Source organism: Pristiophorus japonicus, unplaced genomic scaffold, assembly GCF_044704955.1.
Source record: "Pristiophorus japonicus isolate sPriJap1 unplaced genomic scaffold, sPriJap1.hap1 HAP1_SCAFFOLD_1359, whole genome shotgun sequence".
NCBI lineage: Eukaryota > Metazoa > Chordata > Chondrichthyes > Pristiophoridae > Pristiophorus > Pristiophorus japonicus.
In genome coordinates this window covers 1-70,696 of record NW_027251028.1, presented here as the reverse complement: position 1 = coordinate 70,696, position 70,696 = coordinate 1, and the positions used below count along the sequence as shown (strand labels likewise).

The window sequence follows — 70,696 nt, the reverse complement described above, 5'->3', positions numbered from 1 at the left end:
TCCCCTCCCCCCTACACACGCTCCCCCCCCCCACCCCACACACACAAACACTCCCACACACACACCCACACACACTGCTGTACCTGCCGTGGGAGTGTTTGATGGGACAATGTAGAGGGAACTTTACTCTGTATCTAACCCCCTGTACCTGCCCTGGGAGTGTTTGATGTTCAGCCATGAACTCATTGAATGGCGGTGCAGGCTAGAAGGGCCGAATGGCCTACTCCTGCACCTATTTTCTATGTTTCTATGACAGTGTAGAGGGAGCTTTACTCTGTTTCTAACCCCATGCTGTACCTGCCCTGGGAGTGTTTGATGGGACAGTGTAGAGGGAGCTTTACTCTGTATCTAACCCGTGCTGATCCGGGTTAATGGAACTCTGGGTCTGAATCCAGGTTAATCCGGGTGTAAGTTAGTGAGCAGTGCCCTCGTGTGGTTGAATTGTGAAATTACCGCTGGCGCCCCTGACATTGAATCAAGTCCATATTCGAATACTCCAGAACGTCCCGGGTTATAATCAGGTCAGGACGATGGGTGAGAGTGACAAGGAACCATCAAGTACTGTTCACTGTCCCCCAACTCATCGCATTTAAAATCCTTGTATAACCCGTTCCAGTGTTGTCTTTTTCAGTTTGCGACCTCCTCCAGCCCAACACCCTCAGCCAAACACTCTGACTTCAGCCCTCTGCACAACACCTCCCTCAGCTCCACTCTCCGCAATCCCTCCCTAAAACCTTCCGTGCCTCTGTCTTTCTCCATCTTGAAATGCCTTCCTGCTCTGTCGCTCATTCTCTCTCTGCCTTACTGTTTTGTTCTGTTTATGTCTCTCTCAGTCTGTCTCTTGCCTCTGTTACTTGTCTCTCTCTCTCTCTCTCTCTCTCTCTCTGTCCCTCTGCCTCTCCCGCAGATCCAGGCTTTGGGCTAATAAGTGGCAAGTAACGTTCGCGCCACACAAGTGCCAGGCAATGACTATCTCCAACAAGCGAGATTCTAACCACTGCCCCTTGACAGACAATGGCAAATCCCCACCTTCAACATCCTGGGGGGGGTCACCATTGACCAGAAACTGGACCAGTCACATAAATATTGTGGCAACAAGAGCAGGTCAGAGGTTGGGTATTCTGCGGTAAGTGTCTCATCTCCTGACTCCCCCAAAGCCTTTCCACCATCTGGAGTGTGATGGAATAGTCTCCACTTGCCTGGATGAGTGCAGCTCCAACACTCAAGAAGCTCAACACCATCCAGGACAAAGCAGCCGCTTGATTGACACCCCATCCACCACCTTCACCATTCACTCCCTCCACCACCGGCACACCGTGGCTGCATCTCAGGCCTGCATATCCGGCCTCTGATAATCCTGGAGTGAACCAACATCACAAACAGATTATCTGGTCATTATCACATTGTTGTTTGTGGGAGCTTGCTGTCATTACAACAGGGACTGCACTTCAATAGTACTTCATTGGCTGTCATCATCATCATAGGCAGTCCCTTGGAATCGAGGAAGACTTGCTTCCACTCCTGAAGTGAGTTCTCTGGTGGCTGAACAGTCCAATACGAGAGCCACAGACTGTGTCACAGGTGGGACAGACATTCGTCGGGGAAAGGTGGGGTGGGACTGATTTGCCGCGCGCTCCTTCCGCTGCCTGCGCCTGACCTTTCACGCTCTCTTCCCCGCGAGCCTGCTCCACCATTTAATAAGATCATGGCTGATCTGATCATGGACTCAGTTCCGCTTCCCTGCCCGCTCCCCATAACCCTTTATTCCCTTATCGCTCAAAATTCTGTCTACCTCCACCTTAAATATATTCAATCGCCTCTTCTGGGCCCCGACCAGGACCTCGCTCTGCCAAGCCCGTGTGGTGGCTGGTGTGCAACGACCACCACATGTTAAAACAATCCACGCACAGGTATCTTCCACCCTTCAAGATTTAGTTCAGGACCTGGAATTTTAGGCCCTTCATTGAAACACCTGTGAACTTTTTGATGTGGAAGCAAGTCATCCTCGATTGGAGGGACTGCCTATGATATGCTGATATTCAATGACCCAGCCTCCACAGCTCTCGGGGGCAGAGAATTCCACAGATTTACAACCCTCTGAGAGAATAAATTCCTCCTCATCTCAGTTTTAAATGGGCGGCCCCTTATTCTGAGACTATGCCCCCTAGTTTTAGTATGAATGGAAATATCCTCTCTGCATCCACCTTGTCGAGCCCCCTCATTATCTTATATGTTTCGATAAGATCTGAACTCCAATGAATATTCCAACCTACTCAACCTATCTTCATAAATCAACCTCCTCATCTCCGGAATCAACCGAATGAACCTTCTCTAAATGGCCTCCAATGCAAGTATATCCTTCCTTGCAGGTCTGGGCCATAAAAGGAGCAGCGAGCAGCGGCCTGGGAGCAGCATGGAGGCATGCCACTGTAGGGAGCAGCACGAGATGCGACGGCAGCAAAGGTCCAGGTCAGTGATTGGATGGTGGGCAGTTACAGCAGGAGCGGCGAAGTCGGGGCGTAGGAGCGGCGAGAGACTGTGGAGGGACGTGATCGGGGCCCAGGAGAGGCGTGAGTTCGGGGCCCAGGGGCAGCACGGGCCAGCCTACACTGCGATATGTATACGCACTAGGTCCATGCAGCAGAGCTGGTCTCCAGTCGTCTTGGTTAATCCTTGCCACTGGACCAAGACCTCGCTCTGTCGAGCCCGTGTGGTGGCTGGTGTGCAACGGTCACCCCACGTTAAAAAAATCCACGCACAGGCATCTTCCACCCTTCAGGATGTAGTTCAGGATCTGGAATATTAGGGTCTTCACTGGAACACCTGTGAACTCATCCCTTTTTTGGCATGGAAGCAAGTCATCCTCGTTTCGAGGAACTTCCTATGATGATGACCAAAACTGCACGCAGTACTCCAGGTGTGGCCTCACCAATACCCTGTACAATTGAAGCAGGACTTCTCTATACTCTATCCCCCTTGCAATAAAGGCCAACATTCTATTTACCTTCCTGATCACTTGCTGTACCTGCAGACTAACTTTTTGTGTTTCATGCACAAGGACCCCCAGGTCCCTCTGTACTGTTGCACTTTGCAATTCTTCTCCATTTAAATTATAATTTGCTTTTCTATTTTTTCTGCAAAGTGGATAACCTCATATTTTCCCACATTATACTCCATCTGCCAAATTTTTGCCCACTCACAACCTGTCTACATCCTTTTGCAGATTATTTGTGTCCTCCTCACAATTTGCTTTCCCACCCATCTTTGTATCATCAGCAAACTTGGCTACATTACACCCGGTCCCTTCATCCAAGTCATTAATATAGATTGTAAATAGGTGAGACCCCAGCATCGATCCCTGCGGCACCCCACTAGTTACTGTTTGCCAATCGGAAAATGACCCGTTTATCCCGACTCTGTGTTTTCTGTTAGTTAGCCAATCCTCTATCCATGCTAATATATTACCCCCAACTCCGTGAACTTTTATCTTGTGCAGTAACCTTTTATGTGGCACCTTGTCAAATGCCTTCTGGAAATTCAAATACACCACATCCACTGGTTCCCCCTTATCCACCCTGCTCGTTACATCCTCAAAGAACTCCAATAAATTTGTCAAACATGACTTCACCTTCATAAATACATGCTGACTCTGCTTGATTGAATTATGCTTTTCCAAATGTCCTGCTACTGCTTCCCTAACAATGGACTCCAGTATTTTCCCAATGACAGATGTTAGACTAACTGGTCTATAGTTCCCTGATTTTTGTCTGCCTCCTTTTTTAAATAGGGGTGTTACATTTGCAGTTTTCCAATCCGCTGGGACCTCCCCAGAATCCAGAGAATTTTGGTAAATTACAACTTACTTTAAGACCCCAGGGGACTTGTCCGCCTTTAGTCCCATTATTTTACCGAGTACTACTTCTTTAGTGATAGTGATTGTATTAAGTTCCTCCCTCCCTATAGCCCCTTGATTATCCATGAAGACCAATACAAAATATTTGTTCAAAGTCTCTGCCATTTCCCTGTTCTCCATTATTAATACCCAGTCTCATCCTCTAGGGGACCAACATTTACTTTAGCCACTCTTTTCCTTTTTATGTACCTGTAGAAACTCTTACTAACTGTTTTTATATTTCGTGCTAGCTTACTTTCATAATCTATCTTCCCTCTCTATTATTTTTTTAGTCATTCTTTGCTGGCTTTTAAAAGTTTCCCAATCACCTGGCCTCCCACTAGTCTTGGCCACTTTGTATGCCCGTTGTTTTCAATTTGATACCCGCCCTTATTTCCTTAGTTAGCCACGGATGGTTATCCCTTCTCTTACAGCCTTTCCTTCTCATTGGGATATATTTTTGAAAGAGTTTATGAAACATCAACCATCCCACATTTTAATCTATTTCCCAGTCCACTTTAGCCCTCATACCTTTGTAGTCTCCTTTATTGAAGTTTAGGACACTGGTTAGAGATCCAACTTTTTCACCCTCCAACTGAATTTGAAATTCAACCATGTTATGGTCACCCATTCCAAGAGGATCCTTTACTAGATCATTTATTAATCCTGTCTCATTACACAGTACCAGATCTAAGATAGCCTGCTCCCTGGTTGGTTCCGCAACGTACTGTTCAAGGAAACTATCCCGAATACACACTGTGAACTCTTCCTCAAGGCGACCCTGGCCAATTTGCTTTGTCCAATCAATGTGAAGGTTAAAATCGCCCATGATTATTGCCGTTCCTTTTTTACAAGCCTACATTATTTCTTGATTTATTCTCCGTCCAACATTGTAGCTATTGTTAGGGGGCCTATGGACTACTCCCACCAGTGACTTTTTCCCCTTATTATTCCTTACCTCCACCCAAATTGATTCAACATCTTGATCTTCTGAGCCAATATCATTTCTCACTAACGCACTGATCCCATCCTTTATTAACAGAGCTACCCCACCTCCTTTTCCTTTCTGTTTGTCCTTCCGAATTGTCAAATACCCTGGAATATTCAGTCCCCAATCCTGGTCACCTTGCAACCACGTCTCTGTAATGGCCACCAGATCAGACTCATTTCTATCTATTTGTGACGTCAACTCATCTATTTTGTTACGAATGCTGCGTGCATTCAGATAAAGTGCTTTTAAATATGTTTTTTTACCATTTATTTCCTGCTTTGACCCCACTTTCTGATTCACCGTTATGTTTATATATTCTGTCCCTTCCTGTACACGCTCTGGTTTTCTTTTCCCCCAGTGCTACCCTGCTCTATTGCCTTCTCTTTATTATTTGACATTTTACATTTCTGCTCACCTGAACCCGCCACGCCACTAATCAGTTTAAAACCCTCTCTACAGCCCGAGTTATTGGATTCACCAGGACACTAGTCCCAACGGAACATCTCCCTCTTACCCCAGTACTGGTGCCAGTGTCCCACGAACTAAAACCCATTTCTCCCACACCAGTCTTTGAGCCACGTGTTTAACTCTCTGATCGTATTTATCCTATGCCAATTGCTCGTGGAGATTATTACCTTTGTGGTTCTGCATTTTAATTTGGCCCCAGCTGATCATAATCTCTCAGCAGAACCTTTGTCTGTCCTACCGATGTCGTTGGTGCCCACGTGGACCACGACAACTGGATCTCCAACACCCCCGCCCACTCCAAGTTCCTCTCCAGCCCAGAGGAGATGTCCTTAACCCTGGCACCGGGCACGCAACACAGCCTTCGGGACTCACGCTCTCGGCTGTATCTATCCTCCTAATGATACTGTCCCCTACCACCACAACGTTTCTTTTTACTCCCCCACTTGAATGGCCTCCTGTACCACGGTGCTGTGGTCAGTTTGACCATCCTCCCTGTAGTCCCTGCTCTTGTCCACACAGGGAGTAAGAGCCTCGAACCTGTTGGACAAGAGCAAGGGCTGAGGCTCCTCCATCACTACATCCTGAGTCCCCATACCTTCCTCACTCGTAGTCACACACTCCTGTCCCTGACCACGAATCAAAATTGAATTAATTAATCTAAGGGGTGTGACTGCCTCCTGGATCGCGGCGTCCAGGTAATTCTCCCCTCCCTGACGTGTCGCAGTGTTTGCAGCTCGGACTGCAGCTCATCAACACGGAGCCGAAGTTCCTCGGGCTGTAGACACTTGCTTCAGGTGTGGTCGCGATGGACCTCAATGGTGTCCACAAGCAACAGCAGAAACACATCTGCTGTCCTGCATCACTAATGTATTTAATTCATTAAGTTTTTAAGTTTTGTTTTTAATCCTAGCCCTTAATTCAAACCAATGCCCTAGGAGAGAAAAACTCACCAACCAATCACCTCCCTTCTTTGCTGTGACATCATACTTTGATTTTGATTCTTTTTACCTGGGCCCGTTACCTGGGCCCCGATCTCTCACCCGTTACCTGGGCCCGGATCTCTCACCCGTTACCTGGGCCCCGATCTCTCACCCGTTACCTGGGCCCCGATCTCTCACCCGTTACCTGGGCCTCGATCTCTCACCTGTTACCTGGGCCCCGATCTCTCACCCGTTACCTGGGCCCCGATCACCCGTCCGTTACCTGGGCCCCGATCTCTCACCCATTACCTGGGCCTCGATCTCTCACCCGTTACCTGGGCCCCGATCACCCGTCCGTTACCTGGGCCCCGATCTCTCACCCATTACCTGGGCCTCGATCTCTCACCCGTTACCTGGGCCCCGATCTCTCACCCGTTACCTGGGCCCCGATCTCTCACCCGTTACCTGGGCCCCGATCTCTCACCCGTTACCTGGGCCTCGATCTCTCACCCGTTACCTGGGCCCCGATCTCTCACCCGTTACCTGGGCCCCGATCTCTCACCCGTTACCTGGGCCCCGATCACCCGTCCGTTACCTGGGCCCCGATCTCTCACCCATTACCTGGGCCTCGATCTCTCACCCGTTACCTGGGCCCCGATCTCTCACCCGTTACCTGGGCCCTGATCTCCTGTCCGTTACCTGGGCCTCGATCTCTCACCCGTTACCTGGGCCCCGATCTCTCACCCATTACCTGGACCCCGATCTCTCACCCATTACCTGGGCCTCGATCTCTCACCCATTACCTGGGCCCCGATCTCTCACCCGTTACCTGGGCCCTGATCTCCTGTCCGTTACCTGGGCCCCGATCTCTCACCCGTTACCTGGGCCCTGATCTCATGTCCGTTACCTGGGCCTCGATCTCTCACCCGTTACCTGGGCCTCGATCTCTCATCCGTTACCTGGGCCCTGATCTCCCGTTCGTTACCTGGGCCCTGATCTCCCGTTCGTCACCTGGGCCCTGATCTCCCATCCGTTACCTGGGCCCTGATCTCCCGTTCGTTACCTGGGCCCTGATCACCCGTTCGTCACCTGGGCCCTGATCTCCCGTCCGTTACCTGGGCCCTGATCTCTCACCCGTTACCTGGGCCCTGATCTCCCGTCCGTTACCTGTGCCCTTTACCTGGGCTCCGATCTCCCACCCGTTACCTGGGCCCCGATCTCTCACCCATTACCTGGACCCCGATCTCTCACCCATTACCTGGGCCTCGATCTCTCACCCATTAACTGGGCCCCGATCTCTCACCCGTTACCTGGGCCCCGATCTCTCACCCGTTACCTGGGCCCCGATCACCCGTCCGTTACCTGGGCCCCGATCTCTCACCCATTACCTGGGCCTCGATCTCTCACCCGTTACCTGGGCCCCGATCTCTCACCCGTTACCTGGGCCCTGATCTCCTGTCCGTTACCTGGGCCTCGATCTCTCACCCGTTACCTGGGCCCCGATCTCTCACCCATTACCTGGACCCCGATCTCTCACCCATTACCTGGGCCTCGATCTCTCACCCATTACCTGGGCCCCGATCTCTCACCCGTTACCTGGGCCCTGATCTCCTGTCCGTTACCTGGGCCCTGATCTCATGTCCGTTACCTGGGCCTCGATCTCTCACCCGTTACCTGGGCCTCGATCTCTCATCCGTTACCTGGGCCCTGATCTCCCGTTCGTTACCTGGGCCCTGATCTCCCGTTCGTCACCTGGGCCCTGATCTCCCATCCGTTACCTGGGCCCTGATCTCCCATTCGTTACCTGGGCCCTGATCACCCGTTCGTCACCTGGGCCCTGATCTCCCGTCCGTTACCTGGGCCCTGATCTCTCACCCGTTACCTGGGCCCTGATCTCCCGTCCGTTACCTGTGCCCTTTACCTGGGCCTCGATCTCTCACCCGTTACCTGGGCCCCGATCTCTCACCCATTACCTGGACCCCGATCTCTCACCCATTACCTGGGCCTCGATCTCTCACCCATTACCTGGGCCCCGATCTCTCACCCGTTACCTGGGCCCTGATCTCCTGTCCGTTACCTGGGCCCCGATCTCTCACCCGTTACCTGGGCCCTGATCTCATGTCCGTTACCTGGGCCTCGATCTCTCACCCGTTACCTGGGCCCCGATCTCATGTCCGTTACCTGGGCCTCGATCTCTCACCCGTTACCTGGGCCTCGATCTCTCATCCGTTACCTGGGCCCTGATCTCCCGTTCGTTACCTGGGCCCTGATCTCCCGTTCGTCACCTGGGCCCTGATCTCCCATCCGTTACCTGGGCCCTGATCTCCCGTTCGTTACCTGGGCCCTGATCACCCGTTCGTCACCTGGGCCCTGATCTCCCGTCCGTTACCTGGGCCCCGATCTCTCACCCATTACCTGGGCCTCGATCTCTCACCCGTTACCTGGGCCCCGATCACCCGTCCGTTACCTGGGCCCCGATCTCTCACCCATTACCTGGGCCCCGATCTCTCACCCGTTACCTGGGCCCCGATCTCTCACCCGTTACCTGGGCCTCGATCTCTCACCCGTTACCTGGGCCTCGATCTCTCATCCGTTACCTGGGCCCTGATCTCCCGTTCGTTACCTGGGCCCTGATCTCCCGTTCGTCACCTGGGCCCTGATCTCCCATCCGTTACCTGGGCCCTGATCTCCCGTTCGTTACCTGGGCCCTGATCACCCGTTCGTCACCTGGGCCCTGATTTCCCGTCCGTTACCTGGGCCCCGATCTCTCACCCATTACCTGGGCCTCGATCTCTCACCCATTACCTGGGCCCCGATCACCCGTCCGTTACCTGGGCCCCGATCTCTCACCCGTTACCTGGGCCTCGATCTCTCACCCGTTACCTGGGCCCCGATCTCTCACCCGTTACCTGGGCCCCGATCTCTCGCCCGTTACCTGGGCCCCGATCACCCGTCCGTTACCTGGGCCCCGATCTCTCACCCATTACCTGGGCCTCGATCTCTCACCCGTTACCTGGGCCCCGATCTCTCACCCGTTACCTGGGCCCCGATCTCCTGTCCGTTACCTGGGCCTCGATCTCTCACCCGTTACCTGGGCCCCGATCTCTCACCCGTTACCTGGACCCCGATCTCTCACCCATTACCTGGGCCTCGATCTCTCACCCATTACCTGGGCCCCGATCTCTCACCCGTTACCTGGGCCCCGATCTCTCACCCGTTACCTGGACCCTGATCTCTCACCCGTTACCTGGACCCCGATCTCTCACCCATTACCTGGGCCTCGATCTCTCACCCATTACCTGGGGCCCCGATCTCTCAACCGTTACCTGGGCCCTGATCTCCTGTCCGTTACCTGGGCCCCGATCTCTCACCCGTTACCTGGGCCCTGATCTCATGTCCGTTACCTGGGCCTCGATCTCTCACCCGTTACCTGGGCCTCGATCTCTCACCCGTTACCTGGGCCCTGATCTCCCGTTCGTTACCTGGGCCCTGATCTCCCGTTCGTCACCTGGGCCCTGATCTCCCATCCGTTACCTGGGCCCTGATCTCCTGTTCGTTACCTGGGCCCTGATCACCCGTTCGTCACCTGGGCCCTGATCTCCCGTCCGTTACCTGAGCCCTGATCTCTCACCCGTTACCTGGGCCCTGATCTCCCGTCCGTTACCTGTGCCCTTTACCTGGGCTCTGATCTCCCACCCTTTACCTGGGCCCGATCTCCCGCCAGTTACCTGTGCCCTTTACCTGGACCCGATCTCCTGCTGCATGTTGTGCCGATTTTGCGCCTGGAACCATTCTTATAAATCTTTTCTGCGCCCTCTCTGAGGCCTTCACATCCTTCCTAAAGTGCGGTGCCCAGAATTGGACACAATACTCCAGTTGAGGTCAGACCAGTATTTTATAAAGGTTCATCATAATTTCAACACTTTTGTACTCTATACCTCTATTCATTAAGCCCAGAATCCATATGCATTTTTAACCATTTTCTTAACCTGCCCTGTCACCTTCAACGATTTGTGCACATACCCCCAGGTCTCTCTGTTCCTGCACCGTTTAGAATTTACCCTTTACTTTATATTGCCTCTCCTCGATCTGCCTGCCAAAATGTAACACTTCGCACTTTTCTGTGTTAAGTTCCATCTGCCCCGTGCCCGCCCATTTCACCAGCCTGCCTGTGTCTTTTTGTAGTCTATCACAACCTCCTCACTGTTCACTAGACTTCAAAGTTTTGTGATATCTGCAAATTGTGAAATTGTGCCCTGTACACCTCAGTCCAAGTCATTACTATATATCCAGAAAAGCAGTGGTCCCAGTACCGACCCCTGGGGAACACCACTGTATACCTTCCTCCTGTCCGAAACACAACCGTTCACCACTACTCTCTGTTCCCTGTCACCTAGCCAATCCCGTACCCATGCTGCCACTGTCCCTTTTATTCCATGAGCTTCAACTTTGCTGCAAGCCGATTATGTGGCACTTTATCAAACGCCTTTTGGAAATCCATGTACACCACGTCACCAACCCTCTCTGGCACCTCATCAAAAAACGCAATCAAGTTAGTTAAACACGATTTGCCTTTAACAAATCCGTGCTGGCTTTCTTAGTCAATCCACACATGTCCCAGTGACTGTTAACTTTGTCCCTGATTATCATTTCCAAAAGCTTCCCCACTACTGAGGTTAAACTGACCGGCCTGTAGTTGCTGGGTTTAACCTTACACCCTTTTTTGAACAAGGGTGTAACATCTACAGGTCTCCAGCCCTCTGGCCCTGCCCCTGTATCTAAGGAGGATTGGAAGATTATGGTCAGTACCTCCGCGATTTACTTCCCTCAGCTCGGATACATCCCATCCAGTCCTGGTGACTTATCTACTTTAAGTACAGCCAACCTTTCTAGTACCTCCTCTTCATCATTTTTTATCCTATCCAATATCTCCACTACCTCCTCTTTCACTGTGACTTTGGCAGCATCTCCTTCCTTGGTAAAGACAGATGCAAAGTACTCAATTAGTCCCTCAGCCATGCCCTCTGCCCCGCCTCTCTCATGCTCCCCGTTTACTATTATATGCCTTTAGAAGTCTTTCGGGTTCCCCTTTATGTTAACTGCCAATCTGTTATCATACTCTCCCTTTGCCCATCTTATTTCCTTTTTCACTTCCCCTCTGAACTTTCTATATTCAGCCTGATTCTCACTTGTATTCTCAACCTGACATCTATCATACGTGCTCTTTTTTCTGTTTCATCTCACTCTCTATCTCTTTCGTTATCCAGGGTGCCCTGACTTTGGTTGCCTTTTCTTTCCCACTCGTAGGAACGTACCTGGATTGTACCCAAACCATCTCATCTTCAAAGGCAGCCCATTGTTCGATTACAGTTTTGCCTGCCATTCTTTGCCAGTTTACCCGGGCCAGATCCATTCTCAACCCACTGAAATTGGCCTTCCTCCAATTAAATATTTTTTACCATAGATTGCTCCCTGTCCTTTTCCATAGTTAATCTAAATATCTAAATCATGATCACTGTTTCCTAAATGTTCCCCTACTGACACTTGCCCTACCTCATTCCCCAGAACCAGATCCAGCAATGCCTCCTCCCTCGTTGGACTGGAAACGTACTGATCAAAAATGTTCTCACGAACAAAGTTCAGAAATTCTTCCCTCTCTCTGCCCTTTACACTATAACTATCCCAGTCTATATAAGGATAATTGAGGTCCCCCATTATCACAACTCTTATAGTTCTTGTAGCTCTCTGTAATTTCCCTAAAAATTTGCTCCCCAATATCCTTCAATCATGTGTATTTGTAACACTAAAGTTCAAATTGGTCCCCTTGGAGGACAAGCCCCGATTGCTGATTGATCCTCTTGGAGGGCAAAACAGATCCAGTTCCTCTGGAATGTGTAATTAGATCCTCCCTCCTACATAATCAGTGACTTTGCAAAGTGTAATTCAAGCCAGTGACTGACTATTCTAGACACAACAGAGCACACCTGGAACAGATAGGGCTCATCCTTGCGGGTTAACACTTCCTCCACCCCCCCAGATGGGGCATTGTGTGGGGGTCACAGAATGTTAACAGATTTATTAGATATGAAGTGAATAGTGTCGTGACTTCCAGATTTCATCCAGTCCAATGATGTCACAGTCCGAGAAATCAAGAGGGAGGACAGAGAGAACGCTCCCATTCCCCCGCTCTCGACCTAAATCACGTTCATCCTCCATCCCCACTGTGCTCCTTACACACCGCAGATCCTGACTTCCTCTCCGATCCCCTCTTCCCTCTCTCCGATTCTCTCTCTCGTCCCCTCCGGTTCCCATTTTCTCGCTCCCTCCCTCCCCATCTCCCCTTGCCCTCCCCCCTCTCTTCCCCCTCCCCAGTTCCCCTCCCCCTCTGTTCACCCCCCCCCCCCCGCCCCTGAGGGGAATGAGGCGCTGTGCTGTGGGCTTGGGGTTAATGCCCCTATTGGCGGGGGGCCTGTAGAATGCACCTACTGGTGTAATGTTGTTGTTTGTTAACTCTCACCAAATACATTCTGACCTTGGCCCCTTCGCTCTGCAGCTCTGGAATGTTCTCCTCAACTAACACTCACTGAGGTCACTTCCGGCCTCTGGCCCTCACAAAGATGGCTGTCGCGGCTGAGTGAAGCTGTGGCCTGGATTATCTGGATCCGGATCGGATCGCTCCCGGACTCTGCCAGCAGGAGGCCGCTCGCACCATCGCGATCCAATGATTTCTGGTTTCCGGTAAGGCCGGAAGTTGCTGCGGGATGTGCCGCGCGTTCCGCTACGCTCCGGGCTTTGCGCTGCGCCGGGCGGCAAAGGCCGAGGCTCGGGGACGCGATGAGGTGGCGGGTGGTGGCGGTGCTGCTGGCGCTGGCGGCGGGCGGTGAGTGAGTGAGTGAGGCCGCAGCTCTGGCACTGGGCCGGCCCGGGAGCTCTCAGGCTCCTCTCCCGAGTGTCCCAGTTCCCCAGGACCAGGAGTCGGCCTTACGGCCCCTCGAGCCTGCTCCGATCATGGGCTCGGGTCCACTCCCCATTACCCTTCACTCCCTTATCGCTCAAAAATCTGTCTCTGTCTTAAATGTATTCAGTGACCCAGCCTCCACAGCTCTCTGGGGCAGAGAATTCCACAGGTTTACAACCCTCCGAGAGAAGAAATTTCTCCTCATCTCTGTTTTAAATGGGCGGCCCCTAATTCTAAGACCATGCCCTCTAGTTCTAGTCTCCCCCATCAGTGGAAACATCCTCTCTGCATCCACCTTGTCAAGCCCCCTCATAATCTGATACGTTTCGATAAGATCACCTCTCATTCTTCTGAATGCCAATGAGTACAGGCCCAACCTCCTCAACCTTTCCTCATAAGTCAACCCCCTCATCCCTGGAATCAACCGAGTGAACTTCTCTGAACTGCCTCCAATGCAAGTATATCCCTCCTTAAACACAAAGACCAAAACTGTACGCAGTACTCCAGGTGTGGCCTCACCAATACCCTGTACAGTTATAGCAGGACTTCTCTTCTTTTATACTCTATCCCCCTTGCAATAAAGGCCAACATTCCATTTGCCTTCCTGATCACTTGCTGTACCTGCATACTGACTGTTCGTGTTTCATGCACAAGGATGTGCATACATGAAGGAATTGAATGTAATATCTCCAAGTTTGCAGATGACACTAAACTGGGTGGCAGTGTGAGCTGTGAGGAGGATGCTAAGAGGCTGCAGAGTGACTTGGACAGGTTAGGTGAGTGGGCAAATGCATAGCAGATGCAGTATAATGTGGATAAATGTGAGGTTAATCACTTTGGTGGCAAAAACAGGAAGGCAGAATATTATCTGAATGGTGACCAATTAGGAAAAGGGGAGGTGCAACGAGACCTGGGTGCCATGGTTCATCAGTCATTGAAAGTTGGCATGCAAGTACAGCAGGTAGTGAAGAAGGCAAATGGCATGTTGGCCTTCATAGCGAGAGGATTTGAGTATAGAAGCAGGGGAGGTCTTACTGCAGTTGTACAGGGCCTTGGTGAGGCCACACCTTGAGTATTGTGTACAGTTTTGGTCTCCTAATCTGAGGAAGGAGATTCTTGCTATTGAGGGAGTGCAGCGAAGGTTCACCAGACTGATTCCCGGGATGGCAGGACTGACATCTGAAGAAAGACTGGATCGACTGGGCTTATATTCACTGGAATTTAGAAGAATGAGAGGGGAGCTCATAGAAGCATATAAAATTCTGACGGGATTGGAGAAATTAGATGCAGGAAGAATGTTCCTGATGTTGGGGAAGTCCAGAACCAGGGGTCACAGTCTAAGGATAAGAGGTATGCCATTTAGGACCGAGATGAGGAGGAACTTCTTCACTCAGAATTGTGAACCTGTGGAATTCCCTGCCGCAGAGAGTTGTTGAGGCCAGTTCGTTGGATATATTCAAAAGGGAGTTAGATGTGACCCTTACGGCTAAAGGGATCAAGGGGTATGGAGAGAAAGCAGGAATGGGGTACTGAAGTTGCATGATCAGCCATGATCATATTGAATGGTGGTGCAGGCTCGAAGGGCCGAATGCCTACTTTTGTACCTATTTTCTATGTTTCTATCCCAGATCCCTCTGTACCGCAGCATTTTGTAATCTCTCCCCATTTAAATAATTTGCTTTTTTATTTTTCCTACCAAAGTGGATAACCTCACATTTTCCCACATTATACTCTGTCTGCCAAATGTATGGTTAACAGAAAGCTATCAATTTCAGAATTAAAATTAACAATTGACCCCCAGCATCAATTGCTGTTTGTGGAACAGGATTCCAAACTGCCCTTTGTGTGTAGAAGTGTTTCCTAATTTCACTCCAGAAATGTCTGGCTCGAATGTTTAGACTCTGCCCCCTGGTCCTAGACTCCCCAACCAGGGGGAACAGTATCTCTCTCTCTACCTCGTCAGTTCCCTGTAATATCCTGGAAACTTCCATCAGATCTCCCCTTAACCATCTAAATTTCTGGGAATACAACCAGAGATTGTGAAATCTCTCCTTGTAATTTAACCCTTGGTGTCCGGGTATCATTCAGGTAAACCCACTCTGCACTCCCTCTGAGGCCAATATACCCTCCCTAAGGTGTGGTGCCCAGAACGGCTCACAGTGCTCCAGGTGTGTTGTAACCCCTCAGTGCTCCCCACCAGCACCCCAAATCTCTCAAAGCGCCATTTTAATGTTTAGATGTGTGGTGACGCCGGTTCTGTTGCTACTTTTTAACTTCTTGTTTCCTTCACCACCATCTTCCTCAGCAATACGTGCAAATCCTGAAGTCCTCGTAGATCTGAAAAAGGTACCCGCGGACCCGGAAAAGGTACCCGCGGACCCGGAAAAGGTACCCGCGGACCCGGAAAAGGTACCCGCGGACCCGGAAAAGGGATCCGTGGCTTCGATAAATGAATCAGCAGTCCTGGAAAAGGAACCAGCGGACCCTAATACACACAGTCTCGGTGCAGCCAATGCTGAAAATGCTAGTGGCGTAGTTGGGGGTAACGGAGATGAAAAAGTCAAGCCTGCTGTTGGTGGCGGGGCTGCTGGTGGGGGCAGTGGGACCCAAGGTGTTGAGAAGGCTGATCAAAGGCCAAAAGGTGGTGCCAATCCAGGCAATGGGACACTGAAAGGGGAAGGTAACCGCGATGACCCGGCAACATCTGACGGCAAGAACCCGGCAGACGGGCACAATAAGGCCAAGGACGATGAGAGTGACGGCAAGGAGGGCGGTGTTGGCCAAAGTAACAGAGGGGATGATGAGGAAGGGGAAGAGGAGACCCCAGAGACGGACGGGGATGGTGATGTTGAGCAGGCTGGTGCCGCTCGAAGTGTTGCTGCTGGATCAGTGAAGGTTGAAGCTGGGCAGGAGATCGGCGCTGACTCAGTCCCCAGGGACGAGCCGGAGAGCAGCCATTTCTTCGCCTATCTGGTGACCACCGCTGTCATTGTTGCAGTTCTGTATATCGCCTATCACAACAAGCGCAAGGTGAGCGGGGACTGAGTGGGGGGGGGGGGCTTTATATTGAAGAAAACAAGTCAGACCTGGCTAACTATAGGCCCATTAGTTTAACATCAGTAATAGGTAAGATGCTTGAAGGAATCAAGGCTTACAATATATGACTGCTTGGATCGAGAGGGACCTATCAGGGACACCTAACAGGGACACATATCAGCCTAACATCTGTGGTTGGGAAAATGTTGGAGTCCATTTTTAAAGAAGCAGTAGCAGGACATTTGGAAAAGCAAAATTCGGTCAGGCAGAGTCAGCACGGATTTATGAAGGAGAAGTCATGTTTGACAAATTTTCTGGACTTCTTTGAGGATGTAACGAACAGGGTGGATAAAGGGGAACCAGTGGATGTGGTGTATTTGGACTGCCAGAAGGCATTTGACAAGGTGCCACATAAAAGGTTACTGCACAAGATAAAAGTTCACGGGGTTGGGGGTAATATATTAGCATGGATAGAGGATTGGCTAACTAACAGAAAACAGAGAGTCAGGATAAATGGTTCATTCTCGGGTTGGCAATCCGTAACTAGTGGGGTGCTGCAGGGATCAGTGCTGGGACCCCAACTATTTACAATCTATATTAACGACTTGGAAGAAGGGACCGAGTGTAATGTAGCCAAGTTTGCTGACGATACAAAGTTGGGAGGAAAAGCAAATTGTGAGGAGGACACAAAAAATCTGCAAAGGGACATAGACAGGCTAAGTGAGTGGGCAAAAATTTGGCAGATGGAGTATAATGTTGGAAAGTGTGAGATCATGCACTTTGGCAGAAAGAAATCAAAGAGCAAGTTATTATTTAAATGGAGAAAGATTGCAAAGTGCTGCAGTACAGCGGGACCTGGGGGTACTTGTGCATGAAACACAAAAGGTTAATATGCAGCTACAGCAAGTGATCAAGAAGGCCAATGGAATATTGACCTTTATTGCAAAGGGGATGGAGTATAAAAGCAGGGAAGTCTTGCTACAATAATATTGGTGAGGCCACACCTGGAATACTGCGTGCAGTTTTGGTTTCCATATTTAAGAAAGGATATACTTGCTTTGGAGGCAGTTCAGAGAAGGTTCAGTAGGTTGATTCCGGAGATGAGGAGGTTGACTTATGAGGAAAGGTTGAGTAGGTTGGGCCTCTATTCATTGGAATTCAGAAGAAAGAGAGGAGATCTTATCGAAACGTATAAGATTATGAGGGGACTTGACAAGGTGGATGCAGAGAGGATGTTTCCACTGGTGGGGGAGACTAGAACTAGGGGCATCATCTTAGAATAAGGACCCCCCCCCCATTTAAAACTGAGGTGAGGGGGAATTTCTTCTCTGAGGGTTGTAAATCTGGAATTCGCTGCCTCAGAGAGCTGTGGAAGCCGGGACATTGAATAAATTTAAGACAGAGATAGACAGTTTCTTAACTGATAAGGGGTTATGGGGAGCGGGCAGGGAAGTGGACCTGAGTCCATGATCGGATCAGCCATGATGGTATTAAAAGGCTCGAGCGGTCGAATGGCATACTCTTCCTATTTCTTTATGTTCTTATGACACTCAACATGGCTTCATAAAAAGGAGGTCATGTCTTAATTTTTTTTAAGAAGTTACAAAGTTGGTGGATGAGAGAAGTTCAATAGACATTGTCTACTTAGAGTTCCAAAAAGCTTGTGATAAGGTATCGCACAAGGGGTCTCTGGTATTAGTGGTAATATATTGAGTTGCATTAAGAACTGGCTGGATGGACGCAGGCAAAGAGTAGTTAAAGGTGGATTTGGATCTGTTTGGGGACGGGTCACCAGCGGTGACCCACAGGGATCAGTGTTGGGACCGTTGTTCTTTACTATTTTTATTAATGATCTGGATGTGGGTGTTGGGGGCATGAACTGGATATTTGCAGATGATACCGAGATGAGAGAAGTATGTCCTATCTAAAGTAAGGACCTAATGTCCCATAGTTGTCGGCACCAACTTTAATTGGTTAATGTGCGAGTATTCGGACTGTAGTTAACATTTGTCTGCTTCAGGCTGATCTTAATGTGTTGGGAGATTGGGCTCATGACTGGAAAATTATGTATAACTTGGATAAGTGCAGTGATCTGCAGGTGGGCAGGGTAAGTGCTCAACATTCATACACCCTTCAGGGAAAAGCATTAAAGGAGGTGGAAATAGAGAGAAATCTGGGCATTCTAATGCAGACATCCTTAAAGGTATATTAGCAATGCCGTGAAGCAATAGTTGGAGCGAATAGGGTGTTGGATGTATCTATCGGACAGTTGAGTATAAGACGGGGCGTACTATTGTCCTTGTACAAGACCTTAGTCTGGCCGCACTTGGAATACTGTGACTAGTTTTGGTCTCCTCACGTGGTGGGTGATATAGAGGCTTTGGAGAGAGTACAGAAGAGTACCACTGGATTAATTCCCAGTCTAAAGCATTTTATTTATCAAGATAAGAACATGAGAAGTAGGCCATACTGCCCTGTCATTTAGTAAGATCATGGCTGATCTTCGACTTCAACTCCACTTTCCTGCCCGATCACCATATTCCATGATTGTTCTAGAGCCCAAAAATCTATCGATCTCAGCTCTGAATATACTCAAAGACTGAGCCTCCACAGCCCTCTGGGGCAGAGAATTCCAAAGATTCACAACCCTCTGAGTGAAGAACTTCCTCCTCATCTCAGTCCTAAATGGCCGACCCCTTATCCTGAGACTGTGACCCTGGTTCTAGACTCCCCAGCCCGGGGGAAACATCCTCCCTGCATCTACCCTGTCAAGCCCCTTAACAGCTTTAAAAGTTTCAATTAGATCACACCTCATTCTTTTAAGCTTCAGAGAATATCAGCCCAGTCTACTCAATCTCTCTTCTTAGGACAATCCCCCCATCCCAGGAATCAGTCTGGTGAACTTTCATTGCACTTGCCTGTAAGGCAAGTAAATCCTTCCTTAGATACAGAGACCAAAACTGTGCACAGTGCTCCAGGTGTGGTCTCACCAAGGCCCTGTACAGTTGCAGCAAGCCTTCCTTACTCTTGTGCTCCAACCCACTCGCAATAAAGGCCAACATGGCATTAGCCAAGATAGGCTAAAAGTGTTGGCACTCTACGCTTTAGAAAAGCATATACTTCGAGGTGATCTGATTGAGGTTTATAACATAATAAAGGGAATAGACTATGTTCCCGTTGAGTTTGTTTCAGTTGAATAGATAAGGAGGATCCGGGGTCATGTGAGTTGTGTAGGGCTAGATCGAGGAGGTGGTTCTTCTCCCAGAGGACCGTGGACCTCTGGAACAAGCTGGCGTGTCGTGTGGTGGACACGGTGGAATTCGCTGAATTCCTTCGAGCGAGAGTTGGACCTGTTTCTGGCTGGAGTGGATCACCTCTCTCAGAAGGGTAGGCACTGCAGGGAATTCAAGGTCAGAGTGATCTCCTGAACTCGTTTCCATCATCTAGATAGGTCGGAGAGGAATTTCCAGATTTTTTCCCCCCAAATTGACCTGGGTTTTTCATCTGTATTTAGTCTCTCCCGGGAGATCACATGGATCGGGTGGGATGGAGAGCATGTGTTATATGTGAGGTTTCACAATAGTGTGGGACAGGCTTACTGGAGTAGGGTGTCGTTACCCGTGCGCCATTGTTTATCTGGTTGTGTGAAAGATGTGGCACCCACCCCCAAGCCTCGGGCAGGAGGGAGGGCGAGACTCCCGTGGGGTGGGATGGGAGTTTATCCCGAGGGTGGGGGTTATATCAAGGGAGGGGTTTTATTTAACTCTGTTTTTCCATTGCAGATTATCGCTGTTGTTATTGAAGGTCGAAGGTCAAAAACCACTCGACGGCCAAAATCAGCAGAATATCAGCGGCTCGATCAGAAGGTATCTCGTCCTCCATCCTTCGCTCCCTCCCCCCCCCCCGCCCCCATCTTCCCCCGTGATACTCACGTCTCTCTCCCCCGGCCCCTCTCCCATCCTCTCCCTCTCGCCCCCTCTTGCCCCACGCGCCCGTGCCCCTCGCACCCCACCCCGCGCGCGCCCCTCTCCACACTGGAGATTAACGTTATTATTTTCTCTCCTTTCCCCAGCTGTGAAGACCCTCTGGGCACCAGTGGACCCCCTGCAGAGACTGCTTTGCCCCGCTCCTCTGAGAAACCTCTCGGATCCTTCCCCTAAACCCACCCAATGTCTTCCTTTCACATATCAACGAGGAGCTTCACCCGAATCACAGGACCAGATCCCCTTCCCGGATCCCTGCTCCAGATCCGTGAGAAGAATGTGATTTCCCAGTTTGGGCAGTGGCTGTGTATTTTGTTTCCTGACTTCTTAAAGGGGGAGGGGGGAGGGGGGGGGGTCATTTTATTTTATTTTATTTTATTTTTAATTGTTGGGGTGGTGGGGGGAGGAGAGAGAAGGATTGGGGGGGGGGGGAAGAGGAGAGAGAAGGATTGGGGGGGGGAAGGAGAGAGAAGGATTGGGGGGGGGAAGGAGAGAGAAGGATTGGGGGGGGGAAGGAGAGAGAAGGATTGGGGAGGTGAAGGAGAGAGAAGGATTGGGGGATGGGGAGGAGAGAGAAGGATTGGGGGATGGGGAGGAGAGAGAAGGATTGGGGGGGGGGAAGAGAGAGAAGGATTGGGGGGGGGAGGAGAGAGAAGGATTGGGGGGGGGGGAGGAGAGAGAAGGATTGGGGGGGGGAGGAGAGAGAAGGATTGGGGGGGGGGAGGAGAGAAGAGGATTGGGGGGGGAGGAGAGAGAAGGATTGGGGGGGGGAAGAGATAAGAAATGGGGGGGGGAGAAGGATTTGGGGGGGGAAGAGAGAAGGATTTGGGGGGGGGAAGAGAGAAGGATTTGGGGGGGGGAAGAGAGAAGGATTTGGGGGGGGAAGAGAAGGATTTGGGGGGGGAAGAGAGAAGGATTTGGGGGGGGGGAAGAGAAGGATTGGGGGGGAGAGAAGAGAAGGATTGGGGGGGGAGAGAAGGATTGGGGGGGGAGGAGAGAGAAGAATTGGGGGGGGAAAGAGAGAGAGAAGAATTGGGGGGGGGGGAAGAGAGAAGGATTGGGGAGAGAGAGAAGGATTGGAGGGGGGGGGGAGAGGAGAGAGAAGGATCGGAGGGGGGGAGGAGAGAGAAGGATCGGAGGGGGGGGAGGAGAAAGAAGGATCGGAGGGGGGGGAGGAGAGAGAAGGATCGGAGGGGGGGAGGAGAGAGAAGGATTGGAGGGGGGGAGGAGAGAGAAGGATTGGAGGGGGGGAGGAGAGAGAAGGATTGGAGGGGGGGGGGGGGAGAGAGAAGGATTGGAGGGGGGGAGGGGGGGGGAAGAGAAGGATTGCGGGGGGGGGGGCGGGGGAGAGAAGGATTGGAGGGGCGGGATGTGGGGGGGCGTCCGCCCCTTGCATTTTGCACTCCCCGTGACAGACGGTGGTTCTGAGAGAGGACGACCCCTGCTCATTGGCCGGGTCAGTCGTGAGGTGAGCGGGTTTCCGTGTCATCCGTTCATTTATGAATCTCCCGTCCCCACAGTTAGCACCTGGGAAATGTTGGGCTGTGCGGCCTGGGCCACGGGCTCAGAGCCTGGGGCTGTGGGGCCTGGGCCACGGGCTCAGAGCCTGGGGCTGTGGGGCCTGGGCCACGGGCTCAGAGCCTGGGGCTGTGCGGCCTGGGCCACTGGCTCAGAGCCTGGGGCTGTGGGGCCTGGGCCACGGGCTCAGAGCCTGGGGCTGTGGGGCCTGGGCCACGGGCTCAGAGCCTGGGGCTATGGGGCCTGGGCCACTGGCTCAGAGCCTGGGGAAGTGGGGCCTGGGCCATGAGCTCAGAGCCTGGGGATGTGGGGCTAATCCACCCTGGGGAGGTTTTGAGCCTCCTGCTGCAGTACCCCCGAGGCCCTGCTTGGAGGGCCTGCTGAGCTGTTAGTAACACAGGCTATACGGCGCCCCTCTCAGGTGGTGACAGTACAGCAACTGTGCAGACCAACCGCTCCTGCCCTCAGTTCCCCCGGCTGGGGCCTGGGGCAACACCCGGTCTCCTCTTTGCACTTCAGGTTTGAAATGTCTGTGACTTATTGTAACGGAGTGCTGGCACCTGCGGAGTCCGCCTGCTGTGGGGGAGGGGACCTCCTCTGGAGCCCAGTCACCACCAGCCTCCCTGGGATGTAATCATTCTAAAGAGAATTAAACTCAATGGCTGTTGTGTCCCTTCTCCATGTGTCCACCTCATTGCTTCTGCTCCATTATAAACCTTTGCTGAGACTGGGGGGTTGGGAGCGGGATTATCTGTCCTGCGCTGATCCATGCAACGCACTTCGAGAAAATCTCAATCAATTCCAATAGTCCGTGAGCAGTGTGAGAGATTTGCACAAAGGCGGAATGGAAAGTGAAACTGGTTTCAAACAGTGAGTGGGTGTTGTCCGTTCCAGGTGGAGCTTTCCATTGCTCCTGGCTAGTTAGCATAGCCCTGCCAGCTTGGACACTGGTAGGACTCCCACCTTTGCCTTCAGTCAACAGATAATGGAAAATGTCACTCACTAAACCTTGTGCAGGCTAAAATACAAACCAGGTTTATTTACAACTACATACTATACAGAAGCAAAACTTCTGCTACATACTGTATAATGATCGAGGCAACAACATTTTACATAATCACACGTATAGACCGTCCGATCGGAGTACAATAGGAAAGTTTCCTGAAGTAGTGCCACCTCTTGCCCCTATCCCTTGGTATGGAGTGTGTGAAATGTGCAAGGGAGCACTCCATTGATCTAGCTCAGGAGCAATCTAAAGTAAGGCTGGACACTTGCCTTTATCCTCTGGGCTTTGTGCTTCAAAATAAAATAGCACAGCTTTTAATAACTTTGGATAAACTTGGACTCTGAAGATGAAACGACAATCTGACCTTGCCCAGTCATGGCCAAATGGCAGGTATCCTGTTGGCTCAGTTCCCTGGGCTGGGAACAGATACCTTCCTTCTGAGTGTCAGCTGTGGCTCAGGGGTTAGCTCTCTCGCCTCAGCATCAGAAGGTTCAAGTCCCACTCCAGGGACTTGAGCACTAAATCCAGGCAGACACTTCCTGTGCAGTACTGAGGGAGTGCTGCACTGTCGGAGGGGTAGTAGTGAGGGAGTGCTGCACTGTTGGAGGGGCAGTACTGAGGGAGTGCTGCACTGTCGGAGGGGCAGTACTGAGGGTGCACTGCACTGCACTGTCGGAGGGGCAGTACTGAGGGATCGCCGCACTGTCGGAGGGGCAGTACTGAGGGAGCGCCGCACTGTCGGAGGGGCAGTACTAAGGGATCGCCGCACTGTCGGAGGGGCAGTACTGAGGGAGTGCCGCACTGTTGGAGAGGCAGTACTGAGGGATCGCCGCACTGTCGGAGGGGCAGTACTGAGAGAGTGACGCACTGTCGGAGGGGCAGTACTGAGGGATCGCCGCACTGTCGGAGGGGCAGTACTGAGGGAGTGACGCACTGTCGGAGGGGCAGTACTGAGGGATCGCCGCACTGCGCTGTTGGAGGGGCAGTACTGTTTGTGGGAGCTTGTGTACTATTTGACTGCCACGTTTCCTGCATTGCAACAGTGACTGCTGCCAGGATAATTTAATTGGTTGGAAAGCGCTTTGGGACATCCTGAGGTCACGAGGTGTGATATAAATGCAATTTGTTAATTTTAGGGTGGGAGCAGATGCCGGTGGGTCAATGCAGCGACCATTGCTGTAATACATAAATCAGGGTGGAGCACGCAGAAACCAAGCGCAGGAAGCGGAAGGAGCGTGCGGCAAACCAGTTCCACCCACCCCTTCCCTCAACCACTGTCTGTCCCACCTGTGGCTCTCATATTGGACTGTTCAGTCACTTCAGGAGTGGAAGCAAGTCTTCCTCGATTCCAAGGGACTGCCTATGATGATGAATACATAAATGAATTAGTTGGAAATGGCAGGCCTGTTAGAGAGCAGTGAGCGTTCCTTACTCCCAGACTCCACCATCTACCCTTTCTCCCCAAGCCATGTCCCTGGGGAATTCCCTCCCTGTTGCAATGACTCACCATCAATGTTTAAGGACTTCCACCCTCCATAAACTTTAGGTCATCCGAAACTCTGCTGCCCCGTGTCCTAACTCGCACCGAGTCCCGCTCACCATCATCCCCTGTGCTCACTGCCCCGTGTCCCGCTCACCCATCACTCCCTGTGCTCGCTACCCCATGTCCTAACTTGCACCCAGTCCCGCTCACCCATCACCCTCTGTGCTCGCTACCCCATGTCCTAACTCATACCCAGTCCCGCTCACCCATCACCCTCTGTGCTCGCTGCCCCGTGTCCTAACTCACACCAAGTCCCACTCACCCATCACCCCCTGTGCTCGCTGCCCCGTGTCCTAACTCACACCAAGTCCCGCTCACCCATCACCCCCTGTGCTGGTAGACCTACATTGGCTCTCAGTCTGGCAACGTCTCAATTTTAAAATCCTCATCCTTGTTTTCAAATCCCTGCATGACCTCGCCCCTCCCTATCTCTATAACCTCTTCCAGCCCTACAACACTCCCAGATCTCTGCGTTCCTCCAATTCTGGCCTCCTGAGCATCCCTGATTATAATCGCTCCACCATGCCTCCAGTTGCCTGGCCCCAAGCTCTGGAACTCCCTCCCTGAACCTCTCCGTCTCTCTCTCCTCCTTTCAGACACTCTGTAAAAGCCTCCCTTTTGTACCAAGCTTGTGGTCACCTGTCCGAATATCTCATTATGTTGCTGAGTCCGATAGTTGCTCCTCTGAAGGGCCTTGGGACATTTTACTACGTTAAAAATACAAGTTGAATGAAACAATTGGATCAATCAGGACTCAGCAGGAGGACATGTGGTTGGGATGGCGGATTTCCGGGTTGCGGAGAGAGGCGGAGCCATTGCCCACGAGTCTGTCGGAGAACGGATAGACCTCTTCCCGTAGCTTGGTGATGAAGCAAGGCATCTGCTTCTTGCCCCCAAATGTCTTTCCTCTGGACTCAAAGTTCCAGGCAACCAGGGCGTTAACACGGGTCATGATACGCAGCAGCTCCCAGTGCCTCTGGTCCCCGGACAACAGCTTACACAGACTCTGGAGGAACACTGAGCCACCAGGACTCAGGAAGGCACTGTGATCTGTGAACACAGAGCAATATATCTCAGCCTGATCCCTTGCAGGCACATACAACTAACCACAAAAAAACTCAGCAAGCTGTGAGTGAAACCGTGTGTGTGTGTCTCTCTCCTTTTCCACCACTCCCTCTGCTTAATTCTGCATCTGTTTCTTTGCAGTATCTCAGTTCCTCCCCTCTGCCTCTGATCCCTTCTCCCTCTCTGCTCTCCCTCCCTCCCACCCACTCAATCTCCCCCTCTTTCCCACTCAATAGTGGGTGCAGGTATAGCAGGCAGTTAAGAAGGCAAATGGCATGTTGGTCTTCATAGTGAGAGGATTTGAGTATAGGAGCAGGGAGGTCTTGCTGCAGTTGTACAGAGCCTTGGTGAGGCCACACCTTGAATATTGTGTACAGTTTTGGTCTCCTAATCTGAGGAAGGATATTCTTGCTATTGAGGGAGTGCAGCGAAGGTTCACCAGACTGATTCCCGGGATGGCAGGACTGACATCTGAAGAAAGACTGGATCGACTGGGCTTATATTCACTGGAATTTAGAAGAATGAGAGGGGAGCTCATAGAAGCATATAAAATTCTGACGGAATTGGACAGGTTAGATGCAGGAAGAATGTTCCCAATGTTGGGGAAGTCCAGAACCAGGGGTCACAGTCTAAGGATAAGGGGTAAGCCATATAGGACTGAGATGAGGAGAAACTTCTTCACCCAGAGAATTGTGAACCTGTGGAATTCCCTACCATAGAAACATAGAAAATAGGTGCAGGAGCAGGCCATTCAGCCCTTCTAGCCTGCACCGCCATTCAATGAGTTCATGGCTGAACATGAAACTTCAGTATCCCCTTCCTGCTTTCTCGCCATAACCCTTGATCCCCCGAGTAGTAAGGACTTCATCTAACTCTCTTTTGAATATATTTAGTGAATTGGCCTCAACTACTTTCTGTGGTAGAGAATTCCACAGGTTCACCACTCTCTGGGTGAAGAAGTTTCTCCTCATCTCGGTCCTAAATGGCTTACCCCTTATCCTCAGACTGTGACCCCTGGTTCTGGACTTCCCCAACATTGGGAACATTCTTCCTGCATCTAACCTGTCTAAACCCGTCAGAATTTTAAACGTTTCTATGAGGTCCCCTCTCATTCTTCTGAACTCCAGTGAATACAAGCCCAGTTGATCCAGTCTTTCTTGATAGGTCAGTCCCGCCATCCCGGGAATCAGTCTGGTGAATCTTCGCTGCACTCCCTCAATAGCAAGAATGTCCTTCCTCAAGTTAGGAGACCAAAACTGTACACAATACTCCAGGTGTGGCCTCACCAAGGCCCTGTACAACTGTAGCAACACCTCCCTGCCCCTCTATTCAAATCCCCTCGCTATGAAGGCCAACATGCCATAGAAAGTTGTTGAGGCCAGTTCGTTAGATATATTCAAAAGATGTGGCTCTTACGGCTAAAGGGATCAGGGGTATGGAGAGAAGGCAGGAGTGGGGTACTGAAGTTGCATGATCAGCCATGATCATATTGAATGGTGGTGCAGGCTCGAAGGGCCTACTTCTGTACCTATTTTCTTTGTTTCAATCGCCCCCTCTCTCCTACTCAATCTCCCTCTCTCTCTCCCACTCAATCTCCCTCTCTCTCTTCCTCCACTCTCCCTCCATCTCCCCTTCTGCTCTCCCCCTCCCCCCTCATTCTCTCCCTCTGCCCTTTCCCTCCCCGCTTCTCTCCCTCTCCTCCCATCTCTCAGTCTCAATGTTGAGTTGCCTGATCTTGTCCAGAGGTGCAGCATGTTCTGTGATACGTACCAGGGCTGGTGCAGAAATGGACGGCTGTGTCTTCAGGCACTGCCTCGTAATGTGAGAAGGAGTCCTGCGGAGAGCAACGGCTGTCTATTTCAGTCACGGCGTCAGTTTGCAGATACACACCGCCGTCAGTCTCTGACCCTCTGCAGGCCTGAGAGAAATCAAAGCAACTACAGTCAGAGCAATTCCAGCAGGCAATGGGGCCACGGGGTATGGGGTCATGGCGTATTGGGGTACCATGACACCCAGGTCTCGTTGCACCTCCCCTTTTCCTAATCTGTCACCATTCAGATAATATTCTACCACCTTGTTTTTGCCACCAAAGTGGATAACCTTACATTTATCCACATTATACTGCATCTGCCATGCATTTGCCCACTCACCTAACCTGTCCAAGTCACCCTGCAGCCTTTAGCGTCCTCCTCACAGCTCTCACTGCCACCCAGCTTAGTGTCATCTGCAAACTGGGAGCTATTGCATTCAATTCCTTCATCTAAATCATTAATGTATATTGTAAATAGCTGGGGTCCCAGCACTGAACCTTGCGATACCCTACTAGTCACTGCCTGTCATTCTGAAAATGACCCGTTTATTCCTACTCTTTGCTTCCTGTCCGCCAACCAGTTCTCTATCCTCGTCAATACATTACCCCCAATACCATGTGCTTTAATTTTGCACACTAATCTCTTGTGTGGGACCTTGTCAAAAGCCTTTTGAAAGTCCAAATACACCACATCCACTGGTTCTCCCTTGTCCACTCTACTGGTTACATCCTCAAAAAATTCTAGAAGATTTGTCAAGCATGATTTCATAAATCCATGCTGATTTGGACTGATCCTGTCACTGCTTTCCAAATGCGCTGCTATTACATCCTTAATCATTGTTTCCAACATTTTCCCCACTTCCGATGTCAGACTAACCGGTCTATAATTCCCCGTTTTCTCTCCCTCCTTTTTTAAAAAGTGGTGTTACATTAGCTACCCTCCAATCCATTGGAACTGATCCAGAGTCGATAGAATGTTGGAAAATGACCACCAATGCATCCACTATTTCTAGGGCCACTTCCTTAAGTACTCTGGGATGCAAACTATCAGGCCCTGGAAATTTATTGGCCTTCAATCCCATCAATTTCCCTAACACACTTTCCTGACTAATAAGGATTTCCTTCAGTTCCTCCTTCTCACTAGATCCTCTGTCCCCTAGTATTTCCTGAAGGTTATTTGTGTCTTCCTTCGTGAAGACAGAACCAAAGTATTTGTTCAATTGGTCTGCCATTTCTTTGTTCTCCAGTATAAATTCACCTGATTTGTCTTCACCAATCTTTTTCTCTTCACACATCTATAGAAGCTTTTGCAGTCAGTTTTTATGTTCCCTGCAAGCTTACTCTCATACTCTATTTTCCCCCTCCTAATTAAACCCTTTGTCCTTCTCTGCTGAATTCTAAATTTCTCCCAGTCCTCAGGTTTGCTGCTTTTTCTGGCCAATTTATATGCCTCTTCCTTGGATTTAGCACTCCGTAATTTCCCTTGTTAGCCACAGTTGAGCCACCTTCCCCGTTTTATTTTTTACACATGGCCTAATTTGATGATCCCTCTAACATATCATCCCTCCTCACCGTAATAATAGTTTCTTTAATCAATACCGCACCCTCCCCCCCGCCCCCCCCTCCCGTTTTTACACCCCTCTCTGTCTTGTCTAAAAATCCTATAACCAGGAATATTGATCTGCCAAACCTGCCCCTCTTTCAGCCATGTTTCTGTAATGGCTATAATGTCATACTCCCAAGTATCTACCTGTGCTCTTAGCTCATCCCCCTTATTCGCTATACTCCTTGCATTAACTATACACCACTTAGCAAAGGAAGACATCCTTAATTACTACACACTAACCCTTGTTTCCTCTGTCTTACAGATTTGCTTTCTAAATTCTTGCTTTCCAATTTCTGCTTTACTTCCTTCCCTATTGAATTTGTTCTCAGATTTCCATCCCCCTGCCAAGCTAATTTAAACCCTCCCCAACAGCACTAGCAAAACTCCCCGCGAGGATATTGGTTCCGGCGCTGTTGAGGTTTGTACAGGTCCCATCTCCCCAGAAGTAGTCCTAATGCCTCAAGAATTTAAAGCCCTCCCTCCTACACCAACTCTCCAGCCATGCGTTCATCCTCTCTATCCTTCTATTCTTGTAATCATTAGTGCGTGGCACCGGTAGTAACCCGGAGATTACTACTTTTGAGGTCCTGCCCATTAATTTTCTTCCTAGTTCCCTAAATTCGGCCTGTAGGACCTCAACCCTCTTTCTATGTATGTCATACGGGGTAAATCGGTCACAGATATTGGGGTACGGGACAGATCGGATACAGATATTGGGGTACGGGGCAGATCGGCCACATATATTGGGGTACGGGGCAGATCGGCCACAGATATTGGGGTACGGGACAGATTGGTCACAGATATTGGGGTATGGGGCAGATCGGCCACATATATTGGGGTACGGGGCAAATCAGACACGGATATTGGGGTACGGGACATATCGACCACATATATTGGGGTACGGGGCAGATCAGACACGGATACTGGGGTACGGGGCAGATCGGACACATATATTGGGGTACGGGGCAGATCAGACACGGATACTGGGGTACGGGACAGATCTGCCACAGATATTGGGGTACGGGGCAGATCGGACTCAGATATTGGGGTACGGGACAGATCGGCCACAGATATCGGGGTGCGGGGCAGATCGGCCACAGATATTGGGGTATGGGACAGATCGGTCACAGATATTGGGGTGCGGGGCAGATCGGTCACAGATATTGGGGTACGGGGCAGATCAGACACGGATATTGGGGTACAGGGTAGATCAGACACGGATATTCGGGTACAGGACAGATCGGCCACAGATTTAGTTGTTTGATTTATTCTTCCCCCATTCCTTTTCCTCAGTGTAAACACACATACCTGAATAAAGAAGATCTTTGGTTTCCCTGCCAGTGTTGGACAGGTCTGCGCTGTGAACATGGAGTAAATGTCTCTCAGGTCCACAGGACAACCATCTGCTCCGTAAATCACTCCTTCTTCACCATGGCTGGAGATAATGGAGATGAAGCAGGACCCGTGAGTCCGACGGCTCTCTGTGAGGAAAATTATCATTGAGCCATGATCCCAGAAACAGCAGAGACCCCAACCTCACCTCCAGGCCTGAACGCAGAACCCATTCCCACTAATCCCACTCTCCCCCTCACTCCCCGTACCCTATAATATCCCGCCCAGTCTAACCCCACTCTCCCCTACTCTTTAATATCCCACCCAGTCTAACCCCACTCTCCCCATTCCCTTTACTAGTCCATGCAGTCTAATCCCACTCTCCCATTCTTCTAAACTTTAGGGAATATAGGCCTCGTCTACTCAATCTCTCCTGATACGGCAATCTCCTCATCCCAGGAACCAGTCTAGTGAACCTTCATTGCACTCCCTCTAAGGCAAGTATGTCTTACCTTAAGTAAAGAGACCCGAACTGTACACAGTACTCCAGGTGTGGCCTCACCAATGCCCTGTATAATTGCAGCAAGACTTATTTACTCTTATACTCTAATCCCTTTGTAACAAAAGCTAACATACCATTTGCTTTCCTATTTGCTTGCAACTGCATGTTAACTTTCTGTGATTCATGTACAAGGACACCCAGGTCCCTTTGAATGCAGACATTTCCTAGTCTCTTACCATTCAAAAAATATTGTTTATTGTTTTTCCTACCACAGTGGACAACTTCATGCACTAGGACAGCCCCACATTGTATTCCATTTGCCATGATCTTAACCACTCAGTCAACCTGTCTCTTTCTCTCTGCAGCCTCTTTGCGTCTTCCTCAGTTTACTTTCCCACCTAACTTTGTAACATCAGTAAACTAGGATACATTACACTCAGTCTCTTCATCTAAGTCATTAATACAGATTGTAAATAGCTGAGGCCCCAGCACTGATCCCTGCAGTATCCCGCTAGTTACAGCCTGCCAACCCGAAAAGGTCCTGTTTATTCCTACTTTGTTTTCTGTCCATTAACCAATCCTCAATCCATGCTAATATGTTACCCAATCCCATGAGTCCTAATTTTGTGTACTAAGCTCTTGTGTGGCACCTTATCGAATGCTTTTCGAAAATCCACTGGTTCCCCCATATCCATCCACGCGTTATATCTTCCAAAATTCATCACAGCTTTGTCAAACATGATTTCCCTTTCATAAAACTTCGTTGACTCGGCCCAATCATTTTACCATTTTCTAAGTGCCCTGTTACCATGTCCCTAGTAATAGATTCTAACATTTTGCTTACTACTGATGTCAGGCTAACTGGCCTGCTTTTTCTCCTCTTCCTTTCTTAAATAGCGGGTTCTGTTTGCTACTTTCCAATCCTTGTAATTCCACTCTCACCACACCCTTTAATATCCCACCCAGTCTAATCCCACCCAGTCTATCCCTCACTCCCCATACCCTTTAATATCCCACCCAGTCTAATCCCTCACTCCCCACACCCTTTAATATCCCACCCAGTCTAATCCCTCACTCCCCACACCCTTTAATATCCCACCCAGTCTAATCCCTCACTCCCCATACCCTTTAATATCCCACCCAGTCTAATCCCTCACTCCCCACACCCTTTAATATCCCACCCAGTCTAATCCCTCACTCCCCACACCCTTTAATATCCCACCCAGTCTAATCCCTCACTCCCCGCACCCTTTAATATCCCACCCAGTCTAATCCCACTCTCCCCCCTTTAATATCCCACCCAGTCTAATCCCTCACTCCCCATACCTTTTAATATCCCACCCAGTCTAATTCCTCACTCCCCGCACCCTTTAATATCCCACCCAGTCTAATCCCACTCTCCCCCCTTTAATATCCCACCCAGTCTAATCCCACTCTCCCCACACCCTTTAATATCCCACCCAGTCTAATCCCTCACTCCCCATACCCTTTACTATCCCACCCAGTCTAATCCCACTCTCCCCACACCCTTTAATATCCCACCCAGTCTAATCCCACTCTCCCCACATCCTTTAATATCCCACCCAGTCTAATCCCACTCCCTTTGTCACATACCTTTCCTGTACTCCTGCAGGATCTCTTTTCCTGTGTAATTGTTCCAAAACGTCACCATGAACCCCAATTTTGACAGCACCTCGTGGAGTTTCCGAATGTCGCTTGAAGCTCCCACCCTGTTGTTGAAGTTTGAGGTAGGGTAGAATTTCTGCACTGTAATGATCAGCACTCTCGGCTTGAGGCAGCTCTCTGAACCGGTCGAGTAATCTGTCATTTTAGCAACTAACAGAATACCAAACAGTTCTGATAATCTAGATCTTGCCTGTTTAAGCAGGTGCGGTTCATAGTCACTGGTTCTGCCCAGTGAGCAGCCCCACCCTTCATTACAATTTAAAGGGACACTGCTGTCATCAGGATAAGGTTTGGCCGAACGCATTATTCCTGGAGTTTGGGCACAGAGAAGGAGCGGACATTATTTCTGTTCCAGTGGAATCGGGAGAATGTGATAGAGACACGTTTGAACAAATGTCGCAACACGTGTCAGTAATGGATCCACCTTGTCAAGCCCTCTCATTATCTTGTGTGTTTCGATAAGATCACCTCTCATTCTTCTGATCGACTGGGCTTGTATTCACTGGAGTTTAGAGGGATGAGAGGGAAACTATTGTGTTCCTAACACAGATGAGACTGCACACAGGGAGGTTAAAGTAACAGTGACCTCAGCCTTTATTAAGACACTCCAGAGTGAGGAACAGGCCTTCGGGGCCGGCTTATATACAGTGTTCCCAAAGGATGCTGGGATCCCTTGGGACTTCAGGGGATGCGCTCCCTGGTGGCGGAAGATGGGAGTGCATGCTTTACAGATACACAACAGAAACATATAAAATTCTGACGGGACTGGACGGGTTAAATGCAGGAGGAGTGTTCCCGATGTTGTGGAAGTCCAGAACCAGGGGATATAGTCTAAGAAAAAGGGATAGGCCATTTGGGACTGAGATGAGGAGAAACTTCTTCAGAGTTGTTAACCTGTGGAATTCCCTATCGCAGAGAGTTGTTGATGCCAGTTCACTGGATATATTCAAGAAGGAGTTGGATGTGGACCTTGCGGCTGAAGGGATCGGGGGGTATGGGGAGAAAGCAGGAAAGAGGTGCTGAGGTGAATGATCAGCTATAATCATATTGAATGGTGGTTCAGGCTCGAAGGGCCGAATGGCCTACTCCTGCACCTATTTTCTACGTTTCTATGAACTCCAATGTGTATAGGCCCAATCTACTCAACCTATCTTCATAAGTCAACCCCCCCCAATCAACCTAGTGAACCTCCTCTGAACAGCCTCCAATGCAAGTATATCCTTCCTTAAATACAGAGACCAAAACTGAACGCAGTACTCCAGATATGGCCTCATCAATACCCTGTACAGTTGTAGCAGGACTTCTCCGCTTTTATACTCTATCCCCCTTGCAATAAAGGCCAACATTCCATTTGCCTTCCTGATCACTTGCTGTACCTACATACTAACTGTTTGTGTTTCATGCACAAGGACCCCCAGGTCCCTCTGTACTGCAACACTTTGCAAACTTTTCTCCATTTAAATTGTAATTTGCATTTCTACTTTTTCTGCCAAAATGAGTAGCCTCACATTATACTGCATCTGCCAGATATTTGCCCACTCACTGAGCCTGTCTATATCCCACTGTAGATTGTTTGTGCCCTCCTCACAATTTGCTTTCCCACCCATCTTTGTATCATCAGCAAACTTCATTAATATAGATTGTAAATAGTTGAGGACCCAGCACCGATCCCTGCTTTCTGTCTGCCTCCTTTTTTAAATAGGGGTGTTACATTTGTTGATTATCACCAATGCATCCACTATCTCTGCAGCCACTTACTTTAAGACCCTAGGATGTAAGCCATCAGGTCCACGGGACTTGTCCACCTTTAGTCCCATTATTTTACCGAGTACTACTTCATTAGTGATAGTGATTAGTGTTCCTCCCTCCCTATAGCCCTTTGATTATCCACTATTGGGATGTTTTTAGTGTCTTTTACCTGAAGACCAATACAAAATATTTGTTCAAAGTCTCTGCCATTTCCCTGTTTTCTATTATTAATTCCCCAGTCTCATCCTCCATGGGACCAACATTTACTTTAGGCACCCATTTCCTTTTTATCTGTTTTTATTTAAGTCATGCTGTTCATGGGAAATGCAGGTGATAGCGATACACCTTTCACTTTCCATTCACGTCACCCGCCTGTTTCGGCGGCGCCTGCTGTCTCTCCGGTCTGATCCATGAGTCACGTGACAATGGCATGACTAACATGGCCTTGAAGTCACCATGGCAACAGTCCAAGTCTCACTCACTTAAAGAGAAAGAAACGTGGAGGGGCAAATCTGCCCCAACATCATCTATATCATTGAGCAGATTGGGCCTGTACTCTGTGGAGTTTAGAAGAATGAGGTGATCCCATTGAAACACACAAGATTCTGAGGGGATTGACAGGGTAGATGCTGAGAGGATGTTTCCCCCGGGCTGGAGAGTCTAGAACCAGGGATCAGTCTCAGGATAAGGGGTCGGCCATTTAGGACTGATATGAGGAGGAATTTCTTCACTCAGAGGGTGGTGAATCTCTAGAATTCTCTGCCCCAGAGGGCTGTGGAGGCTCAGTCGTTGAATATATTCAGGGTTGAGATCGATAGATTTTTGGACTCGAGGGGAATCAAGGGATATGGGGATTGGGCTGGAAAGTGGAGTTGAGGTCGAAGATCAGCCATGATCTTACTCAATGGCGGAGCAGGCTCGAGAGGCCCATGACCGACATCCGCTCCTATTTCTTATGTTCAATATCATCAATATACTTCTGTATGTTTAAATAGAATCTGGAGAGAGTGAACCGAGGATGCATTTGCCAGTGTGGCCCTGTGCCCTTGCGTTCTATTCAGGATTGACCTTGAAACAACTGATGTCCTCTCACCTGTCTCCTTCCAAGGTCAAGGATTTCCACCCTTCCCTCGCACCTCTGCTGACTGACCCTGCGGGCTTGCCTCCCGTGTCCATCGTTGCATCGAGTCGAGGGCCTGCAGGCTCCCCGTGTCCCTCGGTGCTGCACCAGCTCCAGCCTAGCAGTGCCACGGGCAACAGGACCGTGTCAATGGCACCCACACTCCAAAAACCAATAAGCAGCAAGTCATTGGGCAGGCTGAGAGGGGGAACAACAATGGAAAGGCTTCCATTTCTACAGCCCCTTTCACCGCGCCCGAAAGTGCTTTACAGACAGCAAAGTACTTTTTAAAGTTTGGTCACTGTTATCACGCAGGAAATGTGGCAACTTCTGCACAGCAAGCTCCCACAAACAACAATATGACACCGGGGAGAACTTCTCCGCTCTTCTTCAAAATAGTGGCCGTGCTGGCAACAGTGCGGCATTCCCTCAGTACTGCCCCTTCAACAGTGCGTCACTCCCTCAGTACTGCCCCTCCGACAGTGCGTCGCTCCCTCAGTACTGGCCCTCCGACAGTGCGGCGCTCCCTCAGTACTGCCCCTCCGACAGTGCGGCATTCCCTCAGTACTGCCCTGACAGTGCGGTGCTCCCTCAGTACTGCCCCTCTGACAGTGCAGCGCTCCCTCAGTACTGCTCCTCCGACAGTGCGGCATTCCCTCAGTACTGCCCCTCCGACAGTGCGGCGCTCCCTCAGTACTGCCCCTCCGACAGTGCGGCTCTCCCTCAGTACTGCCCCTCCGACAGTGCGGCGCTCCCTCAGTACTGCCCCTCCGACAGTACTGCCCCTCCCTCAGTACTGCCCCTCCGACAGTGCGGCGCTCCCTCAGTACTGCCCCTCCGACCATGCGGCGCTCCCTCAGTACTGCCCCTCCGATAGTCCAACAGAGGCGAGAATGCTACCTACTGAGCCACGGCTGACATTTTAAAAGTGTTTAAAAGGAAAATATATTTATTGGCAACCGATCACCTGTGGAGTTGTGCACAGGGAGCTCAGTCTCCAGGTGAAACAGGGCTCAGAAGTCGGGTGATAATTGGACCAGGGCCAGTCCCTATTTACGTTATTTAAAATTGATCGATTATTTATATCTATAAAGCAAAACTTACAGCAATTTGGGAAGCAGAGTGCTGTTGGTATCTCGAGCAAGGCTCCACAGCGCCATCGCTGGCACGTGACTGTAATGACAGTGTGACACATTTACATACGCAGCTCCCATTATAGATATGGACATGGGAATTTGCAATGGAAAAATGTGTGACTAAACCATAACACGAAGTAAAGGTTTGTGGACAGGAAGTGTGTGCAGGCAGAAGATGTTTTAATATAGTATCGGTATTTTTCAAGGCAAGGGGAGTAATCGGAGCAGAACACAGCTGCCCCATGGTTTACCTTGCCAGAGTTAGGGTTAGCAGCTGGACAAACATTCAGATTCCTCACACCCTGGCCCAGTGACGCAGCTGTAATACTGGAAAGAACTTGTATTTATATAGTGCCTCAGGACGTCCCAAAGCGCCTGACAACCAGTGAAGTACTTTTGACGTGTCCTTGGCCAGAAACACCTGAAGTCAGACTTCGGAGCGTGAATCAGCTGGAGATCCGGGAAATGGCGGCGATTGCCGGGGTAATAGCCACTTTGCTCAGGTACAATGTACCAGCTGGCAAATGGCAACGCCTCAGTCTGCAATCCACAGTGGCAGCTGTTGCATAACCTGAACTCGCCGCTCTAGGCTAATCCACCTTGTGCAATCTCTCTGCATCACTGATCTAAAATTTACTGAAGGATTAATTAGTCACCATCACAATGTTTAACTATTTGAATTCACAGCACAAGAACATAATTAGGAGCAGGAGTCGGCCATATGGCCCTTGAGCCTGCTCCGCCATTCAATATTATGGCTAATCTTTAACCTCAACACTTTCCCGTCCGATCCCCATATCCCTTGATTCCCCGAGTGCCCAAAAATCTATCGATTATAGTCAACGATTCAGCATTCACAACCCTCTGAGTAAAAACATTCCTCAGCTCAGCCCTAAATGGCTAACCCCTTATCCCGAGACTATTGTTCCCCATTTCTTGCCTCCCCAGCCAGGGGGAAACAACCTCTCAGCATCCACCCTGTCAATTCCCCCTCAGTCCGATATGTTTCTTCTGAACCAGAGAATCAGCCCAACCTCTAATCCCAGGAATCACCCTTCGTTGCATCACCTCCAAGGCATGTATATCCTTCCTCAGATAAGGAGACAGTATGCAAAGTCCCCCAGTTTGGGCTGACTCATTGTCCTGTTGCATTTATTGCCCAAGGTAGCGGTGAGCCTGCGCCGTGAACTGCTGCTATGAGGGAGGGAATGTCAGGACTGTGACCCAACGACGACGAAGGAACGGCAATATATGTCCCAAGTCGGGAGGTGATGATGTCCTTGTCCTTCTAAGAACAAACTTGCATTTCTCTAGCGTCTTTCATGACCTCAGGATGTCGCAAAGCGCCTTGCCCCAAGTTGAAGTGGAGTCACTGTTATACTGTAGGGAACACACCAGACAATTTGCACACAGCAATGTGGTAATGACCAGATAATCTAGGTGGAGGAGGTCACAGATGCTGCAGAAGAAGCCTATGCAAGTATGGATAGTACACTCTGCAGTCAGTGGTTTATGCTGGCCTCAGTGGAAGTTCTTTACGCAGCATTGGAGCCGAAGGTCACGGTGGGCATGATGCCAGGTGCTGTGTGGGTCTGTGGCCAGTGAGGAATCTCAGTGCCAGCTGTTGATGGATGCTCCTGGACGCCTGGTGATGGGAACACACACATCTCTCTAGCTCTCACTGCCTGAGTGGCTGCAGAGGCTCCACACCCTATTCAATGAGCAATGGCATTGGTCCAGACACAGGATAGTGCTCACACATTTTACAGCTGTGGGGAGTTCCTGCCACCTGCTTCCCACAGCAAGGGGTTCAATACAATGTTTGGTGACTAACCCGTAACAAACCCCTTGGAGGTAGACCAGTGACGGGCAAGTCACCATCTGAACAAGGAAAACAACTCCAGTGCATGATTGCTAATGGACCCAACCAGCCCGGCTCACGAATGGCACGGGGAGAGGATAACACCGGTCACTGGATCCTGCACATTCAGCCCCAGGTAACCCCACCCTCCACAACGAGCGAACCAGAACTCTGCAGGCATGGGCTCGTCAGCAGCTAGAATCGGAGACTGAAACCCGACTATGGGCTTCCTCCCACCACAAAATAAAACTGTAGAAAACAATGAGTCAACACTTCAGGCTATGTAGAGGCCTTGGTGATCGCAGAACTTTTGGCTCCATCTCTACAGAACAGAGAGAATCTACAAACTTATCCTTGGGACAGGTAGTGAGCTGAGAGGCGTACCCACCAGCAGCAAGCAATCCCTAAAGGGCAGCCTTCAGTTGGGACCCCAATCGATAACGAACCACAACTTCCTCACCACGACACCAAACTGCTGCAAGCATTTGCATCTCGAGAAAGGCCAAGTCAAATAAATGCCAACCTTTTCCTCTGATGTCAAAATGGGCCAAATGGGAGAACTCTGCTGGTAATTTGTTCCTTCTGCTGGGATCCTATTCCAGTGTGAAAGTGTGCACACTCTAGATTCTGGATGAAATGTGGTTACATTGCCAGTGTGAACCTTCTCTTCACAGTTGAGCTCAAGAGTGGGGTCCGGAATCTGGATAACAGGGTGGGCCAACCCCAAGTTGCCCTAGCTCAAGAGAAGCTTCAACCAGGCCTTCAGGGAGCTGGCGTTTGTCCCTCACAGGCCAGAACACTCAGTTACCGCCGCAGGGAGCTGGGTGACGTGTGCGGTTCCCATCTTGTGAACACCGCCCATGGGACAAGCCTCCCCTTCCTGTGGCCATGAGATAAACCTGTGAGTGGTGGATGACCCACAGCCTGGTCACGGGGCGAGCACCAATGTCGGGCTGATCGCGCACGGATGAGCAACAATGTCATTCCTCATCTCGACAATAAATCCGGTAACAAAAGGACACAACACGCACTCAAGGTTTTAAAAACGGTGAAGAATTTTTATATTGTAAATATTGTGACATCCTGACAGAAAGGGGACAAGGGTGTAAAGCTGGGGAGGGCACAGGATCTATTCCCACAGGCCTCAATCTAGGGGGAGAAATGGAAAGGGGATTTGAAACCGAAGGCTCAGCGAATGATCCCACTGGCCAGGCCCAACAATCAGTCGCCTGCGATGCCACGTGTTACGCGGGGAGAGGAAGCGGCAACAGACTCGCCTGGACTGGGATAAGGCCCAGACCATCCCAACATCCCCTAGCTCAAAGTGGGGAGAGAGAGAGAGAGAGAGCAGGTCCTGCTGAGGACGATGCTAAAATATGGATGGTTACACAAATATACACATCAATCTCAGTTCCCCATCCTGAATATGGTGCACAGAACCAGTGCGGGAATCACACGCGCGGCACATATCGGCAAACTTGCAGGTTGAAGTCACTTGGTATGTGTTTTCGGCTTTTAATAAGATTAGGAAAGCAAGGGTTCAAGCGGGTCACAATATACGATCTGGTGCTAGCTCACTGTATTCTATCAGCAACTCCTTCGCTCAACCTCTGGGGCCGAGACCCCTCCTCACTTCTCCTTCTTCTCCGTCACTGCGTTGTTCTGAGGGGGGAAAGAAAAACCTTTAGATTAACCGAACTCACCAGGCCGCCTGCTCCACACAGAGTCCTCCCCAACGCCACCGCCACCACCCCCCGCCGCATAGACACCCTCTCCCCTCCGTCGGATCTCCCAATCTCATGATAACCACTCCCTCCACCCATCCCCCGCCCCGACAGACCCCCACCTCCCACCTTAAAGGGAACATAACCTCGGCAGAGACCCTCACCCCCGCCGATTGTAGTGCCCCACATGCGTGCATGTGTGTCGCTGGCGGGGGAGGGGGTAGGTGTGATGCAGGACCCGTTACCTTTTTAATGATGCGTTGAATTTCCTCCACCATGGAGTTGAGATTTCTGGTGTTATCCTGAAGACGCAGCTCGCAGAAGCTCTTCAGTTTTTCAGCCGCCTTCACCCGATCCTCCAGCACCGACACCTGTTTCTGCATCTCCTGCATCCCTGAGCTCAGCGACTGGTTCACAGCGTCGTTCGAAGACACCTTCCCCTGTGCCTCAGCTAGGGGAGAAACACCGCCAGTCACAACACCAACATCACCGCCAGCCAAGTCACCGCGCCCGCCCGCCCCCCCGCACACACCCAACCATCGCCAGGGCCCTTGCCATGCTCACCCAGCTGTGACTCCATTGACTGCAGTTTGGTTTCCATCTCTGCACGGTTTCTCTCGTCTCGCTCCAGTTTGTGGATCAAGTTGCCGATGTTGACCATGGTGCCGTTGTGCTCGGTCAGGGCGCTGTCTCCAGACCGAGTCCTGGGCTTGCTGGGTGCAGCACTGCTGCAGGACGGCAACAGGTGCTGGTTCCCTGAGGGAGGGAGAACAACAATCAGAGACTCCCTGATCCCCTCGGAAACAGCCCCCCCACCCCGGCCCCTAAACCCCAACCCCCCACCTAAACCCCCCTTTCTTCATCCTCCTCCCCCTCTCCCCTCCCCTCCCCTCCCCCCCGCTCCTCCTCCTCCCCTCCCGCTCCTCCTCCTTGCACAGGTCTCTGGGTGGGTGGACACTGCACGGAGACCCAGTGATCGCCCTCAGTGCTCCTGGGCTAGTGAGGCTCAGCAGCAGGTCCCACCCACAGTATTCCTCGGCACTTCACATCTACATCAATGGTGCCTGACATGTGCCTTACCCAGCACCATCTCCTCCGATACAAGGCTCGTGTCCTCCAGTTTCTCCAGGTCTCCATCCCAGCCATCCGTCAGGGTTCGGTAAAGACACATATTCTGTGAGGACACCTTCCGCAGGAGCTGCTTAATCTGCAACACAAGAGTCGAGCCTGAGCCAGGGTCCCTGCAACTAAAAGCCCCTTTCCCCACTTTACTCTCGCTGATTGCACACTCACTTCCCCCAGTAGACACGCCCCCCCCTCCCCCATTCCATTCACACATCGACCCGTGTCCCATCACCCTGTGAGGAATCACAGACCGACCCGAGTCCCATCACCCTGTGGGGAATCACATCGACCCGTGTCCCATCACCCTGTGAGGAATCACAGACCGACCCGAGTCCCATCACCCTGTGGGGAATCACATCGACCCGTGTCCCATCACCCTGTGGGGAATCACAGACCGACCCGAGTCCCATCACCCTGTGGGGAATCACATCGACCCGTGTCCCATCACCCTGTGGGGAATCACAGACCGACCCGAGTCCCATCACCCTGTGGGGAATCACAGACCGACCCGAGTCCCATCACCCTGTGGGGAATCACATCGACCCGAATCCAATCACCCTGTGGGGAATCACAGACTGACCAGAGTCCCATCACTCTGTGGGAAATCACATCGACCCGTGTCCCATCACCCTGTGGGGAATCACAGACCGACCCGTCTCCCACCACCCTGTGGGGAATCACATCGACCAGTGTCCCTTTAGCTGTGGGGAATCACAGTCCGACCTGTGTCCCATCACCCTGTGGGGAATCACATCGACCGGTTCTGGGGAGGTGGGACCAGTACAAACCGGACAGTCTCCACCTGGGCAGGACCGGAACCAATGTCCAAGGGGGAGTCTTTGCTAGTGCTGTTCGGGAGGAGTTAAACTAATATGGCAGGATGATGGGAACCGAGGAGGGAGACAGAGGGAAATAAAATGAAGGCAGAAGCACAAGATAGAAAGGAGAATAGTAAAAGTGGAGGGCAGAGAAACCCAAGGCAAAAAACAAAAAGGGCCACATTACAGCAAAATTCTAAAGGGGCAAAGTGTGTTAAAAAGGCAAGCCTGAAGGCTCTGTGCCTCAATGCGAGGAGTATTCGGAATAAGGTGGACGAATTAACTGCGCAGATAGCAGTTAGCAGGTATGATGTAATTGGCATCACGGAGTCATGGCTCCAGGGTGACCAAGGCTGGGAACTCAAAATCCAGGGGTATTCAACATTTAGGAAGGATAGGCAGAAAGGAAAAGGAGGCGGGGTGGCGTTGTTAGTTAAAGAGGAAATTAATGCAATAGTAAGGAAGGACATTAGCTTGGATGATGTGGAATCGGTATGGGTGGAGCTACGGAATACCAAAGGGCAGAAAACGCTGGTGGGAGTTGTGTACAGACCAACAAACAGTAGTAGCGAGGTTGGGGACAGCATCAAACAAGAAATAAGGGATGTGTGCAATAAAGGTACAGCAGTTATCATGGGTGGCTTTAATCTACATATTGATTGGGCTAACCAAACTGGTAGCAATGCGGTGGAGGAGGATTTCCTGGAGTGCATTAGGGATGGTTTTCTAGACCAATATGTCGAGGAACCAACTAGAGAGCTGGCCATCCTAGTCTGGGTGATGTGTAATGAGAAGGGACTAATTAGCAATATTGTTGTGCGAGGCCCCTTGGGGAAGAGTGACCATAATATGGTAGAATTCTTTATTAAGATGGAGAGTGACACAGTTAATTCAGAAACTAGGGTCCTGAACTTAAGGAAAGGTAACTTCGATGGTATGAGGCGTAGAATTGGCTAGAATAGACTGGCAAAGGATACTTAAAGGGTTGACGGTGGATAGGCAATGGCAAACATTTAAAGATCACATGGATGAACTTCAACAATTGTACATCCCTGTCTGGAGTAAAACTAAAACGGGGAAGGTGGCTCAACCGTGGCTAACAAGGGAAATTAAGGATAGTGTTAAATCCAAGGAAGAGGCATATAAATTGGCCAGAAAAAGCAGCAAACCTAAGGACTGGGAGAATTTTAGAATTCAGCAGAGGAGGACGAAGGGTTTAAGAGGGGGTAAATAGAGTACGAGAGGAAGCTTGCCGGGAACATAAAAACTGACTGCAAAAGCTTCTATAGATATGTGAAGAGAAAAAGATTAGTGAAGACAAACGTAGGTCCCTTGCAGTCGGATTCGGGTGAATTTATAATGGGGAACAAAGAAAGGGCAGACCAAGTGAACAAATACTTTGGTTCTGTCTTCACAAAGGAAAACACAAATAACCTTCCGGATGTACTAGGGGACCGAGGGTCTAGTGAGAAGGAGGAACAGAAGGATATCCTTATTCGGCGGGAAATTGTGTTGGGGAAATTGATGGGATTGAAGGCCGATAAATCCCCGGGGCCTGATAGTCTACATCCCAGAGTACTTAAGGAAATGGCCCTAGAAATAGTGGATGCATTGGTGATCATTTTCCAATAGTCTATCGACTCTGGATCAGTTCCCATGGACTGGAGGGTAGCTAATGTAATACCACTTTTTAAAAAAGGGAGAGAAAACGGGTAATTATAGACCGGTTAGCCTGACATCAGTAGTGGGGAAAATGTTGGGATCAATTATTAAGGATGAAATAGCAGCGCATTTGGAAAGCAGTGACAGGATCGGTCCAAGTCAGCATGGATTTATGAAAGGGAAATCATACTCGACAAATCTTCTGGAATTTTTTTGAGGATGTAACTAGCAGGGTGGACAAGGGAGAACCAGTAGATGTGTTGTATTTGGACTTTCAAAAGGCTTTTGACAAGGTCCCACACAAGAGATTGGTGTGCAAAATCAAAGCACATGGTATTGGGGGTAATGTACCTACGTGTAGAGAACTGGTTGGCAGATAGGAAGCAGAGAGTCGGGATAAACGGGTCCTTTTCAGAATGGCAGGCAGTGACTAGTGGGGTGCCGCAGGGCTCAGTGCTGGGACCCCAGCTCTTTACAATATACATTAACAATTTGGATGAAAGAATTGAGTGTAATATCTCCAAGTATGCAGATGACACTAAACTGGGTGGCGGTGTGAGCTGTGAGGGGGACGCTAAGAGGCTGCAGGGTGGCTTGGGCAGGTTAGGTGAGTGGGCAAAAGCATGGCAGATGCAGTATAATATGTGAGGTTATCCATTTTGGGGGCAAAAACACGAAGGCAGAATATCTGAATGGCAGATTAGGAAAAGGGAGGTGCAACGAGACCTGGGTGTCATGGTTCATCAGTCACTGAAAGCTGGCATGCAGGTACAGCAGGTGTTGAAGGCGGCAAATGGTATGTTGGCCTTCATAGTTAGGGGATTTGAGTATAGGAGCAGGGAGGTCTTACTGCAGTTGTACAGTGCCTTGGTGAGACCTCACCTGGAATAGTGTGTTCAGTTTTGGTCTCCTAATCTGAGGAAGGACGTTCTTGCTATTGAGGGAGTGCAGCGAAGGTTCACCAGACTGATTCCAGGGATGACTGGACTGACATATGATGAGAGACTGGATCAACTGGGCCTTTATATACTGGAGTTTAGAAGGATGAGAGGGGATCTCATAGAAACGTATAAGATTCTGATGGGACAGGACAGGTTAGATGCGGGAAGAATGTTCCCGATGTAGGGGAAGTCCAGAACCAGGGGGGACAGTCTTAGGATAAGGGGTAGGCCATTTAGGACTGAGATGAGGAGAAACTTCTTCACTCAGAGAGGTGTTAACCTGTGGAATTCCCTGCCGCAGAGTGTGGTTTATGCCAGTTCATTGGATATATTCAAGAGGGAGTTAGATATGGCCCTTACGGCTAAAGGGATCAAGGGGTATGGAGAGAAAGCAGGAAAGGGGTATGGAGGGAAAGCAGGACAGGGGTATGGAGGGAATGATCAGCCATGATCTTATTGAATGGTGGTGTAGGCTCGAAGGGCCGAATGGCTTACTCCTGCACCTATTTTCTATGTTTCTATGTGTCCCCTCACCCTGTTGGGAATCACAGACCGACCAATGTCCCCTCATCCTGTGAGGAATCAGACACCAACCTGTGTCCCATCACCCTGTGGGGAATCACAGACCGAACCGTGTCCCATCACACTGTGGGGAATCACAGACCGACCCATGTCCCATCACCCTGTGGGGAATCACAGACCGACCCGTGTCCCATCACCTTGTGGGGAATCACAGACCGACCCATGTCCCATCACCCTGTGGGGAATCACAGACCGACCCATGTCCCATCACCCTGTGGGGAATCACAGACTGACCTGTGTCCCATCACCCTGTGGGGAATCACAGACCGACCCGTGTCCCCTCACCCTGTGGGGAATCACAGACCGACCCGTGTCCCCTCACCCTGTGGGGAATCACAGACTGACCTGTGTCCCATCACCCTGTGGGGAATCACAGACCGACCTGTGTCCCATCACCGCAAGCTTTCCTGAGTGTGGCACTTGGCAAAATAATAAATATAACAAGTGACACAGAATGTTTAAATGAATCCCTGCGGCATGTGGTGACATACTGCACAAATTCAGACGTAGCACAGGACAGGTAAGGTGCCGGTTAGTTATTCACCGTGTCCCTGGGAAGGAGGGGACACGACTGCTGCTCCAGGCTAGGTGAGAGCAGTGTCCCAAGAATGGAATCTGATCGAGTGCTCTCTCTGCTTTGAGCAGTGCACACTCAATCTCGAGTCAGTGCAGGGTTAGCAATGGGCTCGAATGTAGGACATCAGCCAGGGTCTCCACCCCCATCACCAGCGAGTGATGCTTGCTGGACTCCTGAGGTCAAAGAGCATCCAGCTCGGCTGTGATGCCCCTCACAGTCCAACAGCCACTGACAGAGTTGATTCCCGAAGAATAATCACGAGGAAGAGGTACCTGTGGCCATGGAACTGTACCCAGGAGTGGGGAGCAATAGTTGGGGCAGGACCCAGGGTCAGGAACGTGTGAATGAGGCGATGAGAAGGTGGTGAGCGGGATTGCAGCGTACCTGAGCCCTGGACAGGTGCAGCCCCACGGTGCACAGGATCAGATCCAGGTCCTTCTCCAGAAGGTAGCTACACAGATTGCGGTCGAAGTAGATGAAGGCCAGCAGGAGGTCCTTGCGGAGCGACACCATCTGAGTGACGTCCTTCTCCTGCGGCAGAGAAGAGCAGAGTTGTGTAGCTGTCCCTCCAGCTCCGACCACCAATACCCCGAGCATTCTTACTGAATGTCAGTGACTGATGGTGCTGAGAACTGTCCTCAGATGCCTAGCAACTCCCACTAGACTGGACACCCTCAATGGCCCACTTAATCCCAGGCTCGACTTCAACCTCTCCCAGACCTCCGTCCATCGCAATCTCTCACCACTGCCAGCTCCAGTGCCCCTTCATCCTCCCCCACTCCACTGTACTTCGAATCTTCACCAGCCCAGCACAGCCTGTGCTCCACCAGCCCTAGTCTGCACCCGCTCCTTAATCAGTGATGGCCGAGCTTCAAACCCTTGATACCACTCTCCACACCTCTCCCGCTGATACCTCATACACCACCACCCCCCTCGCCCCCCACTCCCGACTCGCAGGGTACTGCTCTCCCCAGTCCCCTCTCTTTGCAGGGTACCACTCTCCCCATCTTCCCCCTCCGATCCTGCTCCTTTCCCCCCCCATAATCGCATGTTGCCACTTCCCCCGTAAAACGCCTCACCCCGAAGGCTGTACATTTGCTGACGTTGTCTCCTAGAAGGCCCTCGTTGGCCCATCTCGATCAGTCTCTCATTGCATCGCGCTTTCCTTACCATCTCTTTTACAGATCCACTCTCTGCTCCATTCCCTTTCTCATCCGGCTTTTTATCGTCAGCATTGGAGACAACTGCAGGAAGCACAATCGGACATTAGCACAAACACTGGCGCGGGGGGGTGGGGGGTGGGGGCAGTGATGGCAGACCAACCAGGCAGGATCTTTGGGAAGGTACAGCACGGGGTTAGATTCAGAGTAAAGCTCCCTCTACACTGTCTCATCAAACACTCCCAGGGCAGGTACAGCACGGGGTTAGATACAGAGTAAAGCTCCCTCTACACTGTCCTGTCACACACTCCCAGGGCAGGTACAGCAGAGAGATACAGAGTTAGATATGGAGTAAATCGTGCTGATCTATCATCGCCCATACTGTAGACATCCAAGGAAGTTACGTTTAAACTGTAGAGTACTGTGGGCGGACCACACCACGTGATTTTACTCGAGTCCCTCTGGTGCCAGTTTAGCTCAGTGTTGGGCAGCTTATCAATGGGTGATGCTATGACACTGGAAGGTTAACGGCTGCCAATGCTCAACAGCGTGGTTGCAACGGGATGGGGCCCTGTCCAACAGTCGCGGCTGTGTATTGTGGAACCATGCTGTATCGTTCCTGTACTAAGTGTTGCTCACCAAAGTCCTCCTCGTTGTCCTCCAAGAACAGAGCATCGTCGATCGGTAGGAGGGCATTGCTATCGGTCTCGCCCTCCTTCCCTTTCACTTCCGTCTCTTTAGTCTCTCCCTCGTCTGGCTGCAATCAGAGGGAGATGTGGTTAATCACTGGAACCGAGGGCAGTGTGACGTAACTTGTAACACAGGACACTTGGGCTCCGGCTAACATTTTACAGACTCTAGTCACGGCACAATTCCTGGAAAGGCAATTTGCTTGTAAATCTATTTGAAGAAGATTTCAACACAACCCCCTCCCCTCCCTACCCAGACACAACCCCTTCCCCTCCCTCCACCGACACAACCCCCTTCCCTCCCTCCATCGACACAACCCCCTCCCCCGACACAACCCCCTCCCCTCCCTCCACCCGCTCCCCCGACACAACCCCCTCCCCTCCCTCGACACAACCCCCTCCCTCCCCCGACACAATCCCCTCCCTCCCCCACCCGACACAACCCCCTCCCCCCCTCCTCCGACACAACCCCCTCCCCTCCCTCCCCCGACACCCCCTCCCCTCCCTCGACACAACCCCCTCTCCTCCCTCCCCCGACACAACCCCCTCCCCTCCCTCCCCCGACACAACCCCCTCCCCTCCCTCCCCCGACACAACCCCCTCCCCTCCCTCCCCCGACACAACCCCCTCCCCTCCCTCGACACAACCCCCTCTCCTCCCTCCCCCTCCCCTCCCTCCCCCGACACAACCCCTTCCCTCCCTCGACACAACCCCCTCCCCTCCCTCCCCCGACACAACCCCTTCCCTCCCTCGACACAACTCCTTCCCTCCCCCGACACCCCTTCCCTCCCCCGACACAACCCCCTCCCCTCCCTCCCTTCCCCGACACAACCCCCTCCCTCCCCCGACACAACCCCCCCTCGACACAAGCCCCTCCCTCCCTCCCCCGACACAAGCCCCTCCCCTCCCTCCCTCCCCCGACACAACCCCCTCCCTCCCTCCCCCGGCACATCAGGAGCAGGAGACACCCTCCTGGGGAAATGAACCAAGGGGTTTACAGAATACGGTCATTTAAGATAATTGGCAAAAGCATCAGACGGGGCGAGGAGAATTTTTTCATGCAGTGAATTGTGATCTAGACCGCGTTGCCTGAAAGGAGATTCAACAGTAACTTCCAAAAATGAACTGGATAAATACTTGAAGGGGAAACCCTTGCAGGGTGTGGGGAAAGAGCAGGGGAGTGGGATTAATTGTTTTCGCTCGACCAAAGAGCTGGCACAAGTACGCCGGGCCCAGCGGCCTCCCTTTGAGCTGTATCATTCGACGATTCAATAAATCCCAAATCGATTAAAAACGAGATCAGAGCGTTGTAAAGAATTATAGACTATATGTTCTCAGACCAGGTCACCCCCCACCCCTGCCACCCCCCAAGGCTGGCCGGCCTGCCCCCACACCCCGCCATCTCTCAGGCCGCCCCACCCCCACCCTCTCAGGTCAGCCTCCTCCTTTCCCTTAACTTCATCCCCCCATCTCCTATTGGCTACCCTCCCATTCCCCCCCTCTCCCATTGGCTACCTCCCATTCCCCCCTTCTCCCATTGGCTACCTCCCATTCCCCCTACTCCTATTGGCTACCTCCCATTCCCGCCCTCTCCTATTGGCTGCCTCCCATTCCTCCTCCTCCTATCGGCTACCCTCCCATTCCCCCCCTCTCCTATTAGCTACCTCCCATTCCACCCCTCTCCTATTGGCTGCCTTCCATTCCCCCCTCTCCTATTGGCTACCTCCCAATCCCCCCCCTCTCCTATTGGCTACCCTCCCATTCCCCCCTCTATTAGCTACCCTCCCATTCCACCCTCTCCTATTGGCTACCCTCCCATTCCCCCCTCTCCTATTGGCTACCCTCCCAATCCCCCCCATCCCTATTGGCTACCCTCCCCACCCGTCACCTCTCCTGTTCAACTGTCCCAACACTGAGCCAGCATCAACCACCCCTTCCCTTACTCTGACCCTACCTGCCATAGAAACACAGAAAATAGGTGGAGAAGGCCATTCGGCCCTTCGAGCCTGCAACGCTATTCAATAAGATCATGGCTGATCAGTACCTCTTTCCTGCTTTCTCTCCATACCTCTTGATTCCCTTAGCCGTAAGGGCCATATCTAACTCCCTCTTGAATATATCCAATGAACTGGCATCAACAACTCTCTGCGGCAGGGAATTCCACAGGTTAACAACTCTCTGAGTGAAGAAATTTCTCCTCATCTCGGTCCTAAATCGCCTATCCCTTATCCTAAGACGATGTCCCCTTGTTCTGGACTGTTCCCAACATCGGGAACATTCTTTCCGCATCTAACCTGTCAAGTCCTGTCAGAATCTTATACGTTTCTATGAGATCCCCTCTCATCCTTCTAAACTCCAATGTATAAAGGCCCAGTTGATCCAGTCTTTCCTCATATGACAGTCCAGCCATCCCTGAAATTAGTCTGGTGAACCTTCGCTGCACTCCCTCAACAGCAAGAACGCCCTTCCTCAGATTAGGAAATCAAAACTGAACACAATATTCCAGGTGAGGCCTCGCTAAGGCCCTGTACAACTGCAGTAAGACCTCCCTGCTCCTATACTCAAATCCCCTAGCGATGAAGACCAACATACCATTTGCTGCCTTCAACGCCTGCTGTACCTGCATGCCACCCTTCAATGACTGATGAACCATGACACCCAGGTCTCGTTGCACCTCCCCTTTTCCTAATCTGCCACCATTCAGATAATATTCTGCCTTCGTGTTTTTGCCCCCAAAATGGATAACCTCAGCTAACCTATCCAAGTCACCCTGCAGCCTCTTAGTGTCCCCCTCACAGCTCACACCGCCACCCAGTTTAGTGTCATCTGCAAACTTGGAGATATTACACTCAATTCCTTCATCCAAATCGTTAATGTATATTGAAAAGAGCTGGGGTCCCAGCACTGAGCCCTGCGGCACTCCACTAGTCACTGCCTGCCATTCTGAAAAGGATCCGTTTATCCCGACTCTCTGTTTCCTGTCTGCCAACCAGTTCTCTATCCACGTCAGTACATTACCCCCAATACCACGCGCTTTGATTTTGCACACCAATCTCTTGTGCGGGACCTTGTTAAAAGCCTTTTGAAAGTCTAAATACACCACATCCACTGGTTCTCCCTTGTCCACCCTGCTAGTTACATCCTCAAAAAATTCCAGAAGATTTGTCGAGTATGATTTCCCTTTCATAAATCCATGCTGACTTGGACCGATCCTGTCACTGCTTTCCAAATGCGCTGCTATTTCATCCTTAATAATTGATTCCAACATTTTCCCCACTACTGATGTCAGGCTATAATTACACGTTTTCTCTCTCCCTCCTTTTTTAAAAAGTAGTGTCACATTAGCTACCCTCCAGTCCATAGGAACTGATCCAGAGTCGATAGACTGTTGGAAAATGATCACCAATGCATCCACTATTTCTAGGGCCACTTCTTTAAGTACTCTGGGATGCAGACCATCAGGCCCCGGGGATTTATCGGCCTTCAATCTCATCAATTTCCCCAACACAATATACCGCCTAATAAGGATATCCTTCAGTTCCTCCTTCTCTTTAAACCCTTGGTCCACTAGTACATTCGGAAAGTTATTTATGTCTTCCTTCGTGAAGACAGAACCGAAGTATTTGCTCAATTGGTCTGCCATTTCTTTGTTCCCCATTATAAATTCACCTGAATCCGACTGCGAGGGACCTACATTTGTCTTCACTAATCTTTTTCTCTTCACATATTTATAGAAGCTTTTGCAGTCAGTTTTTATGTTCCCTGCAAGCTTCCTCTCGTACTCTATTTTCCCCCTCTTAATTAAACCCTTAGTCCTCCTCTGTTGAATTCTAAATTTCTCCCAGTCTTCCGGTTTGTTACTTTTTTTTAGCCAATTTATATGCCTCTTCCTTGGTTTTAACACTATCCTTAATTTCCCTTGTTAGCCACGGTTGAGCCACCTTCCCCGTTTTATTTTTAGTTCAGACAGGGATGTACAATTGCTGAAGTTCATACATGTAATCTTTAAATGTTTGCCATTGCCTATCCACCGTCAACCCTTTAAGTATCCTTTGCCAGTCTATTCTAGCCAATTCACGCCTCATACCGTCGAAGTTACCTTTCCTGAAGTTCAGGACCCTAGTTTCGAAGTAACTGCGTCACTCTCCATCTTAATAAAGAATTCTACCATATTATGGTCACTCTTCCCCAAGGGGCCTTGCACAACAAGATTGCTAATTAGTCCTTTCTCATTACACATCACCCAGTCTAGGATGGCCAGCTCTCTAGTTGGTTCCTCGACATATTGGTCTAGAAAACCATCCCGAATACACTCCAGGAAATCCTCCTCCACCGCATTGCTACCAGTTTGGTTAGCTCAATCAATATGTAGATTAAAGTCACCCATGATAACTGCTGTACCTTTATTGCACACATCCCTTATTTCTTGTTTGATGCTGTCCCCAACCTCACTACTACTGTTTGATGGTCTGTACACAACTCCCACTAGCGTTTTCTGCCCTTTGGTATTCCACAGCTCCACCTATACCGATTCCACATCATCCAGGCTAATGTCCTTCCTTATTATTGCATTAATTTCCTCTTTAACCAGCAACGCCACCCCGCCTCCTTTTCTTCTCTGCCTATCCTTCCTACATGTTGAGTTTCCAGCCTTGGTCACCCTGGAGCCATGTCACCATGATGCCAATTACATCGTATCCGTTAACTGCTGTCTGCGCAGTTAATTCGTCCACCTTATTCCGAATACTCCTCGCATTGAGGCAGAGAGCCTTCAGACTTGTCTTTTTAACACACTTTGCCCTTTAGAATTTTGCTGTAATGTGGCCCTTTTTTTGTTCTTTTGCCTTGGGTTTCTCTGCCCTCCACTTTTACTATTCTCATTTCTATCTTTTGCTTCTGCATCCATTTTATTTCCCTCTGTCTCCGTGCATAGGTTCCCATCTCCCTGCCATATTAGTTTAACTCCTTCCCAACAGCACAAGCAAACACTCCCCCTCGGACATTGGTACCGGTCCTGCCCAGGTGCAAACCATCCGGTTTGTACTGGTCTCACCTCCCCCAGAACCGGTTCCAATGTCCCAGGAATTTGAATCCCTCCCTGTTGCACCACTGCTCAAGCCACGTATTCATCTGGGCTTGCCTGCGATTCCTACTCTGACTAGCAAGTGGCACTGGTAGCAATCCTGAGATTTTTTTTTTAGGTCCTACTTTTTAATTTAGCTCCTAGCTCCCTAAATTCATCTCGTAGGACCTCATCCCATTTTTTTACCTATATCGTTGGTACCTATGTGCACCACGACAACTGGCTGTTCACCCTCCCTTTTCAGAATGTCCTGCACCCACTCCGAGTCATCCTTGACCGTTGCACCAGAGAGGCAACAGACCATCCTGGAGTCTTGGTTGCGGCCACAGAAACGCCCATCTATTCTCCCCTTACAATTGAATGCCATCTCCCAATCCCATTGGCCCCAATGTCCATCTGCCTCGCCAGTGCTCCGCCTTTCCACTGGCCGTACCTTTGTCAGCTCCCAGTCCCAGTTCTCGTCCTCTTCCATTGCAGTGGTTTTAGCCGGGGCATCGCTTGGATCCTTTATCTCCTCCACTTCCTTCATCTCCTCCACCACCTCCGCTTCTTTCTTTGGCTCTTTTGCCTTTTCCTCCTGCTCCATTTCTGTCTCCTTCTGATCCTTTTCTCCCTTCTCTTGATCGGCACTTGGTGCCTTCACCTTCTCGACCACTTCTTCCGGTTTCTTTTCTGGGAATGTGAGCAGGGCCTTGTAGATGGTGTAACCAAAGTCCCTCTGCAGCATCTCACTGAACAGCTCTGCAAGCCACAAAACCTTGGAGCAAAACACGGAATCAGATTCACAAAACATTATCCAACGTCAGCAGCACCATACAGAGTCAAGCTCCCTCTACACTGTCCCATCAAACACTCCCAGGGCAGGTACACCACGGGGTTCGATACAGAGTAAAGCTCCCTCTACACTGTCCCATCAAACACTCCCAGGGCAGGTACAGGGGGTTAGATACAGAGTAAAGCTCCCTCTACACTGTCCCATCAAACACTCCCAGGGCAGGTACAGCACGGGGTTAGATACAGAGTAAAGCTCCCTCTACACTGTCCCATCAAACATCCCCAGGGCAGGTACAGCACGGGGTTAGATACAGAGTAAAGGTCCCTCTGCACTGTCCCATCAAACATCCCCAGGGCAAGTACAGCATGGGGTTAGATACAGAGTAAAGCTCCCTCTACACTGTCCCCAGTATCAGAAGACAAAGGAAAAAAACTACTAAACGTAGTTCGTGTCATATTCAGGACAGGATGCCAATCATACAAAACAGTACCTCAAAGGAATGGTTCTTGGAGTCGGTGCGGTAGTTCCTCAGTGTGCTCAGAGAGAGCACAGCGCAGCCAAACTTTCCCCCCATGGCGGAGACGTTGGGACGGACAAGGACTGCGGGTTCGGCTGGGAGCGGACAGCGAGGCTCTTCCTTAGGCGCGACGGCGGAATCTTCGGGCTGCTTCCCCTCCGTATCCTGTAGGGATAACAACACCCAGTTCATTTAGCAAAGTACGAGTGAAACGGCACAACTCAATCACCAACGCGCCATAGAATTTGTTGAGCAAGAGCATTAAGGCCAACGAAACCAATGGAGTTAAGATGCAGAGCAGCCATGATCGAATTGAATAGCTGAACAGGCACTAGTGGCTGAATGGCCTCGCCCCTGTTCTCATGTTCCTAACAGAGCTACAGATAAGATTGTAAAACAGTCCATTCAACAGGGGATCACCCAATCAAAAGTGGGCATGTGAGAGCTGTCTGCACATACATCAACACGCTGCCTGGAAACTGAAGACAACACTAAGGACATTCACTTCAATCAGATCAGGAAGGTGTTGTCCGAACATATTCACGGCCTAAGCCAGAGCATCGCTAAGAACCTGCAGCTTGCAACCCCTTCCTGCTGTCTCTGCAGGGAACGCTGAGAGCTCTCGCTTGGTGCACAACTGACTGAGGAAAAAGAAGGGGGAGGGGAGGGAGCGAGGTGGTGGTGCGAGAGGGCGGCGGGGGAGCGAGAGGGCGGCGCCGGGGAGGGGAGGAGCGAGAGGGCAGCGGGGGGAGGGGGAGGGGCGAGCGGGGGCAAGAGGGCGGCGGCGGGGGGAAGAAAGAGTGAGAGAAATGAAGGCTAAGAAAGCGAAACAGAAAATGTGAGCAGCAGTGAAGGACGAAGCCAGAGGCGAGAGTGTCAGCAAAAGCCAGGATTGTAAAGGTGGACAGTGGCACCACTGTGCCTGTAAATGGATGCAATGTGTTCTGTCGGAGACTGGAGAATTTTAGCTGTGAGGAACAATTGGATAGGCTGTGGTTGTTTTCTTTGGAGGCTTGATTGAAGTGCATAAAATTATGAGGGCCTGGATAGTGGATGGGAAGGACCTATTTCCTCTAGCAGAGGTGTCAATATCCAGATTTTTAAAATAATTGGTAGAGGACTAAAGGGGAGTTGAGGAGAACATTTTTCACCCAGAGGGTGGTGGGGGTCTGGAACTCACTGCCTGAAAGGGCGGTAGAGGCAGAAACCCTCACCACATGAAAAAAGTACCTGGAGTGTCGTAACCTACAGGGCTATGGACCGAGAGCTGGAAAGTGACGGCTTGTGCGGCCACAATGGGCTGAAAGGCTTTCCTTCTGTGCAGTAAATTTCTATGATTCTAAAAAATATTTCAGTGAAAGGGGCAACACCGGATCAGCAAACCTCGCACACACTGGAGTGTAACCAAGCAGTGCGTCTGTGACATCCCACCCTGCTGCAGGCAGCCCCCCGGAGAGATGATTTACCCTCTCACCTCTTTCTCCTCCTCCATGGGGGAGCTTTTCTCTGCAGCTTCGTCAGCTGCCTCCTCCTGGACCGTAGTTTCATCTTTCTCAATCTCTTCCTTCGCTGCCTCCTCTTCCAGCTCTTTCTCCAGACGGTTCACAAGTTGAGCCTTCGTCCCCTTGAAGTTCAGTTTCCTCGCTTTCAGCTCCCTGCGGAAGTCTTCCACCTGGAAGGAAGACAAAATCCGTCATAGCCCACTGGTTGCACCAACTCTAATCCGCTCGCTCCTGCAGCGAGCCAGGCACAGGGCCTCGGCAAGGCACAGGGCCTCAGCTCAATGATCAGAGAAGCAGGAAGTAGATTAGATAAGGAAGTTGCCGTTTAAAATATGCTGCTCACCCACTGCATAAAGGGCCATCTCCTGGCCCGTCTAAACCATGCCCTCTGCTCTTACTGCCTTTATGTAGCCAAGTATTGTACTAGACTTAATTTCTCGATTGCACTTTAAGACACTGTTCACTGAGACAAAGCTTTCTGAACCTGGAGAGAAGAAAGGGAGACTTGCATTTCTACAGCGCCACTCAGCACATCAGGACATTCCAACCTGCGCACAGCAAGCTCCCACACACAGCAATGTGATAGTGACCATATAACCTGTTTTTGTGATGGTAGTTGAGGGATAAATATTGGCCCCAGGAAGAACTCCCCTGCTCTTCCAATAGTACCGTGGGACCTTTTACATTCACCTGAGGGGGGAGACAGGGCCTCGATTTAACATCTCAACCAAAAGACTGCTCCTCCGACAGTGTGGCGCTCCCTCAGTACTGACCCTCCGACAGTGCGGCGCTCCCTCAGTACTGCCCCTCCAACAGCGCGGCACTTCTTCAGTACTGCCCCTCCGACAGCGCGGCGCTCCCTCAGTACTGCCCCTCCGACAGCGCGGCGCTCCCTCAGTACTGCCCCTCCGACAGTGCAGCACTTCCTCAGTACTGCCCCTCCGACAGTGCAGCACTCCCTCAGTACTGACCCTCCTACAGTGCGGCACTCCCTCAGTACTGCCCCTCTCGACAATGCAGCACTCCCTCAGTACTGCCCCTCTCGACAATGCAGCACTCCCTCAGTACTGCCCCTCCGACAATGCAGCACTCCCTCAATACTGCATTGGGAGTGTCAGCCTGGATTTTGTGCTCAAGTCTCTGGAGCCCACAAGCTTGAATTCACGACCTTGTGACTCCGAGGCGAGAGTGCCCCCACTGACACCCAAGCCTAAGTCGGTCAGGCTGTTCCTCAGCCCATCCCTCAGCCCCATTGATCTCTGTCTGCGGTACTCCAGGTGTGGACTAACCAGGGCACCGTGCATCTGGCAATTTGATCTGAGAAGCTTGATCTGAGCAGCTTTATCAGTTGAATCCAGCATCCTATTTCCAGCCTCAACAATGAGTGACATCTCAACTCACAGCCTCAGGCCTCTCTCTCCTCCTCCTCCCCCCCCCCACCCCTCGCCCCCTCACCCCCAGTAAGTCCCATCAGGCCCACACAGGGTGATACACAGCACCTTACATTTATCGACACTGAACTTTACTTGCCACTAATCAGCCCAGCTGCAAACTCTGTTGAACTCTCTGAAGCCGCTTGCCTCTTCTAGCTTGGTATTAGAGAATTTAACTCCGTCGCACTAAGGCAGTGATTCCAGATCTCGAGTACACCTCGCTTCACCTATCCTCCGCTCCTTCCCTTTGGCCAGTTACTAATCCACACCCATCTTACCTTGATTCCTACTGACTAGAGTTTGTAAAAGAGTCATGTGTGGCAGTTTATCAAAGACCTTTGGGAATTCTAGGTGCAGTGTGTCATATGGCTTCCCTCAGTTTGGTGGGACAACTACTCAAAACACAGGAAAGAAGGAGGCCTTGCAAACTCTCGAGCATGTTCTGCCATTCAGTTACATCATGGCTGATCTGTATCTTCACTCCATTTACCTGCCCTGGTTCTGTAACCCTCAATACCTTTGCCGAACAAAAATCCATCAATCTACATTTTGAAAATTTCAATCGATCCCCAGCCTCACCAACAGTCTTTGGGCATCATCAGGCAATTTCAGAACAATATTGGCCATTATTTAATGAATTATTTTCATAGCAATGCTCTTCCCTTTAGTTTCTGATTATTGTTTCCAATGTTCACGGTCAGACTAGAATCATACAGCACAGGAGGCGGCCATTCGGCCCGTGCTGGCTCTGTGACAGAGCGATCCCAATTAGTCCCACTCCCCGTTCTTTCCCCGTAGCCCTGAAACCTCTTCCAGACTGATGGGTCTATTGTTGCTAGGTGTTTAAATTTTGAGTAAACACTAAAGGATGTGTGCTTCGGACCAGGGATTTAGAGTCAGGATGGAACATTGACCATACTAGTATCTATAACAGACATGCACACACACAAAGGAGTTTGAGGAAGGGCTGAGAAAAGTCTCCGCAGATATGAGTGCAGGTCTTACTTTCATGGTCTTCAGGTCTAGACTGCTCCACTGGGTTGGGGTGGGGAGTGCATCTTCTCCCTGTTCTTCCATCTTCTCTTCAGCCTGCGAGGATGAGTAACAGCAGAGGTTATTCCAAGCAGCCAGCAATCAACTGAGCCCCTCTTCCTATCCAGATTCCACGGAGCATCTCTACATCGAACAGCCACACACAAGACCTCTATTTAACACTGCACTGTGCCTCTGATAGCGCCTGTCAAGGAAATTGTCCGGAATAGCCCGAGCCTGAATCCATCCCAAATGAGGGAGGCCCAAAAGAGACACAAAGGGGAAGGTTAGGTAACATGGAGTCCATACTGAGAGACACGGAGCAGCAGAACTAAGCTGCATGTGTTGCCTCACTCAAGGATCAGACTGCCTTTCATCGTTTCACCCTTCCATCACCCCCTAACTGTGTTACCTGCTGAATGGACCCGTCCTCTATCTTTCTCCCCTCACACTTCAAACAATCCCTGGTCAGCACTGTTTCACACATTCTCCTCTTCAAGGTCTGGGAAACACTTCCTCCTTTCAGACACCCAATAGCAGCACTAAGTACTCCCAGCACAGCTAAAGCACAGGCTAGATACAGAGTAAAGCTCCCTCTACACTGTCCCATCAAACACTCCCAGGGCAGGTACACGGGGTTAGATACAGAGTAAAGCTCCCTCTACACTGTCCCATCAAACACTCCCAGGGCAGGTACAGCACGGGGTTAGATACAGAGTAAAGCTCCCTCTACACTGTCCCATCAAACACTCCCAGGGCAGATACAGCACGGGGTTAGATACAGAGTGAAGCTCCCTCTACACTGTCCCATCAAACCTTCCCACAGCAGGTACAGCATGGGGTTAGATACAGAGTAAAGCTCCCTCTACACTGTCCCATCAAACACTCCCAGGGCAGGTACAGGGGGTTAGATACAGAGTAAAACTCCCTCTACACTGTCCCATCAAACACTCCCAGGGCAGGTAAAGCACGGGTTAGATACAGAGTAAAGCTCCCTCTACACTGTCCCAATCTATCTCAGCCCCAACCTCAGAAGAGCTAAATCTGCATTAGAGTGTCCTTTACGCGTTTCCTGACTGGCTGTCTGGTGCCGCCGATCAAGATTGCCAAGTGCTCCTGAAGTGACTCAGGTGCCGATTCCTCCATTGCTTCTCCCACGTCCAGAACGACCCCAAGCGGAACACACTGCCTGATATGGAAGCAGGAACATGGACCGTAACAAAAGGAGGACATTTCAGTAAAACGTTATTTAAACCCTTAGGTCCATGCGAGTTAGACAAGGCCATGCTTTCAGCCAGCATCAGCGAGACTGTAGGTGATAACTGCGTATGTTCCGAGGAGGAGGCCACAGGACCAAACGTCAGCAGGTTCTTGTAACAAGGGATCTACAGGGATGTGCTGTGTACTTCTACAACATGCCCCAAGGCTTCATCCCCTAAAAAAGCTCTTACAATGTTGGATTTAATGTGGAGCAGCTAGTGGTTTCTGACTAATCCTGTGCTTGCCTGAATCAGGCGTAGCTGGAGGACGAGATTTGGTTTCTGTATAACACTGGGATACAGTACTGGTGGGTACAGGTCTGTCACTGTATAACACTGGGGTACAGGTCTGTCACTGTATAACACTGGGGTACAGGTCTCTCACTGTATAACACTGGGGTACAGTACTGGTGGGTGCATGTTTGTCACTGTATAACACTGGGGTACAGTACTGGTGGGTACAGGTCTCATTTTATAACACTGGGGTACAGTACTGGTGGGTACAGGTCTATCACTGTATAACACTGGGGTACAGTACTGGTGGGTACAGGTCTGTCACTGTATAACACTGGGGTACAATACTCGTGGGTACAGGTCTGTCACTGCATAACACTGGGGTACAGTACTGGTGGGTACAGGTCAGTCACTGTATAACACTGGGGTACAGTACTGGTGGGTACAGGTCAGTCACTGTATAACATTGGGGTACAGTACTGGTGGGTACAGGTCTGTCACTGTATAACACTGGGGTACAGTACTGGTGGGTACAGGTCTGTCACTGTATACCACTGGGGTACAGTACTGGTGGGTGCATTTTTGTCACTGTATAACACTGGGGTACAGGTCTGTCACTGCATAACACTGAGGTACAGTACTGGTGGGTGCATGTTTGTCACTGTATAACACTGGGGTACAGTACTGGTGGGTACCACTCTACCAGTGGTGATCTGACCCAGTGTGAGGAACACGGGTAAATACCAGACTGCCTGCTGATAGCATCTCTCATCCCTGGGGGCATTCTGTTCATGGGTCCCCTCCCAAAGGTCCAAAACCCTCGGTCCACGAGATCTAGCTCTGCTCCTGTGACTGCTTTAAATTACAGGCTTAGTTGCATCACTAACTCACTACCTGCTCCGCCATTAAAGTAAAGTGCTCTGCTGAATTAAGCAGCAAGGAGCGGTCTTTGTAGTGTTGTTTTGTTGAATATGGGTTGGGAATCGCACCAGAAGATTCAGACTGAATACCCGAAGCAGAAATAGGCCACAGACACGGGGCACGTGCTCCATACATTAGCAGAATACGGAACACACGGGACGTTAAAGTGAGAGAGCCCGTCAGGGGACTGAACATCAAACGGTCTGGCAAATTGCATCATAAACAGCGTTTCAGTAGGTGTGGAGGGGTGTCAGAGGTGTGTGTGTGTGTGTGTGTGTGTGTGTGTGTGTACCACAGGTGTAGTCTTGGTCTGTGTGTGTGCCCACTCACATTTCCTTAAACAGAGTACCTGGGAGCTGGAGAATCTGTTCCTGGTTCCGGCTCTCTGACCAGGAACTCAGGGTCTGCTATTGGGAGGTTGGGTAGTCCCAGCTTCTATACCATGAGTGAAAGGGGCTGTTAGACTCAGACTAAATACACACAGTACTGTTCTTGCTTTCTTCTGTGGAGCAGTGTTAGCCACCCCACCACCCGTGTCCCCTCACCCTGTGGGGAATTACAGACCGACCCGTGTCCCCTCACCCTGTGGGGAATCACAGACCGACCCATGTCCCCTCACCCTGTGGGGAATCACAGACTGACCAGAGTCCCATCACCCTGCGGGGAATCACAGACCGACCCGAGTCCCCTCACCCTGTGGGGAATCACAGACCGACCAGTGTCCCCTCACCCTGTGGGGAATCACAGACTGACCCATCACCCTGTGGGGAATCACAGACCGACCCATCATCCTGTGGGGAATCACAGACCAACCCGTGTCCCCTCACCCTGTGGGGAATCACAGACCAACCAGTGTCCCCTCACCCTGTGGGGAATCACAGACCGACCAGTGTCCCCTCACCCTGTGGGGAATCACAGACCGACCCGAGTCCCATCACCATGTGGGGAATCACAGACCGACCCGAGTCCCATCACCCTGTGGGGATCACCGACCAACCCGTGTCCCATCATATGACGGTGCAGCATTCCTGAGCTTAGGCGAGGAAGGTGCGGCGGGTGATTGTGACCCTTAACCCCCTTTCCCCCTCCACCCCCAGGATGAATGACAATGTGCTATTGGCCTGCAGTCACTACAGCCCCTCGCACTATGTCCCTCACTATGAATCTGTAACAGCCTGAACACAACACAGCCAATCTGCTGAGAATGCCACTGTGCTCCTGACTGGGAACTGTAGGGAGGGGGCTGTAAATGATCCCCAGACTGTTCCTGAACAAGCACGGGGTCAATTCTGGGCCAAGATCTGCTGAGCTGCCAGCTCCAGTATCACCCGGACTCGGTTTGAGGAATGGAGACGTGGCCAATGGGGTTGCAATGTTTGAGTGAGTGAAGCCCCCTCCACATTCACACAGAGTGCCTGGAGGAGCTGACAATTCTCCGCTCCATCATTTGAAAATCTCGGTCAGAAACTTTTAAGGACGGCAAATGCTCACGTCAACTGAGTGCTATTGGTCACCCCCGATATGGCAGTGGAGGGGTACAGGTGTGTGTGTGTGTGTGTCAGAGAGAGTGTGGGTCTGTGTCAGTATTTGTGTAAGAGAATGGAGTAATAAAAAAGATTCAATGCCTCATCGCGGTCCGTGTCCTTGTGGTCTGCCTGGTCCCTGTCAGTCAGCTGTTGCGTGTATCCCAGGGACAGTGCGTCCCACTCCAAGCGAGTAGGGAGGCAATGCCAAACATCCGGCAGAAATACAACCACAGTCTCCACGCGGGCTGGGAGCAGCCGCCCCTCATGGAGCTCTCCAGGCTGATGGTAGCGAATCTCAGCAAAGCGAAACCTGTCACAAGGGAAGAGGGTTACTGGATATAACAGCACACAGGACCAGAAATCCAACCTCAATGCTTACAATCTACCGCTCGTGTCACCATGCGCCTTTTAAATACCCCCCTTCCCCAAAGGTGAGGCCTTCACTTCCTATCCGTCTCTTCCCTGTCCCACTGCGCCCTCTACATCAGCTACAGTCAGACCAAGCTCCTAGACCAAAGAGGAAAGGTCACCTCTTGCCAACAGGGCTCAGGAGACACCGAGGGGGTGGTGACCCCAAACACAGAGAGTTGGACAATACCCACCACCCTTCAGATGGATTGGGCGAGATCCGGAGGTCAGGGGTCGAGTCAGCCTCACATAGGGAGACCCGGTAATGGCGATGTTTCCTTGCCCAGCTACCTCACACTGGGAACTTCTTTCTGCTCTCCCCCTATTAGAACATAAACAGGGACATGTGTGAACCCCATCCAGCAAATGCTAGGGGGAGCCCCAGGCTGGATCACCTTCCACCCAATGACATGCCGAGTCCCCTACCCGGCTGGATACAGACCTTCAGCTGGTGTCCACTAGCCTAACCCCACAGGGTAAGTGACATTAGCAACCCTTCTGCTCACGGCACATTTTATTTTTGACTTTACGAACACACAGCTCAAGCACACGGCAGGTTCGATACATCACAAAAGAAACAAACAGGCCAGCAATGGTGAGATGAGGCCTCAATCCAGGGAAACCCCGTTGGAAGCTGCCTGGGCTCTGGGCCCACAAACAGAGACGTCGCCGGCATGCATCAATGCTTTACCATTCGGAGTACTTACCCAGGGACTCACGAGGCCCTTCAAACACAGCAGCAAATGACCACACCCGGGGCGGGGAGCCAGCCTCCCAGCAAACACAGTGACATCACACCACATCTGGGCAATGCATCACCTGCACAACCCCAGAGCAGTCGAAGGAAAGCCCAGCGTTGCCACAACCCAGCGAGGACGAGTGTGTAACGGAGGACTGGGAGCCCAATGACTAAAAAGACTCTTTACCATCTGCTGTCACTCCAGGGAATCCCCACACCCCGTGTCATTCTCTAGGGAATCCCCACACCCCGTGTCACTCTCTAGGGAATCCCCTCACCCCGTGCCACTCTTTAGGGAATTCCCACACCCCGTGTCACTCTTGAGGGAATCCCCTCACCCCGTGTCACTCTCGAGGGAATCCCCTCACCCCGTGTCACTCTCGAGGGAATCCCCTCACCCCGTGTCACTCTCGAGGGAATCCCCTCACCCTGTGTCACTCTTTAGGGAATCTCCTTCAAATGGTGTTGCCATGTCGGATGCCCCTTACCCTGTCACTGTACAGTATCCTACTCCCAGGTTCTGCACACTCCCTGTGAGTCCACCAGTTGAAGGTGATGGGAGAACATGTCCTGTGACGTACCCGCACTGAGCTCTGCAGTACACGATAGAAGTGGAAGCATTTCCTACATTGCTTTACCTGCCGCACTGTGTTCTCTGCATTACTGCACTGCCCCTGCATCGAGCCCCTCAGTCCAGCGACATGCACTCATTGCACCCCCCCCATCTCCGCGTGCCCACCCGCTCCTCTGCTACGTCACAGACTCACCATTGAGTGCAGGCGGTCAGGTCGATGCCAGTCAGGGACTTGGTGGTGCGAATCGCCGTCTTTATGAGCACCCTGGGGTCCTTATCTGGGCCTGGACCATCAAGAGAAGGAGACCAACAACCTCCAATCGCCACAGCCTCCTCCTGGCCCTTCATCCCCACCAAGAACTGTACCAAGGAATGAGAGGGGGGGAGAGAGAGAGAGAGACAGACGTTGAGAAGCATGGAATCCAGAAACAAACCCCAAGGCAGCACAGAACTCAAAGCCGAGCTTGGGTTCTGGTGATCGGGCAATGACCCACCTGCCCTTAGCACCCCCACAGAAAGAGACGGGCATTTCTACAGCGCTCTTCACAACCTCAGGATGGCCCAAAGTGCTTCGCAGCCAATGAAGTACTTTCTGAAGAGTAGTCACTGTTGTGTGGGAAATGTGGCAGCCAATTTACACACAACAACATCTCTCAAACAGCAATGAGATAAATGACTTGATAATGTTGGTTGAAGGATAAATACTGCCCAGGATACCGGGGAGAACGACACTGCTCTTCTTCGAATAGTGCCGCGGGATCTTTTACGTCAACCAGAGAGGGCAGACGGGACCTCAGTTTAAAGTCTCATCCAAAAGACGGCACTTCCGACAGTATAGCACTCTAAGTACTGCCCCTCCGACAGTGCAGCGCTCCCTCAGTACTGCCCCTCCGACAGTGCGGCGCTCCCTCAGTACTGCCCCTCCGACACTGCAGCACTCCCTCAGTACTGCCCCTCCGACACTCCCTCAGTACTGCCCCTCCGACACTGCAGCACTCCCTCAGTACTGCCCCTCCGACACTGCAGCACTCCCTCAGTACTGCCCCTCCGACAGTGCGGCACTCCCTCAGTACTGCCCCTCCGACAGTGCGGTGCTCCCTCAGTACTGCCCCTCCGACAGTGCGGTGCACCCTCAGTACTGCCCCTCCGACAGTGCGGCACTCCCTCAGTACTGCCCCTCCGACAGTGCGGCGCACCCTCAGTACTGCCCCTCCGACAGTGCGGCACTCCCTCAGTACTGCCCCTCCGACAGTGCGGTGCACCCTCAGTACTGCCCCTCCGACAGTGCGGCACTCCCTCAGTACGTACCCTGGCGAGCCGCCAGCACCCCTGGGAGATAATGGGAGGGGAAAAAATCCCTTCGCAAAGACCCATCACCGAGAAACTACCTTAAGCAGCTTGGAAGGATGCTGAGGAACCTCAGCCGTCTCTTTCGGTACCTCGGCCAATGTGCAGGTTTGGCGGTACAACTCCTGGAGGTCTGGGCATGACAACAATATCACCTGAAATGCCAATCAGATATGTCAGTGAAAGAGCTGGAGACAACCAGTGAACAGCAGAGACATCTTCACACAGGCAACACTCTCGATGGGAAACAGATGCATAGAAATTTCAGCACTGGAGGAGGTCATTCAGCCCTTTGCTAACTGTTGACCAGGTGCGAGTGAGCGTGCAGACAGGGCTCCTGCACTGTGTGTGTGTGCGCGCTCGAGAGAGATAGGGACAGACTGTGGACAGGGTTCCTGTAGTGTGAGAGAGTGTGAGAGTGTGAGTGAGTGAGTGAGTGAGTGAGTGAGTGAGTGAGTGAGTGAGTGAGTGAGTGGGTGGGTGGGTGGGTGGATGGATGGACAGGGTTCCTACACTGAGAGAGAGAGAGAGTGTGTGTGTGTGAGTGTGAGTGTGAGTGTGAGTGTGAGTGAGTAGAGGAGAGAGACTGTGGACAGAGTTCCTGTACTGTGAGTGAGAGATTGTGGACAGGGTCCTTGCAGTGTACGGCCTGTTTAATGTATTACTACCTGTCGACACAGTTGCCTCAGTGGGGGCAGTATTAGAGCGCGAGTACAGCAATCTCTAAGGCTCAGCTTTCTGTTTCCACCCCAGAAAGGGCTCGGCTCACCTTGGCACTATAGGTGGAATCTGCATCGGCAGGCTCCAGCTCAATCTCCGGTCCCTCAGTCGGTTCAGCCCCCTCCTCCATCACATGGAACACACACTTCTGGCCTAATTGTAAAGGTTCGGTCAATGGAAATGTATTCACCCAGCACAGCCTGGTATCGAAGAAAGTGTCTGGCATGTGCAGGCAGGGATATCGGCGCTGGACCTCCATCGCATCACAAGCAGAGCTGTGGGAGAAAGGAAGTCTGCGTTAACAGGGACTCGCAGAGATCGGGCAATCCCTCACATTAAACAGCACCACAAACCCCCACACATCTCCTTTCTGTCAATATACAATTAGTGACGGAGCCCATGGCACCAGTCCACACTGGCACCAAACAGTAGGTCCTGGATGTGGCTCACAGCCTACTGATCCCATCAACAGCACTCAATTCACCCAGGGACCCCTGCTGCCCACCTCACCAGCTTCGTATAACCCGTGTCAGAGCTCCCGTCCTAGGCCTGCGTCTTGTTTCCATTCTCCAGGAAAAGGTGGCAAGACCTGTGTCCCATCACCCTGTGGGGTATCACAGACCGACCCATGTCCCATCACCCTGTGGGGAATCACATCGACCCGTGTCCCATCACCCTGTGGGGAATCACATGGACCTGTGTCCCATCACCCTGTGGGGAATCACATGGACCCGTGTGCAAAGTTAAAGCACATGGGATTGGGGGTAGTGTGCTGACGTGGATTGAGAACTGGTTGGCAGACAGGAAGCAAAGAGTAGGAGTAAATGGGTACTTTTCAGAATGGCAGGCAGTGACTAGTGGGGTACCGCAAGGTTCTGTGTTGGGGCCCCAGCTGTTTACATTGTACATTAATGATTTAGACGAGGGGATTAAATGCAGTATCTCCAAATTTGCAGATGACACTAAGTTGGGTGGCAGTGTGAGCTGCGAGGAGGATGCTATGAGGCTGCAGAGTGACTTGGATAGGTTAGGTGAGTGGGCAAAATGCATGGCAGATGAAGTATAATGTGGATAAATGTGAGGTTATCCACTTTGGTGGTAAAAACAGAGAGACAGACTATTATCTGAATGGTGACAGATTAGGAAAAGGGGAGGTGCAAAGAGACCTGGGTGTCATGGTACATCAGTCATTGAAGGTTGGCATGTAGGTACAGCAGGCGGTTAAGAAAGCAAATGGCATGTTGGCCTTCATAGCGAGGGGATTTGAGTACAGGGGCAGGGAGGTGTTGCTACAGTTGTACAGGGCCTTGGTGAGGCCACACCTGGAGTATTGTGTAGTTTTGGTCTCCTAACCTGAGGAAGGACATTCTTGCTATTGAGGGAGTGCAGCGAAGGTTCACCAGACTGATTCCCGGGATGGCGGGACTGACCTATCAAGAAAGACTGGATCAACTGGGCTTATATTCACTGGAGTTCAGAAGAATGAGAGGGGACCTCATAGAAACATTTAAAATTCTGACAGGTTTAGACAGGTTAGATGCAGGAAGAATGTTCCCAATGTTGGGGAAGTCCAGAACCAGGGGACACAGTCTAAGGATAAGGGGTAAGCCATTTAGGACCGAGATGAGGAGGAACTTCTTCACCCAGAGAGCGGTGAACCTGTGGAATTCTCTGCCACGGAAAGTAGTTGAGGCCAATTCACTAAATATATTCAAAAAGGAGTTAGATGAAGTCCTTACTACTAGGGGGATCAAGGGGTATGGCGAGAAAGCAGGAATGGGGTACTGAAGTTGCATGTTCAGCCATGAACTCATTGAATGGCGGTGCAGGCTAGAAGGGCCGAATGGCCTACTCCTGCACCTATTTTCTATGTTTCTATGTGTCCCATCACCCTGTGGGAAATCACAGACCGACCCATGTCCCATCACCCTGTGGGGAATCACAGACCGACCCGTGTCCCATCACCCTGTGGGGAATCACATCGACCCGAGTCCCCTCACCCTGTGGGGAATCACAGACTGACCCGTGTCCCATCACCCTGTGGGGAATCACAGACCGACCCGTGTCCCATCACCCTGTGGGGAATCACAGACTGACCCGTGTCCCATCACCCTGTGGGGAATCACAGACCGACCCGTGTCCCATCACCCTGTTGGGAATCACAGACTGACCCGTGTCCCATCACCCTGTGGGGAATCACAGACTGACCCGTGTCCCATCACCCTGTGGGGAATCACAGACCGACCCGAGTGTCATCACCCTGTGGGGAATCACATCGACTCATGTCCCATCACCCTGCGGAGAATCACATCAACCCGTGTCCCATCACCCTGTGGAGAATCACAGACCAACCAGAGTCCCATCACCCTGTGGGGAATCACACTAACTCGTGTCCCATCACCCTGTGGGGAATCACATCGACCCGTGTCCCATCACCCTGTGGGGAATCACAGACCGACCCGAGTCCCATCACCCTGTGGGGAATCACATCGACCCGTGTCCCATCACCCTGTGGGGAATCACAGACTGACCCGTCTCCCATCACCCTGTGGGGAATCACAGACCGACCCCCGAGTCTCATCACCCTGTGGGGAATCACAGACCGACCAGAGTCCCCTCACCCTGTGGGGAACCACAGGCCGACCAGAGTCCCATCACCCTGTGGGGAATCACAGACCGACCCGAGTCCCATCACCCTGTGGGGAATCACAGACCGACCCGAGTCCCATCACCCTGTGGGGAATCAGACACCGACCCGTGTCCCATCACCCTGTGGGAAATCACAGACCGACCAGAGTCCCCTCACCCTGTGGGGAATCAGACACCGACCCATGGAAAGCATGCAGGGGTGGCTAAGCCAGCGTTCATCAGCGAAGGCCTTAGTGAGCAAATTGCCCGTCAACACTCACTGCAGGCGGTCCATCAGCCTGTCACACGCAAGTACCTGTGGGGAAGGAGCAACCATCAATAAGTACCCGTGCCAGGGGCTGAGCAATGTGGGCAGTTGCCAGCCCCAGGTGCCTTTCATCCTATCGGCCAAATGCAGACTGTACAAGGTCAGCATTTAACAGGCAGTACCTGTCCAGGGAGAAGCGGGAGTACTGCACATTGTAGGAGGGGATGTAGTGCCGGGCCTTTTTTGCTGGCCCTTCCCCCGAAGCCATGTCCTGATACCGTTTCTGGGAGCTGCCCTGGCCGCCCATCCGCTTGTAATTGTCCCTGTTTGTGAGAAAAAGGAGGAATGAGCAAACACGGGCAGACAAATGTATAAAATGAGAAGTCAGAAAGTGGCACCAAATGAAACATCCCAGTTTGAAGACTTTTTCTTCAAGTTTAATGTCTGTAGAATAAACTTGCAGAATTGGAGCTGTTTATAATGATCTGTTCTGAGACACACAGTGAGCTCACACTCGCACTTGCCCTCTGCTGGACAGTGTGGTTTGTGTGAGGCCACAATCAGGCTCGGCAGTGATGCCCCCTGCCAGCCCAGGCTCAGAGTGCCCCACGGGCAACATTGCACAAGTGCCATCTCCCAACAACGGCAAGAACCTTGTTTGTGTCTCTGGGCACAGGCTGGAGAGCCCGCTGTACACTGCACCACCACACAAAATCCCAATACCACCCCTGACATCAACTCCACTCACCACTGCATGCGTGAGTACAACACAGGACAGTGTCCCTACCTCCGGTCACCTCTCCGACCAATGTCCATTCGGCCATTCCTGCCCATTGCCCGTAGTCCCAAATCCAACCTGCGGCCTAGCTGGGCATGGGGCCCCAAGCGAACCAAAGGCTGCAGCAAACCAGCTGGCGAGAGAGAGAGAGAGAGAGGCTCTGTTCAAACATCAGTTACCATTCATTACACGGGCCAGACAATCAGGACACGGCAAAACACTTCGCATTTTATATGCAGGACTTTAGTTTAAACTCAATAATTTAACATCTCTATCTGAGCTCAGTGAGAGCGAGAGGAATGTTCAAGGACACTTGGATTACGGGTGAAGAGTGACCGCTGCAATCTAGTCCTTGGGCTGCCAGGGTGGGGGCTCTGACCGCTGGGCGAGTGGGGGGGGTCCAGCCACGAGGAGAGTTCCAGCTATCGGGGGGGGGGGGGGGGGGGGGAGGAGAGGGGATCTGGCCACTGGGGTCAGGCTGCGGGACGGGGAAATTTGGCCGCGGGGGTGAGCCCAGTCGAGGGGCGGGTGTCTAGCCGCAGGGCAAGGGGGCAGAGTCTGAGAGGAAAGCGACGAGGCACCTGTGGGTTAGACTGATGGGGAAAGAGATCACGTCTGTGGTCAGGAATGGGTGCAGATGGGGGCTACTATACGTGGGCCTCGGCAACTGTCCTCGTAGCCCCCTCAACTACAGTGGATAAACCCGTGGCCCCGTGTCTGCGCGTGTGCCTGGGTGATCCATACTCACGTTTGTGAGGGAGCTGGGTGAGCAGAGGCTGCGAGGATAACAAGGAGGGAATGCGTGGACCTTGCAGCAGGGGCTGCGGCTGCGGCTTTGCTCCCAGGATGCCTTGCTTCTGACCAGACATCATGTGTGACGGATTCTGCAAAAAATAATCACAACAAAAGCAGTCAATACATGGACAGCTTTCCCAGCCCTTCCACTGTACAATGCCCACTCGCTATACCAGCCCTTACCCTGCACACCGCCTGCCCTGAGGCGGCTATACCAGCTCTTACACTGTACAGTGCCCGCTCTGGGAGGGTTCGACAATACAGTGGACCGCAAGCACAGTGGAATCTATGCCAGCTATAGTGACGCAGTGATGGTGGAGCAGAGATACACACAGGGTTTAACACTTGCCCTATGTAGCGCAGTGTTGGGCAAACCCGCATCCCTGCCCCTCACGGGCCAGACCCAAGTCCTCCTGTAATATCAACAATGAGGGGCAGCACTGGGTCTCCAGTGGAGGGGGGGGCAGGCAGCACCTCCTCCTTTCCACCGCTGCTCAAATCAGGCCTGTGAAGCAAAGGGGGCAATATTGGAGACTGTCTCCGCGCACTGACCCCCACAACAATAGAATGGTATAAAGGTCCCACCACAGCTGATCGGTGCCCTACAGAAAGCCGACGAGCCCGTCTGCGGGACAACACCCGAGTCCCAGAGTCTCAGCATCTGCATTGAATTTTTTAATTATAAATCGGAGATTCG

The 70,696-nt window shown here is 51.2% G+C and overlaps 3 protein-coding genes across 3 annotated transcripts; 1 reads left to right on the top strand and 2 right to left on the bottom strand.

The window, feature by feature from the left end:
• Positions 1–6,156: 6,156 nt before the first annotated feature.
• Positions 6,157–20,588, top strand: LOC139242504 (trans-Golgi network integral membrane protein 1-like). The gene is made up of 5 exons (XM_070870390.1): positions 6,157–6,218; positions 12,889–13,151; positions 15,535–16,259; positions 20,048–20,131; positions 20,338–20,588. The coding sequence occupies exons 1-5, from the start codon at positions 6,157–6,159 to the stop codon at positions 20,341–20,343; spliced, it is 1,140 nt and encodes a 379-aa protein (XP_070726491.1). The 3' UTR covers positions 20,344–20,588.
• Positions 20,589–24,509: 3,921 nt separating this feature from the next.
• On the bottom strand, positions 24,510–33,011 carry LOC139242503 (caspase-3-like). Its single transcript, XM_070870389.1, has 4 exons — positions 32,245–33,011; positions 30,105–30,277; positions 27,151–27,298; positions 24,510–25,365 (listed from the first exon to the last, which is right to left on the bottom strand). Exons 1-4 carry the CDS (start codon positions 32,618–32,620, stop codon positions 25,070–25,072), a joined length of 993 nt encoding a protein of 330 aa, XP_070726490.1. The 5' UTR covers positions 32,621–33,011; the 3' UTR covers positions 24,510–25,069.
• Positions 33,012–39,213: 6,202 nt separating this feature from the next.
• On the bottom strand, positions 39,214–70,086 carry LOC139242502 (cell division cycle and apoptosis regulator protein 1-like). Its single transcript, XM_070870388.1, has 18 exons — positions 69,953–70,086; positions 69,214–69,337; positions 68,609–68,749; positions 65,580–65,805; positions 64,852–64,965; positions 63,657–63,823; positions 61,842–62,052; positions 57,776–57,859; positions 55,310–55,507; positions 53,809–54,000; positions 52,977–53,300; positions 47,411–47,528; positions 46,782–46,855; positions 45,996–46,142; positions 40,987–41,113; positions 40,471–40,662; positions 40,152–40,357; positions 39,214–39,844 (listed from the first exon to the last, which is right to left on the bottom strand). The coding sequence occupies exons 1-18, from the start codon at positions 70,074–70,076 to the stop codon at positions 39,812–39,814; spliced, it is 2,802 nt and encodes a 933-aa protein (XP_070726489.1). The 5' UTR covers positions 70,077–70,086; the 3' UTR covers positions 39,214–39,811.
• Positions 70,087–70,696: the final 610 nt, after the last annotated feature.

What these genes read in the sequence shown, in the direction of transcription:
- LOC139242504 (XM_070870390.1), top strand. Translation starts at nt 6,157, where the DNA reads ATGGACCTCAATGGTGTCCACAAGCAACAGCAGAAACACATCTGCTGT. An exon ending in GCTGGCGCTGGCGGCGGGCG is followed by an intron (nt 13,152 to 15,534) that starts GTGAGTGAGTGA and finishes CATCTTCCTCAG; the next exon opens with CAATACGTGCAAATCCTGAA. An exon ending in CCTATCACAACAAGCGCAAG is followed by an intron (nt 16,260 to 20,047) that starts GTGAGCGGGGAC and finishes TTTCCATTGCAG; the next exon opens with ATTATCGCTGTTGTTATTGA.
- LOC139242503 (XM_070870389.1), bottom strand. Translation starts at nt 32,620, where the DNA reads ATGCGTTCGGCCAAACCTTATCCTGATGACAGCAGTGTCCCTTTAAAT. An exon ending in CAAAGATCTTCTTTATTCAG is followed by an intron (nt 27,299 to 30,104) that starts GTATGTGTGTTT and finishes GATTTCTCTCAG; the next exon opens with GCCTGCAGAGGGTCAGAGAC. An exon ending in CCATTTCTGCACCAGCCCTG is followed by an intron (nt 25,366 to 27,150) that starts GTACGTATCACA and finishes CTGTGTTCACAG; the next exon opens with ATCACAGTGCCTTCCTGAGT.
- LOC139242502 (XM_070870388.1), bottom strand. Translation starts at nt 70,076, where the DNA reads ATGATGTCTGGTCAGAAGCAAGGCATCCTGGGAGCAAAGCCGCAGCCG. An exon ending in CACCCAGCTCCCTCACAAAC is followed by an intron (nt 69,338 to 69,952) that starts GTGAGTATGGAT and finishes CTCTCTCGCCAG; the next exon opens with CTGGTTTGCTGCAGCCTTTG. An exon ending in GGACAACGAGGAGGACTTTG is followed by an intron (nt 46,856 to 47,410) that starts GTGAGCAACACT and finishes TGCTTCCTGCAG; the next exon opens with TTGTCTCCAATGCTGACGAT.